Source organism: Buteo buteo, chromosome 22 (assembly GCF_964188355.1).
Source record: "Buteo buteo chromosome 22, bButBut1.hap1.1, whole genome shotgun sequence".
Lineage (NCBI taxonomy): Eukaryota > Metazoa > Chordata > Aves > Accipitriformes > Accipitridae > Buteo > Buteo buteo.
In genome coordinates this window covers 1,458,361-1,528,692 of record NC_134192.1, presented here as the reverse complement: position 1 = coordinate 1,528,692, position 70,332 = coordinate 1,458,361, and the positions used below count along the sequence as shown (strand labels likewise).

At 49.4% G+C, this 70,332-nt stretch overlaps 2 protein-coding genes across 2 annotated transcripts in view; one reads left to right on the top strand and one right to left on the bottom strand.

The window, feature by feature from the left end:
• Nucleotides 1-7,110, bottom strand: part of LOC142043035 (BTB/POZ domain-containing protein KCTD12-like) — an 8,401-nt gene extending 1,291 nt beyond the window's left edge. Inside the window, exons 1-2 of the mRNA XM_075053702.1 lie at nucleotides 7,046-7,110; nucleotides 1-5,206 (exon numbers count right to left, since the gene is read on the bottom strand). The exon at nucleotides 1-5,206 is cut by the window's left edge and continues 1,291 nt beyond it. Coding sequence (XP_074909803.1) covers nucleotides 4,292-5,182 — 891 coding nt within the window. The 5' untranslated portion in view covers nucleotides 5,183-5,206; nucleotides 7,046-7,110 and the 3' untranslated portion in view covers nucleotides 1-4,291. The remainder of the gene's footprint in view (nucleotides 5,207-7,045) is intronic.
• A 24,961-nt stretch (nucleotides 7,111-32,071) lies between these two features.
• Nucleotides 32,072-64,414, top strand: LOC142043098 (exocyst complex component 1-like). Its single transcript, XM_075053831.1, has 18 exons — nucleotides 32,072-32,119; nucleotides 35,098-35,282; nucleotides 36,654-36,781; nucleotides 40,896-41,055; nucleotides 41,852-42,045; nucleotides 46,465-46,692; nucleotides 47,927-48,059; nucleotides 49,211-49,320; nucleotides 50,478-50,627; nucleotides 50,917-51,010; nucleotides 57,383-57,501; nucleotides 57,732-57,842; nucleotides 58,190-58,260; nucleotides 58,875-59,115; nucleotides 59,945-60,128; nucleotides 61,369-61,568; nucleotides 63,679-63,873; nucleotides 63,978-64,414. Exons 2-18 carry the CDS (start codon nucleotides 35,159-35,161, stop codon nucleotides 64,131-64,133), a joined length of 2,598 nt encoding a protein of 865 aa, XP_074909932.1. The 5' UTR covers nucleotides 32,072-32,119; nucleotides 35,098-35,158; the 3' UTR covers nucleotides 64,134-64,414.
• The last annotated feature ends 5,918 nt before the right edge of the window (nucleotides 64,415-70,332 follow it).

Genomic DNA, 70,332 nt, shown 5'->3' with positions numbered 1-70,332 from the left:
GCTATTTCAACACTGCAATCAAGTCTCGATCTTTGTGGCGCGCTCAGCCTGGGCTTCTCAGGTCTCCCACGGCAGGAAGGGATTTCTAGGCTGGGGACAGGGGTTTCTGTGTCTCCCCTCTAGCCTCTCTCATCCTCTGGATCCCACAGGACCCTGCTTGTCCTCTTCCCAGTCCCCCAGTACTGATCTGCTCCATACTTATTGCCTCCTGGCTGCTGGCAGGATGGGGAGAGCTCAGCTTTGGGGCAGGGCAGGGCTTTTCTGCCACCCAAGGGGGTCCCTTTAGAGAGGGGCTGAAGACAGACCTAGGAGATAAAATGTTTTCAGATGTTCTGTCCGGGTGGCAGAAGCATCTGATGGAGACAGATGGGATTTGGCTTTTCCTTATGAGGAAAGCTCCGTTCCTGCAGGTTTTTGTGCCAAAGGAGACGCTGAGCGAGTAACCAGCAATTTGTGGGCAGGGTGCTCGCCTGGGAACACAGACCCGGCCCGAGTTCATGTTCTGCTTCATTTGAACGAGGGATATTATTTTGGGATGGATGATTTTCTGGGGATCTCCAAATGAAAGGGTGAGTTACATTAACCCTCAGAGGGAAAACAAGCTTTGAAATCTTAAAGCCCTTTATGAAAACATTCCTTGGTTTCTGGTGAGCTCAGCAGCTGCTGAGCTTTGCAGTGAGACCAGACGCCTTCCCAAAGGACACTCTCCCTCACCGTGGTCCGCATTCTTCCACTACAGACCTGCTGCCGCACAGAGACCCCCCCCTTGGGAGGTTTTGGGCTTTTTATGCTATCCTAAAAACTATCCTCAAGGCCAAGGTGGTAGGTGGCCTGGCATCTGGGAACGGACTAGCTCTAGCTTAGACACAGTCCCCACTTCTCATTCACAGCAGGGCTCCTTTCAGAAAAGCCGATGACTGCTCAGTGCAGGTCAGATTAAAATAATCACAGGGATCCCTCCTGGCCCGGGGCTTTTGCAGACAACGTGACTAATCCCCCAACGCACCTGCAACCCATTCTTACTAGAGGTGTGCGCTGCCCACGCACGGCCCACGTGCCCTTGCTCGGAGGTGCCAGCCCTCCGATCCTGGATCAAAGCCACCCACGACTGAGCTGGGGGCAGCCGGCTCCTCTCCAAAGCCCTGGACCGGCCGTGCACACGGAAGATCTTCACTTAGAGCTCCTAGATAGGAGCAGGCTTCTGCTGCCAGTGCCTCTAGCAGGACCTGGTGTGATGCTTCGGCGCTAGCTGGGGAGCACTGCCTTAATCCAGTTGTGCACTGGCAGAAATCAGGGCCTGAAGGGCAGGGTCGTGCCACTTTCCTGGGAAGAGAAAAGCACCTCTGGGTCCAACAGCCAGGGCTGGCTGGAGGGAAGGAAACTGAACAAAACCTGATTTTTCCCTTGAGTCCCTATGGACGTCCTGGATGGTGGGAGATGCTGAGGACAGATCACAAGCTCAAGGACAGCTAAGTACCTAAACAAGCCCAACCCAGAGACAGACCACCATGGTCCAGCAGGCAGCTCGAGATCTGGAAACACACAGAAACGCAGGCACGTTCCCAGGAAAAGCCAGCAAAACGGGCGACATCAGGAAAGTGCCTTCTGCACTGTGTCCTTGAAGCCCTGGAGACTGAGAGAGCTTCCCAATTAACTTCAGCCATCCCCTGCTTTTTTTTGCCCAGCTCGAGTGACTTGCCATGATTGTTCAGAGGGTGAGGACCTCAAAGAGATGTTTTTCCATGCCACCATTTATCTGCAAATGATCTCTCCTAAGGATCAAATTAACCAGGTTCCCCTCCCAGCCATAGGCAGCAGCAAATGGACACTCTTTCCATTACTAGATACAGGCAAAGAAAAGAAACAAACCCAGATCTGTTGTATTTTTGTTGAGATATATCTCAACAAAAGTATTTTTTCACAAAGTATTGGTTTTCATGAAAACTGTCAGACTCAGATGATTCAAAAGTAAACTCTTCCGCTCTGATCGTATTTCACTCAGGGTATTAGGTTTAACAGTCCAGATCACATAACCTGGCAGATCAAAACCACCTAAATGTTGACTTTGCCGTTATGGTTTCTCCCTCAGGAAAAATGCTTCCTCCTGCAAGATCAATTTTTCAGTCCAGTTCCAGAGGGGGAAAGCAAACATCAAACCACCAGCATTTCTCACAAGGCAGCAAGTTCTTTTTCTAATCAGTCCTAATTAATGATGATCAGAAAATCTTTAGTTAAAAAAAAACCCACAAGCAAACATGGAGTGTGTGTCCCCTCCCCCTTTATTTAAAAGCTTTTAATTCTGTCCTTTGGCCTCTCTCTCTCCACAGAGCTCAAGTTCCTTTTTCTTTTCTTTTTTTAAAGCTGGTTGTCATTTCCTCTTCAAAATGCTGTTGCAATGAGGAACAAGCCCTTATAAAAATACCATTTTAGCCTTCCCCTTCTTCAGGAGAGAGGGACTGCCTCGCCGTAAAGTTTTTGCTCGCCCTGCGTGCCAGAAGACTGCAGCCTTCCCACCTCTTCGGAAACCGGCCGCAAACCTTCCTCCCAAATGAACCCCGAAGAGAAATGCCCCTTTGGCCGGCATCCAGCCGGGCGAGCTGATCCTTTAGCTCCCCGCACCAAGAGCTTCACAGGGGCTGCTCAAAAAGCAGCCAGAGGTGGAGGACCAGGGATGGATGGTGGGTGTGAGGCAGCCGTGACCTGGCAGAGCGACAGAGCAGGAGCGGGCAGCGGTTGGGGACATCAGGGGAGCGGGCTGACCCGCAGGAGATGTCACCGAGATCTGCAGGCTGACCCCTTGTGCCAGAGCTTGCGAGGCCCCGCTTGAGCGATGGGGATGAACGCATCATCCGGGGCTGGTCTGCAGGCGGGTGGGTAATTCTGGACCCCAGCGCCTGCATCAGCATCCCTGCAGGGATGCACTGCACTGCAAGCCAGCCCAGCTGGGATGGGAGCGAGGGTTCAAAGAGGAGGAGGGTGTCAGAGCAGGGCCAGGGGGCTCCAGTAAGTCTGTCTGCCTTCCTTCTCCTCCGTATTTGAATCGATATACTAAAACGCATTGCTCCCTGCCCAAGTGCCAGCGCTGCTGCCCTGCCCGAGCAACACCTCTGGGTGCAGACAGCGCACACCCAGCACCACCGCCTTTGCACCCTGGCACACGAAGACGGAGGCGAGTCAGTTTTGTTCCTTTATTACACATTGCCCAGGCACGGTAAAGCTGCAGCAGCCAGCCCCAGGCCCAAAAGCAGGCCGTGGAGAGCTGTGATTGGAGAGACCTTTGCAAAAGATTGCCAAAACGGCAAAGATTTTCATGTTGGGCAAAGATTCCCTTTAGTCTGTGAAGTCGGGGCTGCAGCTGAGCCCGACTGCTGCTCACCGGCGCGACCCAAGCCCATCCCCCTGAAGTCCACGTCGCTATTGTACTCCAAAGGAAAGATGAAGATACTTTTTTTCTGACAGACCTCCAACTAGTTTGAGAGATGTATAAGCATTTTACACCCTACAGCGTGTAAAGCCTCCCCCCCCCACCTCCCTCCACATATGCATGAACAGAGCATCTGTCTATCTGCCCCCTCCCACCCCACCCCCCCCCAAAAAAAACCCCAAGGCATCCCAGAGCAGCAGTGATGCTTCGAATCAGAACTGCAAACACAGGGTGCATCTTTAACCTTCCCAAGCACTGACAGTCTAAACGCTAAGCTGCTTACATGGGCTAATGGCAATATATCCGTGCTGCGAGGCTTCATCTTTCCACCACCCCACTCCCCCGCCCCCCCCTCCTCTCCGCTTCCCACCTTTCTCCATGTCCTTAAACCAACACTTTCTCACTCAAACCCCTTGGCAGATCAAATACAGTGTAGGCAGCATGTTCCCAGGGAGCTGCACGGCGTACAGGGCATGAGAGCCGAGTTCAGCGTCCAACACGGACGAGCTCATCCAGCTGCAGGAATCCCAGCCCAGAACACAGTCCGGTGTATCCCCCCCTCCCACCCAAAACACGTACACGACAGTGTCCAAGTCCACACATCCAGGGAGGGTTGGGAGCTACAGGCGGCTACTGCAGAAGTCGGAGAGAGGGAAGAAGGTTGGTGGTCAGCAGCTGCTACGAGGAAGAGCTGAACAGGTTCAACACGGAGGAAGGAGGAGGAAAAAAACCCAAGAACAAACTGAAAAGGAGGCAGAGGGGGGACACTGGGATTCGAGGGTTGGATGTCTACCTTCTAGGCAACAGCCAGCACAGGAGAAGAAAGGGAGAGTTGGTGTTCGGTTTGTGGGGTGGGGTTTTTTGGTGTCACTCACGATAGAAAACATATTCGGTGTAAGAGGTCCAGATCCTGTCATCTGTCTGGTCATGGGCGAAGGCACAGGTGCCTGTGGAGTTGCAAGCCACCATGTGGAAGCCAGCATCGGCCAGTTTATCAAAGGCTTGCTCCAAGAAGGTGAATTTGAGGTAGTACCTGGAGGTGTACCTCTCCGGGGGTCTGTCCGGGTCCCTGCTCTCGTTCAAGGTATCCCCAAAGACCTCCTTGGCCAGCGACGTCTTGCCGCAGACCATGATCCGAGCCACCCTGCGGAACTTGGCATCTGTCTGGCTGTCCCTGCCCAGGGTGTAGGAGCCCCGGTAGCCGATGGTGATGAAACCTGCCCTGCGGACATCGGTGCTGGCAGCACCGGTGCCGGTGGTGACGGTCCCCCCGGGGCCACCGGCCACGGCGCTGGGGAGCGTGGCACCGGCGGAGGTCAGGTTGCGGGTGGCATCCGCGTTGGGGGAGAGCTCCTCTGGGTCGCTTTGGCATGGGTCGTCTCCCAGCGAGTTCTGCTTGCTGAGCTTGGGGGCCAGCATCTTCACAAGCTCCGGCAGCATGAAGTACTCGGCCTCTCGCTGCAGGCGGCTCCTCTCCGGGAAGTGGTCGGGCAACACCAGCTGCTGGTCCCTCATGTAATCCAAGATGTAGCGGAAGAGGAAGCCGTCCCGATCCACGAAGAACCGTCCCTTGCTGTCGCGGGCCAGGGAGCGGACGTTCTTCTGGGTGAACATCTCCCAGAGGAGCGAGCCAGGCACGCTGACCAGGGTGGGGTGGCGGGTGATGTAGACTTGTCCACCCACATTGAGTTCAATGATTTCAGGGAAGGGGAATTCTTCGCTGGGTTTGGCACAGCCCGTGTTGTCTGCCAGGGCCATAGTGAGCTACTGCTGCCTTCCCACCTGCAATAAAAAAGCAGCAACGTGCCAACGTTAAGCCTGCCAGCAAACGCAGCCCATTGTCCCACTGATCCCAAGCCGCATCGCACTTGCTTTGGGTCAGCAAGCAGTGCAGGATCAGGCCCCTGTCTCTCCAGGCATCTGGAAGTCAGCTCTCCTCCCCAATCCCTGGCTCTGGAAATAAGCAGCATTATCTAATGCCGCCTTCCCTTCTGCGGCACAAGAAGGGAAGAGCATTGTCCGTGGTCTGAACACGCCACCTCCACCCGCAGCCCTCCCGACGGTCAGGTCCCGGGGCTGGGGCTCAGCACCTTTGCCGAGGAAGGCTCAGCGACGCCGTACTGATGTTAATAACAGGAAAGCCAGAACCGTCACACCCTGGGTCTGACCGGCGACCCGCCTGGCCCAGCATCCTGCCGGTCAGGAGGAGGTGCTGAGCGTGCCAAGGGAGGACCGCATTACGGCGCAGCGTCTCCTGCCGAGCCAGTGAGCTGGAGGGGAGTTTATGGTCCCACGCAAGGAGCGCCCACAGGTCTGCCAGAAAAGCAACGCTAGATACACTATAAAGGACGGAGCGACAGTGCCTTTTGGCACTCCTGCTCTGTCCTTGCTCCTGGAAAGTACTCGACAGAGACTCGAGGCCAAGCGGAGAGCAGGTGAGAGATGGCAGGGTCTCTCCAAGGGGCTGGGACCAAGACAAACACTGGTACAGCCTCGGGCCAGATGCCATGTTTTTATACATTTTTCCAAAGGCAAGCGGATTCATAGGCGTCTCTTGACACTGCAAATCAGCGCTTACATAAACCTGGTTCAGCAGACGGACTATGGATCCAGCCTGGCTGAGCCGTGCTCTGTGCAGGGATTTGGGAGACCACGGAGAGAAGGGGTTTTCCTGCACTGCTCTGAACTGCCTGGCAGGGTTGGCCTCCAGCTCTGCCCACTCCCCTGTGCGATGTTAGTGCATCCCTGGGGCTGCTTTGAAGTTGGCAGTAGCTGCCTGCACCCCCCCGGGGACTGGTCCCACAGCCAAGAAACAACACAAAGTCTCGCCCCGTCCTTGTGTCCTGCCGTACGGCTTCACGGGAGCAGCACAGCAGGATCCTAACGCAAATTTCAGAGAAACTAAAGGGCAAAAATAAAACTCTGTGGGCACTTTTGGGTGGTGGGGAGAGCCGAGCCTGCGTTTCATGGCCACACGCCTCCTCCCAGCTCGTAGGGATGTTCAGGGAGAATCGGTTTTGAACAAGGAGTGACTTGGGCGAACCTCTGCCAAGGAAGAGGCTGCAAAGACCGGACAGAGGGTTGGCGTGGTCCACCTGGCTTCCAGCTTCCCAAATCCTCTCCCGCAGCGGCTTTTAGTCCCTTTCCCTGACGATGCGCCCACCCCGCTGCTCCCCGGCTACAGAAAACCCGGCGGGAGCCCGCCTGTGCTGGGAGCTCCTCCGGCAGGAGCCAGATCCCTTTGTCACGGGTGGCGGAGGCTGAGGGCTGCCCACAGCAGGGCTAGGAGTTGGCAGGACCGGGGGGGGTGTGTGGGTGTGTGCGTGGGGGGGTCACACACAAGAAAAGCCACCCCCCTGCCTCCCTCATGCCCAGGGCACCTTTGCTGGCAGGCTGCAACCCCTCCCCGCACCCGAAAAAAAAAACCAAAAAAACAAAAAAAAACCCCCAAAAACCCAAAAAAAACCACAACACCCCAGCGGGACACCGACGGGGACACCGGTTCCAGGAGCCGGAGCCGTCCCCAAGCCCTCCCCGGCGTTGTACCGCCCGGGGGACCGACCCTCCTCTCCCTCCGCCCGCTCCATCCAGCGGGGCTGGGACCCCCCCCGGCCCCGTTACCTCCGCAGGGCGGCCCGGCCGCTCCGGTCGGTGTCGGTCGCTGCCGCCGCTCCGCTCCGTTCTGCCCGGCCGGCCCTGGCCCTGCCGTTTTATGGTGGGGAAAGCGGCGAGCGCCATCCCCCGCCCGCCCCGGGCCCGCCTCGCCCCCGCCCTCCCTCCCCGCCTCCCCCGGCACCGGCTCGGCTCCATCCCCATCCCCGCACCCATCCACCCCCCCCACACACCATCGGGAAGCTCCGTGCCGGGGCCAGGCGAGGCCAGGGGATTCCGGGGGGGGGCCCCCCTCTCCAGCCCCCGGCAAAGCAGGATTTGGCTCTAATGCCATTAACCCGGCTGGGCGAAAGCATTACGGCACCCCGGCACCCCCGGCGTGTCCCACGGAGGGGGGGATACACACACACGGGGGGCTGCCCACCCTGCACCCCCAGCCCCAGGCTGGGGACGGGAAGGGGGTGCTGGCCCTGACGATGCTGCGGTGCGGTGCACGAAGCGCTTCGCGCGCTCGTGGGGCGGCGGTGGGAGTAGGTGCCGGCTCTCTTTGGTCCTGCGGGTGTTTCGGAGGGGACCGTGGCCAGCCGGCAGCCCCAGCCCGGCCAAACTGGCCTAGCATCATTTCGGCTGGCTGGCCAGTTGCGGGGCTCAGCACGAACCGCAGCCCCGAGGGGCTCGGGGAACCACGGGCAGATGCAAGACCCCGGGTGAGAGGTGGAAGCGGTCCCCCAAACCGGCCGGTTGACAGGGCATCCTTCATCCCTCCAGCCTGGCCTGGCTGTAGCCATCCTCCCGCTGTCCCAGCTCATGCCCCAAATCCCACGTCTCCGTTGCCACAGGGTGGTGCATCTCCATGGCGCTCAGATAGGAGAGGGCAGCTCCATCCAGCACGTATCATCTCCCATTTGGCCAGCTCAGGTACCCGGGGCGGTAACAACACAGAGCAGGATGCTCAAGGACCATAGATCCTTGTCCAAAGGACCACTGCTTGTTGGAGTCCTTTCTGCTCTCTCTTCACCCATATTAGCACCTATGTCAGGGCTGGCTGGGGGACACCTCGAGGTCCACGTGGCAATGCGTAGCCACAGAGCCCCACAGCTGGCCAAGGCTGTGCAAAGACCAGGAGTTAGGGATGGAAACAAGGTCACTTTTCTGCCCCAGACTATTTGCTCAGGGTCTGTTGAAAAATTCCACTTGTTTGGTCCATATTGCTGTTCCTGGGATAATTTCATATCCTTGAGCTGTAGGGACTGAAGTCCCCTTTCCCAAGGTATGAATAACACCCGGCGGAATTGTAAAGAGCTTAGCCTGTTGTGATAGCCTCTTTGTTAGTGTTGGTAAAGCCAGGCATGAGAAGAGAGAATCTCTCTCTTTTGTGTTTGTTTAAAAAGGCCAGTTTTCTGTAAAGATGGGAAAATACAATGACTGCAAACAACATCTCAATATTTGCCCATTTCCTAGGAGTCTGATGAAGGCAGCCTAAAATCCAATTTTCTGTGACAGTGCAGCTGACCCGAGTTTATCTATGAGTTTATTTACATGTACCTGTCAAATTTTGTAAGGGCAGAAGATACAATTTCTATCCCACCTAAAGATCAGATCCTGCACTGAGTCTGGGAACTTGGGTCCAAGGAATTTTTCTGTTTGGGTTTCTCATTGCTGTTTTCTTGTAGCCCAGCAGTGTCATTGCACAGATGTGTGATACAGTCACCGAAAGTACAGTTAGAGATGGGATGGCTCTCTGAATAAACAAGCCAGGATGCTGTTCCCTGGGTCCGTCAGTATTTTGGAAGAATAAATCCATAGGTATCAGTCTTGCTATAGTAAGTCAAGGGCTACCTGAAGAATGCCCTGACCTGGAAAAAGCAAATGTGGCATGGCTATGCAAAGAGCAGCCAGTGGAGGTGACAGCCTTAGCATTAAAATGAGCTCATGGATCAGCTTTTGATTATGTCCCATCAGGGCTGTTTGCTTATTTCTCTATAAATTGCAGGGCTATCTGCCAGCAACTCTCTTTGCAGGTAAGCAGGTGAGAGCAGTTCCTGGAGGTGTCTTGAATTCAGCAGTGTCCTGTGAAATCAGGGTTTGTGATTATTAGTGATATGGATCAGGGCTGCAAAGGCTAAGTTTTCACACATTAAACCAGGAACTTTCACATGTGCATATTTTGTGGTATATATTTATAGATAGGGGAAAGTTAAAAATGGGATAAAGTGTTTTGAGATTATAGAAAGGAACAACAAAAAATGCCTCAAACTAAAAAAATAGGAAAAAAGAAGGAAAGGGATATAGGGAATGTTTTAACATCATAACATTTTTTAGCTCAAAATTTTGTTTCACCTGCAAATGCTGTAACTTAAGAGAAAAAGACATTGAAAACTCGGAGAGCCAAATTCCTCCTCACTAGACTGTTGTGTAAAATGATTATAGCTGGGTATTGGACCTAACCAAAATTCTGGCTGGGGTGGATGGATGGATGGATAGATGGATGGATGGATGGGTGGATGGATGGATGGATGGATGGATGGATGGATGGATGATGGAGATTGGTTTGCTCAATAGGTAGTTGAAACATCTTCTCTGAAAATGTCCTGTGGGCAAATTTATTCACCATGAGCCTGTTGGTTGATAGGGTTGGGGCAGGATGAAATTCAGTGTATTTCTCCTCACTCTTCTGGAGGCCTGATCCAATGTGATTGCAAGGTCATTGAAAAATTCCCAGTGATTTTCAGCTCTGTTGGGCTACAACTCTCTATCTCCAGAAGATGCCATGACCCCAAACATAATCAAAGCTTCAGACCATCCTCCCTCTCACCCATCCTGGCCCACGAGGGACTTGCAGAGAAGCAAGGGACACAGGAAAAACTCTCTGTATCAACAACTTCCGTGCTTCTCCCCAGCCAAAATCCTGGTGGCAGTCTTACAAAGCCTTATCTCATGCCAGCACGGGTAGAGGTGGAATTAGGAGCCCTGTTAAAAAGGCTTTTGGACATGAGCAAATGTGAGCAGCCAGCTGCAAATAACAGGCAGGCTGTGTGCGGGCAGTTGTGCTTTGCATTAAAACCTCCACTGTGGGCTGTAACTCCATAAAACACCCTCGTGTGCCTACTGAGAAGGGTTGCCCACTCAACCTCCCCCAAGTCACAAGGACTGGGGGCTGTGGGTTTTGTTACAAGCAGCTCCCGTGGCTTGTGTTTCCCTCCCAGCGCTGGTGCAACAAGGGCAAAGGCTCTGAATGTACGGGAAGGGAAAGCTGGAGGGAGCTGGTCTAGTGAGGATATTAGCCTTTATTTGCTGGAAGTACTAACATTAAGTTTCTCCTCTGTCCAGTTCACTATTTTGCCCAACTCTGTCAGAAAGGGATCTCTTTGAGACCTTATAGTGTTCCATCAAACTTAGCTGAAATTGTGCAAAGAATTCAAAATACATGGGGGACAGCAAACGCAGAGGCACACTGTCTCACACAAGGCACTCACGTATGCGTGCCTGCACTGTGATCATATTAATCTCGTTTCCTTAGGAAACGAGCCTAAAAATAACCTGCATTTGATAATGCATTTGGAAGGCTACAAAAGTAAGGCTGTCCCTGGGGAATTAGTCGGAGGCTCCCCACAGAAAATGCTCTGCCCAGTGCCCTTGGAGAGGTGGCATTGCTGCCCAGAGCGGGAGCTGCGAGGCTGGAGGGATGGGGACCTTGTTTTGGGGCCAGCAGGGTTATCCTGGAGGCTGTGCACCACTGTGAGAGAGTCGGGGTGGGAGCCCAGGACGGGCATGGTGAGAGGAGGAAGATGCTGGTGCTGAGGTCTTGGGAAGCTGTGGAGAAAACATCGTTTTGCCTCAGCTTCTCAATGCAGGGCTCCAGGCAGGTAGCAAATATGTCAAGGTGTGTATTTACCCCATTTCTGTGCCGCTACATCCTGGAAGAGCAAGTTCAGTCGCTTTCCTCCGGACTCCCTTTTGACGGGAGCAATGAATGTTAGATGGCACTTCCCTCTCCCGTTGGCGATCAGATGGATTAGGCTCATTCTGCCTCCAAATTCCTGTCCACTGTCATCTGAGCAACAGTTCAGCCCTCTGCAATCCTCACGCCAAACCCTGCGCTTGTCTTGTGCGACGTAACGCTGCTGCCTTCAGCAGACCTTCCCGTCTAAGTGAAAATGCACTGTGCTGCCTTAGTGCTTTGTCCTCCACACTACCGAGACTCAAATTGGTGCAAAAATTTTCATGAGCTGAAATGGAGAGCATCCAGGCCACCGCTGACATGTCTTGAGGCAACTTGAAGTGTGATCTCCAGAGAAGGGGAAGATGTTTGGCACCGTAGAAGCGATGAGGGGGTCTGGAAACTCAGAAGAAGTTGCCAAGAGGTTTTATAAACCAGCCTTTACGAGTTCTTCCAAAAAAGAATGAAATGAGAATTTGGGTCCCTCTCTGACTTCTGAAGACTTTTATCAACCGCAACAGTGGAATATGATTCATCCACGTCCCAAGAGAAGGAAAGAATGGGCTTAATGTGTGTTTGTTTGTGTCCACTCTGTTATTACACAGAATGTGGTCTGGTGATTGCAAGGAAGGCGCTGGCATAGCTTCCTGGCTGCTATTTCCAGCTCTTCATGTTTTCTGAGCTTGGACACAATTCATTTCGCCTCATGGTGCCTCGACCTCCTCATCCGCAGACTGGGGGGTCCTGCCCGCTCTCCATTCACCATAAGCTTTGCTAAAAGCCCCATTGTGCTGCTCCAAAACTCTCTGAAAGGTCTTTAAATATGTATTTTTAAGGGCTGAAAGGACTATAAACTGAAAATAAGACACAAATTTTTCCATTGCCTGATTTTTTTCTCAACTAAAAAAGAAAAAAAATAAATAAATCAGTTATGCGCCCTGCTCTGATGATGATCTTGTGATACATCACGTTGCAAGGATGTTGTCACAGACAACTGATGCTGCTACATCTGCTTGATCAGTTTCTTATCTAGAGATAACAAGGAGAAATGCGTGTTGAGGGAGGAATATTTATTAGAGGAAAAATCCCGTTTTTCATGTACGTCAGAAGGGTCCAGCACACAGAGGTTCAAATTCCACCGTGCCACTGTTATGATTCACGAATGAGGGCTAAATCGCAGGAATCCTTCATCCTTAAACAAAGTGGAGCTAGTCCTAAAAAGGCAGCAGAAGCCCTGAGTGCAAGACTCTCGTGGGGCACTGCATTATTTTTAATACGTTCAGGGTCTTATGGCTGTATCACCATCAGTCAGTGGGAAAATTACTCTTTACAGCATCTCTGTTCCTCCCCTGTACTTCCAGCTCTGTCTCCCTCTCTTCCCTGTCTGCATTTCTTCTCTCTTCTTCCTCTGTGCTGCGTTTCTTTCAGCTTTCCTCTTGCCATTCCCTCTCTATGTGCCAATTAAAACCCCACCCTGGGGTTTTGAGTGTCAGTGGGAATAGCGGAGGGTCAAAGGGGCTTTCACCCCTGAGTCGCTGATCCCATGCAGGCTCCTAGATGCCTATAAATCAACAGCAAATCCCCACCGGCATCACTGAGACATATCTTTGGCTCTCTTCCTTCACCTCCCTTCTCCAGGAGCCGTCCAGGTCCGCCGGTAGGCACAGACCACATGCACACGTGAAGTTAAATAGAAGTGACGACCCTTTCGTGGCTTTGCCGGCTGCCCCTCTGCTCTCCCTGCTGAGGAACTGCTGCGTCTGAATGAGTAGCCTGGAAACTTCAGCCATTGCCAGCTTCTATAAAAAGTGGTTAATCTGCTTCTGCTTGGTGAGGAGCTCAGGTGGCTTTGCAGCTCTGGGAACGGAGGGGTAAGCGGCCACATACATCTGACCCCGGCTGTCATGGTCCCACTTGAGACTTCAGGCTGGCATTTCAATAATTTACTTATACATCTTATCTTTCCCATTTTTAGCAGCATCTGCCAACTTGCACTACAGTTGTTGTGTCCTTTCTGTGACAGATACGTTTGGACAAGGAAGGAAAAAGGCTGTGCTTAATGGTGCGCTTTAATTGGCTTTTCATTATGAAAGCTTAGATGTCTCTGCAGCAAAGTGCAGTTAGAAACCAGTAGCAGGATGAGGACTAGGCTGCAAACTCCTCCCAAAATGTCGGAATTGCTGAGGATCAAGGTTTTGGTTCGGTGACATCACCACAGGAGGATTTTCTAGGATCCTCTTGGGCAGTGATGAAACTGGCATCATCACGGCTGACTTCAGAAATGATGGAAATACTGTATCGGAGATCCATTTCCATCCTGTGCAATATTTACTCACAGTAATGAGAATATGCGTATCCACTGATCACATTTCACCATCTGGAGTCAGGAACTGGATGGCCACTTTGAAACTACTCATCCCTAAAGCAGAGATGTCTCATCCAGCCTTTTCTTCATGACCTCTTTCAAGCTGGTAAATTAAAATATTGACGTAGGACCGCAAACGCCACTGCATTTCAGGCAAGCACTCTCAGAGCAAAGCCCAACGGGGAAAGATGCTGGAGCAGGTTTGGAAATGTTTCACCACGTTTCACCAGTACTCGGAGGGAAGGGGGGTTAGGAATGGCCTGGCCGTAGCAGAAGCATCTTCTGAAAAGCAGCAGAGCACCTCTGAGCAACAGGGACATCGGTACACTAAGCGCTCCCAATGTTTCTCTGCCTTGCACTCCCTGCAATCACTCTGGAGGACTTTTTCACCCTGAGTGAATTCTCCAGACCAAATTCTGCCCTCGGTACAAGCCAGTAACCCAGCCAGTTTGCTGAAGCAGCTACCATGGCCTTTGCCTTATCACAATGTCACTCTCCTATAGGCACTGGGGTACTCTCTGCAAAAGCAAACATCCTGCCCGCTGTGTTTCTAGGATGCGGATCATTTAGACAATGAGCTGGAAACAACCTGGGCTATAAAACTTTCCATGTACACTTAGATTTTCATACACAGAGGATATAGTCAGGCGCTATCCAGTAAGACCCAAGCTTGCATCATACAACAGAGAGATGCGAGAAGAAGAAGACGACGACCTAAAGTCTAAACTGAGGTAGATGGCAGGCGGGTTGCAAGAGGAACCTATGTCAGCCTTGTTGCAGACAGTCTCTTCCTTGGGCTCTTGTCCTGATTTCAGCTGGGTTATTGTTAATTTTCTTCATAGTAGCTGGTACAGTGCTGTATTCTGAATTTAGTATAAGACTAATGTTGATAACACACTGATGTTTCAGTTGTTGCTAAGTAGCGCTTATCCTAAGTTAAGGTTTTTTCAGTTTCCCATGCTCTGCAAGCAAGCAGGTGCACAAGAAGCTGGGAGGGAGCGTGGCCAGGACAGCTGACCCCAACTAGCCAAAGGGATATTCCGTACCATAGGACGTCACGCTCAGTATATAAACTGGGGGGGAGTTCGCTGGGAGGGGCGGATCGCTGCTTGGGGACTGGTCAGCGAGTGGTGAGCAATTGCATTGTGCATCACTTTTCTTGGGTTTTATTTCTCTCTCTTTTTTTTTGGTTATCTTCCTTGTAATTACTATTATTATTACTATTATTATTATTGTTGTTATTATTATTATTATTAAACTGTTCTTATCTCAACCCATGAGTTTTACTTTTTTTCCCCAGTTCTCCTCCCCATCCCACTGAGGGGTGGAGGAGCAAGCGAGTGGCTGCGTGGTTCTTAGCTGCTGGCTGGGGTTAAAACACGACAGCTCTGCCAACGCGGTGCCCCAGGGTGAAGATGCCATCTGGCTCAGCAGAGCAGCCAGCCTGAGGACAGTGCTGGTGGAAGCAGAGGGGGATAGGAAGATCTGCTTCAGCACATGCCTGTTTTAAAGCCAGCATTTCTGCAAACCTGACTGGCAGACTGCTCATTGCATCCCAGCTTGGGGTTGGGGCTGAATCAGGGTGGGAGAACATGGGGTAAAACAGAAATGCCAGCCCACCTGCTCTCTGAAACCTTGGATCTGGAAACACCCCAATGTTGCCCTTGAAGGGAGTGAGCTGTTGTGAATGAATCTCTCTGGACCATCGAAGTAGCCCGCTGGCCCTGTGCGCTGAACAGCAAGTCACAGCAATAAATCCAGGGTACCCGAAAGCAAGCTCTCGTGTCTGCCCTCCCCATACTCTCCTGCAAATGGGAGGGCTTTTGACCTCAGAGATTTCCATGTATCCCAGCTTAGGCAAGTTTGTAGTACTGTATTAATGCTGCAGATGAAGAAAAAATCCTATATGCTCAACATGATATGAGGACACCCTGAAAATCACAAAAGGACAAGAGGAGCATTTTCAGAAGACAAGAAAGCTTGCTTTCAACCTGAGGTGCAAAGGAAATGGCTGAAACACTTGTGACTCAGGAGAAGGGAGGACCGAGCTGTTTCTGAGATATCCATGGGAGTGCCTGAAAAACTCTTTGTCTACGTGCTACAGCCCCTTGGAAACTGGGCTGTAGCATTGAACTCCATAGCTTTGGTCTGTTTCTGCTAGAAACACCATCTCTCACATGCTAACAGCAATGCAGTGTTGTAGATCTGCCAGGAATGTAGGTTCGAAGAGTCGTCCAAGGTCACCTAGTCCCAACCTGTGCTATCACACCAGCCTCATCATACAAACAATCTCCTGAATGTATCAAACTTCACCTAGAAAGCGGCCAGGATTTTTACCACCACAACTCCTACTAAAAGAGATCCTGCTGAGAGCCTTCTCATCTCCAACCTAAATGGCTGCATGGCTTGTTCTTTCCGCTTCTTCTCATGCCACCATCCTACTTTAGCTCAGACAGGTCTTGTCCCTTCTGCACTTTCACAAGTAACCTGAAACACACGTGCCTGATTTATCACTGTCCTAGCAGGTCAAAGACAAGTCAGGACTGAGACCCAGAGCAACCTACCAGCCATGGGCTAGCACAAGCAAGGGCTCGAGGGGTGTTAGAAGCATCAGAGGGCTCAATTCCAGCCCTCTTGGCAACGCAGAGGGGATTTACTGCCCCCATTTTGCAGATGGAGAGACCGAGGCACAAGAGCATCGATATGATTTTGCCAACCGTGGGAGCCAAGGATCAATTCTGGAAAGCACGGTCTTATTCAAGCACTATGCCGAGGAAACTTGGCCTATTTTTCTGGCGACGTGCCTTGTGTGCCTCATGACTTTGAGTACACTGGTAGTGCCAATGCTCAGCAGAGAGAGACAGACTCAGAAGAGTGATTTCCTCATGCTTAAAAGGGTTTTTGCAGCACAGCACCGACTTCTCCAGCCCAGCTGCTCAGATCTGACTCCAGTTCAGGAAAGCTCTTCCTGTGAGGCTGGTTTTGAAGACCAGAGCTCTGCTGGGGACTTGGAGGCTGCCACGCAGGACTCCCAAGGACTCTTCAAGGGACTGCAGCGTGGCATGGGGACAGAGCTATGGAAACTGCCAGGAGAAGCAGGAGAGATTTCTGAACATCTAGCCTGTAAAAGTTGCCAGGACAGAGGAATGATATGTAGGTGACAGCAAACACCATGTGGTGCTCAACTGGAGTACCTCAAAACCCAGTGCCAGAAGAAGCCCACGTATTCAGACCCTGCCCTGAGTGACGAAATGGCATTTTACATGTGCTTGACATTTCCAAGCATGTTTATCTACTGCTGATCAATTGTGAGGGATGGGAACTGATTAGAGTCTCTCCAGAAGCTGCTTTTAAGCAGAAAATCTGTCTCTGGTTGATTTTCCTCCAGCTTCTTCCAAGTTCAGCCTGGCCCTCAGATGTCTGATCCAAACTTGCCCAGCTCCCCCCATCTCCTGTCAGGAAGCTTAGAAATTGGGGAAAGGAATAGTTTTCTTGGGGGGATGCCTTGCAACTTCACTCCCTCCTGTTTTCTCCTGGCCCAGGAGGAGACTTGGACAATTGCAGTGGAGGGACCATGAATTTGGGCAGTCTTCTTGGCCACGATGGACGCGAAGACCCTGTGGTTTTCTTCCTCCAACAGACATGAGCTTGGGCTTGTCTCTGGATAAGTCTTGTCTGGAGGACCTGCAGCATCTCCCCCAGGGTGGGTTGTGCTCGCTTCATGCCTCCAGTGATACCTGGCTCTGTTGGTTGCTCTGGTCTCCCAGTGTAGGAGGGTTTTCCTACAGCCCATGGAGTGATGGGGAACAGGCAGGAGGAGTTCCCGGGGGGCTGCCTTGCAGCTGGAATCAGACATCAGCAGTGGCAGTGGGCGCTGGCAACCAAAGGCATTTGCTATGGACAACTCCTAAAGCAGTAGTCATGGAGGAGAGTTGGTAAATGGATTCACATGTCAGGAATGGAGATGAAGCCACTTCATCCCCAAAGCAGGAGCGAAGCAGAAGTCCAAATCATTTTTTCCTAGAGTAATTTCTTTTTTCTGCCCCATTGCAGTAAACTTGTGAAAGGCACCAATTTCCCAGGCAACCAGAGAGACTGCATTCACATGGGGCTGCATTTCCCATTGCTCAGCAACAACAAATGGAGTCAGATTTTTCAGCCTGGCTCTTAGGTCCCAGAATAGAAGCCTCATTCCTCAAAGTTTCCAGAAATCAACATTTCCCATGATGGCCCAGCCACTAGGATGAAGATCACCACACTTGGTGAGAACCCAGATCCCTGTATGCTGGGCATTTTAGACTCTGGTTATTTGCAGGAGTTAATGCTAGTCCCCTCTAATTTAAAAATCTGCTATTGTCAGTCTCAGCACACCATGGGTATGTGTTCACAGGTACAGAGGTGGCTGTACTCTGGCAGAGGTGTGTTTACATGTGTGAGTATGGTGAGTCTCAGCTCTTTGTGGTGGTAGTCTCACGGTGTTTTATCAGGCAGACTAGAAGAATAACCCCCATTTTATAAATTGGGAAACCAAGGCATGCAACAGTGCCAGGACTTGTAATGGGAACAGAGCACACAACAGAACAGGCTGCTGGTAGCTTGTGTGACCCGTTAGACCACACAACCTTAAATATGAAAGGCTGTAATATGTAAATATGAAAGGTACCTTTTCACCAGTATTACTACAGAAGGGTTTATCTTGTATTCACAGAAGTAGTTTGATTTTTAGGGTAGTCAGAGTGGCACAAAAAGTGGGTATTCTGCTTTTTTTCCTGAAGCTTTTTTACTGGACATGATGCTGGGTTTGCTTGGGAGGGCTCTCTTGACCATGCAGTACAGCTCAGTGACCTTCCACTTCTTCTGACCTAACCATTTCGTTACACCATTATCGTGTTCATGTCCAACTGTCAGCTGAGCTTTTGGTGTTATTTGCAGCTGATGAAGGCTTTGAAAAATCGTAGCCCTGGGTTTCCCACAGTGGTTTGTTTTAAGCAAGGTTTATGTGAGGTGTGCATTTCAAGAACACATGCACGAGCTTTGCTTAAGCTGGCCCAAGATTTACTTACCACTGCTTTAGTGACCACTGGCTTTCCAGGAGGATGCACAGGAAGGGGATAACGGAGGACTGGTTTCAGCTCCTGCAGGCTGAGGCTGCTGGAGCAGTCATACCAGTCTATATACAGTGGCAGGGAGCAAAACCAGCTGAATTAAAATGGACCAGCTCCTGCATGGTTCCCAGCTGACAGTAAAACTCAATTCTTATGTTCTCATTTTAGCCTATGTGGCGAATCTCTGTCTCTCTCTCCCTTCCTAGATATCATTTAATCTAATTAAACTGATTATATGTACAATCTATCAGAAAAAAGAATTCTTACTAGCTAGTTAAATGTGCTGAATTAATAGATATTTATGAGTATTCATTATATTTATCACCATCTCGCTGTGCTGAAACTATGAAAGCATAGGGAAAAGGAGTGATAACCCTCTTCCCAGTTTATAACTCATGTTGGATCAAACCTTTATCTCATCTCTGCATGTACCATAAAAGTTCCAACCGCTATAAAATCCAGGTGGGGACACACACATCCAAAAAGACCATAAATGGCTGGAGAGAGGCTTTCAGGCTGGTGCTCTGTGAGGGCTGGAGCCAGCTGGGACCACGAGCGCCCAACCTGTTTGCACCGTGCAGGCTCTTCAGCAGAAGCATTAAAAGGAAGAGCTTTTACAAACATGTTTTGTTGTTGGTTTTGATTTTGACTTTGGAGGGGTTCCTATATTGGAGGTCACTTGTTAAGCACTAAATACTGAATTGCAGTTCAAGGTACATTAGGTGGGGCTCTGGTTGGTGTTTTTTTCTTTATTTTCTTCTTTATCACCCTTTTAAAATTGTTCTCCCAGTACCATACAGCCAAAGGCAGAAGAAAACCCCAGATCTCCCAGCCCTTCCACTCCTGTGCTTCAACCCCTGGACAATGCTTCCTCCTATAGGCTGTTGTGTTAATTTTCGGCATTAGAGATCCGGTGCTGCTTGCAGCACAGCATAGCACCGGCTACCGCAGCTGTAGCCTATTTATATAATGCCCTAAAGGTCAACGAAAAGGATAAACTTACCGCAATTTTGACAACACAGCCCATCATAGCACAGTTGCACTAGGGTTTGTGGTTATGAGGAAATAAATAACGATGGACAGAGCTTGGCTGGATACTCCCTAAAGTGGCCTTGGAAGCGGTTGAGCCCTGTCCTGCGCTCTCCAGGCTTTAGAGCCAGGCTAGAGGGGAACTGGATTGCCTGGGATCAGCTTCTCATTTTGCAGTGTTTTGCCTTTAGGCAGCTCGTGGGTTTTGGGAGCTGGGGGTGGGCAGGGGATGGGTCTGGGTGTGATGGGGACATTTCATTCACCGTCTGCTTTGGGAGTGTTTATCATCTCTGGAGTGACTGTCTACTGAAACTTCCCAAGGAGTGAGCTGGGGATTATTGCCTTTTTTAATCTAGTGGCAGCTCTGTTTAAGTGACTGGTGTCTTTCTAATTGAGATGGGTGTCCAAGACAGCAGGATTCACCTTCAGGACACTCCTGTGTCCACACTGACGGCAGACGTTTCATCGACCAGCCCATGCATGCAGACTCTGCCGTAAGAGTGAGACCTGCTGTCCCCTGTGAATCCTCCAGATGAGCAGTTCACCACTGACAAAGCTCCAAAGGGAGCCAGGATGGGGCCAAACCATCAGCTTCCCTCCCCTGTGGAGCTGAACCATGGAGGAGCTGTGGTTGCTCTCCTGCCTTCCCACCCTGAGCGCAAGCAGAGAGCAAACGGGGATGAGAGGGTCACATCTCTGTCCCACAGGTGGTTTCCACCCTGAAACCTCAAATCATGCTTCAATGGATGAACCTAGGTGCCTTGTTTTCCATAGCGCAGATCCTTTCTGTAAGCCTGGGTATAGGAGTTGGTAAAGAACATAGACCCTCACCTCACCCAAGACTGACCTCTGTTTTAATTCACCCTTTTCCCATCCAAACTTTAGCTGACTCCCCTTAGCAAAATGCCACTTAAGAGCTGTTTTACAAGTGGATTTAACTAGAACTGAAAAAAAACCCAAAGTGACCCACTGAAAATATGAAAGCATTTGTTCCCTGGCATCTCCTGACTGCTTGCCATTGTGTTTCCATAGAGAGCACAGTGACAGCAATGGTCATGTTACCACTCGAATAGGTGATTCAGACTTTGCCCTCACATTACCTGCTTGAAATGCTCAGCTGTCAGCCCTGCCTTGTTTTTAGCTTAAATTATTGCCAGAAATTATGCCATGGCAATGCTAGGCAACCTGCACACCAGCAGTGCTGGAAAAATCCGCTACAAATAATGATGATGTTTAACATGCTCCATCAATAAAATGCCAAAGAGTATTCCAAACACAGGTCAGTGACCTCTTTTGCCCTTGCAAACAAGAAAGTGGGGGTCACCATTTACAGACCAAGCAACTTCTCCAAGATCCCACAGGCAGTCTGCAGGACAGGTGAGGGACGACTCAGGAGATGGACACCAAAGCCACCAGCACCTCTCCCTTCATTTCATCACCTCAACATGCCCACTCCACAGCTCTGGCCAGAAATAATATTTTATCTTTTTCTTATTACTTCCCTTTTTCTGAGCATCAAAAGTGTCATTCAGGCAGAAGCAAGTTGACACTCGCAATATTTAAGGGAGTTTGAGGAGAAACACGCTTGACTGCATCCCCCTCCAGAGGAATGCATCAGGCAGCAGGCCAAAAGCACAACAGCTGTTAAGGCCACAAAACCATGGCTAAGGAAGCATGAAAAAATGCTGAATGGACATAAAATCGGAGGCAGGAATTTAAAGAAACTCACTGTAATTACCCTGCAACACATCTGGCTGTAACATATGGCTTTACCCTCCATCATCATTTTGCTAGTGGTCTAACTCTTGACATACCCTTGCTTTGTCCCTGTTCCGTGAACTCTTGTCTCCTCTCGCCCGTCTCAAAGCGGTGCTCACCTCCCTCACAAATATTCATCTCTGCTACAGAGTGACTACAACCTAAATGGACAGCCAGGATCACTGTCCTCATACTACACATGGGAACCCAGGTCACACAGAGGTGAGCGATTTCCCCACAGTCACACAAGGAGTGGCAATGACAGGAGGGAAACGTCCTGCAAAGGGCGTACCTGAGGATTCGGAAACGTTGCAGTTCTGCGCTGAGCAGAAGCCAAGATGTTTTGGAGTTTTTCCGTGCACAAAATATGAGACCTCCCCAGCCTGCATGGTTCCATCGGTGATGTGAACCAGGCCTGGCTCTTCTACAGGTATGTGAGTCCTTGTCACATCCAAACTGCCGAGGGACCAGCTGAGTAAGCGTGGTAGGTGCTGCTTTGGAGAAATTCTTCCACTCTGAGCCTGAGACACCTTCACCAGGGAGATGTCCCTCAAAACTGCTGCTCCAACAAAAAAGTTTTGGTGTCCGTGACCCAGTATTTCCATTTTCTTGGAAAACTCCCAGCCACCTCAGAAAATGGCCTGGGGCCACCACCTGAGCCACAGGTTTCTCCTCCTCCCCTCACCCTTTACCCCTCATTACCTCTTCTCTCATAAAGCTCATCCCTTGCCGCCAGTAAAGGCTTGGCGTCGCATCCAACCACAGCAATGCCGATGGCAGCAACTAGATTTAGAAAGCAAGGACGGAGGGGCCATCCCGCTGCAGAGCGACACAGTTTATTGTCCTTTGGCATTGCACGGACCTACTGTCAGCGAATGGCAAACCAGCTTCTGTCAAAGCTTAACACCGGCTTAATGAGCAGAAGAAAAACTCTATGGATGAAATGTTGAATATTTCATGTAAATGGTAAGCAGTGAAACTCATTTTCCCATTAAGTACTTTTAAGGTAGATGTTACCTTTTAGTGCAGCCGCTGTGCTGTGCAGGGGGAGTGATTGCTTAACGGAGAATCACCCTGGGTCACGGCTGGAGTATTTGCATCAGCCCCTGCACATCCGTGCTCTCACCTTGCCATGCAAAGAAAAGAAACAACCACCTCTAAAATGCAGCAGGAATATGAAGGGGCTTTTGCAAAAAGCAGCCGGCAGTGAAGGACATGTGTTAGGACGTGTACATCCCGCAGGTCCAGAGCCGTCCCTGCGATCCCACGATTTGCCCCTGTGCTGTTGTTGCCATTAACATAGCGTCAGGCTGGAGCAGGCAGCCCTCAGCGTGGCGTAGCTCCTGGGTCCACGGGCAGCTGAGTGCAGGATCTGCCTCAAATACTCTACAAGCATCTGATTCAAAACTGCCAGTGGTCAACAGCTGGACTCGATGTTTATTCCGGCCATAACTACCGGGAAGAGGACAGCAAACCGCTGTCTCCAAAAGCCCTGGAGAAGCCTGGGTGTGTGGTCCCCACCACATCTGGCACTTCAGAGCAAGGGCGAGGATAAAAGCGCTGTCTCTAGAGGAAACCTGGCCGGTGGCAGCTCCAAGGGCAGAACAAGTTAAATACTGAGAGTGTGTCTTCAAACTGCGGGACCCTTGCTAGAGGGTAGGGTGGAGGCCAAAAATGCATTTGGTTTCAGAGAGCAACATGGGGAGTTTGTGGAAGAAGGATCCATCACAGCTGGGACACAAGAGGCTGTTGCCTGCTTAGGAAATCCTTAAACTGGAGCCCACCAGGGATTTTCTTTGGGTGAACAGGGAAATCACTACATACTTGCCCTGTTGTTCTTTTGCCTTTTTTTGGGCAAGTAGCCCTGACCAGTGCTGGAGACAGGCTACTGGGCTGGATGTTTTGAGACTCCTTCAGAGCTGAGGTCTCTGCCTTTTGAGGGAAAGAGGGTCCCCCGGGCTGGGATGGTGGGACCGACATCCCTGAGCCGTTCAGTTTATACTCCTGTGGTGTGATGTATCTGCTGCCGTTTGGGCAGTAGCTTGATATGTGTGTCCTCACTGCTTTCCCAATCTGTTTCGGGGCTGAATATAATACTCCGGGTCGGTACAGGTTCTGAGCACCCAGGTAGCCCGTGTCTTAGCTGCAAGGGGCATCGGCTTCCAGAAGAGGTGGGGTGAGGAGCTGTCGAGGAGCAGTTACACCTCCACATTGCTTGCACTGGCTCTCATTTGTATTTGGCTCCATTAGTGTTACGTTAATGACAGGTTAAGAACTGGCTGGTTTCTCTGCAGAAGACAGCTGCTGCTATGTGGGTAAGATGACGCGTGCTCACAGAACACTGACGAAAGCATCCCCAAGGCAGAAGCTGGAAGAATAGAAAGTTTGACTTCCAATCAGCTTCTTTTGTAACAGCGTTTTGAAAGGGCATTCCTGTCAAAGGACTAGTATATATGTTTCGCTCTCTGTTGCTGCAGGTTTTGCAGTTGGGAATTTAGTGCCAATGTGCAGTTTATCTTCCAAAGAGATATTGCACAATTAGGATGTCGGCATCCCACTCCGTGTGCAACCCTGCACTCCGGCCAGCCGTGCACCCAGGCACTCATTCAGGGCATCATCTGCCATCGATGATCTTAAAGGTCTTTTCCAACCTAAATGATTCTATGATTCTATGATTCTATGATTCTATGATTCTATGAAGGGTGCCCAGTGCTGCCTCAGGGAAGAGAAGTGCTGCAGGCTGGGAGGAAGATAGGCACAAGGCAGACTCCTCCCAGTTCCCCTGAGGACATCCGTGTAGGTCTTGCAGGTCATGGGAGACATTGGGGACCTATCAGTCTGTCTTCTAAGATGGTGCAGAGATGGGTAAATGCCTCCCTGTTTGGGTACTATGCTATTTGGTACTGCTATAGGTCACTGAGGTGGGGAAGAAACCTCTCAACATCAGTTGTGTGACAGGTTCTCATTTTGCTGAATGCAAAGTGAGTTGAACACATGGCTGCCCTGTAATCTCCATTCCTCGCTTGGACTCACTCGATATATTGTTTGGGTTTACTCAAGGGAAAAAAAAAAAAAGAAAAAGTGGGTCCATAAATTAAAGACAGGCGTATTTGTCCTGCTGCCAGTGACAATCTATAGCAGTGATACAGTGCTTGCTGTGCTGGAGATAAATCAGGAGAAAAGGGAAGACGGCGAGGGCTTGCAAGGGAAATAAGGCAGCATCCCCATGCGCGTTTCCTTTCTGGCTACAAAGCAAGAAACCTGGAGGAATCAAAAATTATCCTACAGGAATTTGCCATTAAAGGACATGGGCAAAGTACATCCTTGCTCCTCCCAATAATAAACCAGTGCCTTTCTTGGCCTGATTTATTTTCTCCATCGGCAGCAAATGCTGGGTACTGTACTACCCCCATGGTACTCTATTTTCCTGCGCTAGACCAGTATGTACATTGATGTGATCTTCCAGCGAAGAGGCTGCCCATGCCTGGATCACAGCCACCAACTCCAGCCCTCCCGAGTTACCTTTAGCTACACTCAGATCGGTTTTTGTAAACTGTGGAGCCATTTGTCTAACTCAAATCCTGAGGCAGCGAGTTCCCCAGGGCCATTATATGTGGCCTAAAAAGATGTTGCTTTGTGTCTTTTAGTGCTTTGCCTCTTCGTTTGCAGAGTGGCCTTTTGTTCCCAAGCTGCAATGCTGAGTGTCGCTGCCACATAGACCAACAAATAACTTCTGGAGATTTTATGGGATATAGAATAGAACAAATGGCCTCTCCTAAAATATTTTCTTTCTTTCATAAATCTTGATTATGCTGCTATATCCTTTCCAGACATATGAAACTGCTGTGAACCCAGATAAAAATGCTGGTTTGGTGTTTTGTTTTTTTTTCTTTAACCCCACATCTAATTCCTCTGTGGGAAAGATGACAGGGTAACGCTGCACCAGGCACATGGCACGTTTGCAGGGCCAGCCCTGGGCAGAGCAGCTGGCTGTGCAGAGACCTGCTTTTCTGGGTCTGGATACCCATATCCCACTCAGACACTGCTACCTGCAGCCATCAGTCTCAGGGAGCAGAGACAGAATAAGAGGGAGACACGTCCACACCTCATTCCTCGTCTCTTCCGATGCTGGACTGAGAGGGAAGCTAGTTCATGACCCGATTTTCTATTTCTAGCAAGCTGCAGGCTATTACTCCACGGTGTGTTGCAGCCTGCGAGGAAGCCACCATGAGTGTGGGCCTCTTTACAATCCTGCTCCTAATCCGGTGTCTGGAGAGATCAGCAGAAAGGTGTGGAAAAGTTACAGAGTTCCTAAATCTGAGACCTTCAGAGGAAGTTAATGGGAGCCTTTGTGCTGACCCCAGTTTGGGCTCGTGGAGTAATGTTCTATCTCAGAGCTTTCCGCAGTGTAGTTTCACCCAGAAGAGCCTGGGAGAGGTCATTTCTCAGTCTTTCGATTGTTTTACCAGCTCCACCCCAGAAAATGGAGAGGGAACATTCCCAGATTCCAAACACAGCTTATTGCCAGCTGTGCACAACTGTGAATGGGGAGGGAAGAGGGAAGAAATCCGCTTTCTCGTTGATCTAGCTCCAGCATGGTGCCTAGATTTATCTTCATGTTCAGGAAAGCAAATAGAGAGCTAAAGAGAAAGAGCCACCTTGATTTACAGTGAGATTAAGAGCATGTTAGCAGAGCAAGAAAGAGTCTTCATAAAAAATGAAAGAAGAGCAGGCGGGTGGAAAGAGCAGTGAAGATGAAACTCAATGAGTTATCTAGGGCATGTTAGAAAACCATCAGCCCAGCAAAAATGTGAGAAGAGAGCACAGAAGGTGAAAACAGTGGGGAAAAACAAGGCATTATGTTTTATTAATCATACTATTTTATGTTTAAATAGCATCGTCTTACTAAGAAGATGGATAGACACGGGCATGCCTGCCTGTATGATTTAGTCACCAAAGTCACTGCAGTCCAGCAGGGCAGGGGTGAAGGCCAGCAGGCAGGAGACGAACAGCCCATCGCAGGCTGTGGAGATGACCACATTCTAGGTCTTGTCCATATACCTAAAAACTGCACGCACGCACACACACACGCACCATCCCCAGCAGCTCACAGCTTCATGGCCCAAGGAAGCAATGAAAAATCTTGTCCAAATTCACTTGGGAGGTCTGGGGCATGTTAAGATCCAAAGTTCACCCTTCTGTGTAGCAGGGCGGTCCCTCCTGGCTAAATGATGGGAGCCAGGGATGCTGAAGCATCGTACTCTTGCAGGGGACCCTTTAGCTCATTCGTTCCTCCCATCTTCTCCCTCTCAATTCCAAATTTATAGAGAAGCAAGACAGCTACCGAGTTTACAAAGCAGAGCACTGCAAAGCTAAGAAAGTCCAGCTCTGCAGCTGCCTCTGCAATTTTAATTCCTCCTACCCCATGTATGCATTTTGACAGAGGCTTTGAGAATATCTTTGTTCCATGCTTTACCATTGACATCTGGTGCCGTGCAGAGCCTCAGCCAGACATGGCCTGGGGCACATTCGCAATGCCCTCAAGCACTGATCGGAGCGAGGAGCAGCGTTACCCTGCTGATCATCTGCAACTGCAAAAGACTTATCGAAGAAATTAAGGATGTGAATCTCTTGAAATGCTTATGGTTTGGTCCTGGGCAGAGAAAAGGAAAAAAGGGGAAGTCATCAAGTAAATTGTTTGTTCAGCTCTCATCTTTCCTCTATACCATAAGTCGGCTCTCATCCTTCATCGCAACATCAAAGATCATGTTGCAGCATACCGTGCTTCCAACTGTTTTCCCTGGGAAGGAGGAAGATGGGCCAAACCAGCTGGGATTTGACCCTGGGGTGGGTGAAATTCTTGATATTCCTACTGGGTTCCCAAACTGCTGAGCAACACTGGTGCAAGAGTGAGGGCAAAGTGCATGAGAGAGAGAAGTCCTGTTGCTGAAGAACTTCCGAAAACCGAAGCAGAAGAGCTGATGGGGACATGAGACTAGCTGGGAAGTTATGTAAGGACTCTGGAAGGTCCCCTCAGGAGTTCAAGTCAAGTGCTGGCAACATCTCAAGGCAACAGGCCATATCCCTCAGCAGAAAGGTGAGCTTCAGCAGAGCTGTTACTTGGCGCAGGTAACTCACCCTGTTAGTGATTGACCACCAGGTATATGGTGCAAGGCTTATTCCAGTTTTACACCATTGGTACCAACCTAAAAATGGGATCACTCTGTGGCGGACTGGACACAACTGGTTTGCAAAGCTGTAGCAGTAACTTTGGACAAATGACGATGTCTTCATGACTGGTGCCCATAATATGAAGAGAACTGAGAAGGAGGAGATACTCAGTTTTGGACCAGATCACTGCACCGTATTTCCTCATCTCTCATTGAGTTCAAGAAGTAGCAACACAAGCAGATCAGAAGATGTGAGACACAGGTAGGAGGGAGATGACCTTGGCCTCGTGCCCGTCTTGTTCATTTTCAGGAAGCGGTTGCTGCTCTTGACAAAAGCCACATCCGAGCACCTGGCAGCGTGGGGCCACCTTTCTTAGCATCAAAGGTGCTTTTGGAGGGTTGCTCAGCCCACTGCTGTCTGACTCGATAAGAAGAAGGTGTGAGGCAGATACTCTGCTGCAGCTGGGATCATTTTGGTCCCAGGGAGGGACTTTCCATGCACCGGCTGATGGGACAAGACAAAGAGAAATGCTTGACAAGAGGAAGCCAAGGAGACTTTAACCAGAAGTAAACCATGCCAATCCAGTCCATCCTAATCTCCTTGAAGAGGTCAGAGAATGAACTGAAAAGGAAAATGCATACCGAAAAGTCTAGTCACTTGACTTTTGCAAAGCTTTTGACAACGTTAGGTAACCCCTGGGTTCCATCTGCTTTGCAGCACATCATCATTGCAAAGCTGCCGGGCAGCGTGAAAGGGGAGAGCAGCTGAGGTTTTCACCTGACAAGGAAAATGGGGTGACCCCAGGTGGGGTCAGTGTAGCCCCCACTGACACTCGCTCCCCTCCTGCCCAATGTCTCTGTTTAAGAAGGCAGAAAAAGTATCAGCTATAAGTTGATGTAGAAAAGCTGGGGGCAAGGTCAGGGGGAGACCTGGGGAAGGAGAGGGAGGTTAAAGGTTTCCCCTTTGGTGTGTGCAGAGCTCACTGTGGGTTTTCTATGGCTCACATAATTTGCAGCAGCCTTTAGGATGCCCTGAGGCATGGCATTTTTTTCCCTTCCCTCCCTCCTTGGCTTGCACACAGCCTGGCATCAGAGGAATGAGAAACTGCAACCTGGATTACCTGTTCTCAGCTGCACAGAAAGTCGTGTTTACAGAGAGAAGGATCCAGCCTTCAACCGCTGGCAGGATCAGGCAGACCCTGCAGTGGGGCCAAGGCAGGAGCAGGACAACCATGTTGAGCACAGAGGAGGAGCTCGACTGCTGGAATGGTTTTCTGGGAAAAGGAGAGGGCAGAAAGCAGTGTCCAGTGTGCACCAGCATTGCTGCTCGCCCTTCAGCACAAGTCACAACTGCCTCCAGACACCAAGCATGGGGAGTCACGATAAGAACGAGGGCAAGGCAACTCCTTCTTTCCTGCATTTGCCTCGCCCTAATCTATCACAGTTATCTCAGTCTTGACTTACTGAGAAAATTCCCAGTTTGCCAGTACTAAGCCACTCCCCATTCTTCTGGTGGTGTAACTGGGCTCCAGCTGCCCCTCCTGGTACGGGTCAGCCGATGGGTGCCAACTGGGTATATCCCACGCTGCTGCTGATGCAAGGCAAAGGGGAATTTTCCTCCATGTGCAGCAAAGAGGATGAAGAAAATCCACAGAAGGAGCAAGGAGAAGGATTGGGACCCTCTGTTCATTTTTGGAGCAGCACTGTCCATGCATATCTGGCCATCTAATGGTCCAGAGCAAGTCCTTCCTGAGAAGTCCTGGTTGCAACCTCTTTTTTAGTGGCAATGGCAGGAGCTGTCCATGAAACACTGAAATGGTTGGGTATTCTGGGAACGCAGGCTGTTTAAGCACCAAAAATAAGATTCAACATCAAATGGTGACTACAAGTTCCCGCAGCAGAAAATTAAATAGCTTAAATTCTCTGCTGTGCCCTGCGGCAAAAACAGCTTTCTGTTCCCTGTTTTGGGAAGGAAGAGAAAAGCAAACTACTGCAGATTGCTAATCTCAGTCAAGGAATGGCAATCAGATACTCCAAATTGTGTATGGTTTTGATTCCTTCAGCCTGAATGTTAAAATAATCAAGTTATTACTGCATTTGGAATTGGGTAGAAAAATTAATGCAAGACACAGTGTATTTCCACACTTGTATTTCCCTTTTCTTTATTAGCTCATTTGTAAATGCAATTTCCTAATTTCTCTTTGCATGAAAACTGTTAAAAACACCTCTGCATTTTTAAAAGTAATTCATTAGGATTATGAGTTTGCAGCAATTGAGATTAATTGGTCGTTTGCATCACTCTTCCAGCTGCTTCATCCTGTTTGCAGATGCGGGCAGGGAAACGTATGCCGGCAAGGGCTGGCTTTTTCAAGGTTTGTTTGTTTGTTTTTCTTCCCAAGCCTTCAGAAGCCTAGATGTACCCTCTGCTTCAGATAAAAGCTTTGATTCCTCAGTGTCTACAGCAGCCATGAGACTCAAGGGAAATAATCCAGGGGAATGATCTGTCTGGGCGCTGGTGCCTGAGACTGCAGTGCTACAGAGCAGCTTTCTGCGAGCTCCCGGCACTGCCTGAGCAAAGCCAGAAATCCTATAGTAACTCCTTCTTTTCTGTTTTAGTCCTGAATTTTTCTTTTAGTCAAGCAGGATGGTCTTAAAAAACCTTCCCTGCTCCCAGCAGAATCGGGGCTCGTATGCCAGGCTGGCATTTGGATGAATTATTCTCCTTAACCGTGTCCGTGCAAGGGAGGCATTTTCCCCCCTTGCACTCCTGTAATGCCCGTGAATGATAATGAAGGTGTGCGCAGCTGGCTGGAAGAGAAGAAAATCCGCTCCGTGAGCCAGAAGAGGTTAAGAAGATCGAGTTTATGGAAATAATATGGAGTCATGAATGGAAGCCCTGGCATAGCATCTTTACTGTCTCGCAGTAAATGATACTGTGTTAATGCAGTCCTGCTGTGCGCTGCGATCGTATTTTTCTCTCTTCCATAATGCTTGCCACATGTAATTTACCCTCCAGAGTGCAAATAATGTCCTTGAAGCTCACAAATTAAATAAATTAAATAAGTTGTTTTTCCAAGGCACCAAACACAGCAGACAAGTTGATACAGCTTTACTCGGTGACGTTTGGCATCCAGACATGACACCAGGGCATTAACTTGGAGCCTACACAACCTCACGGACCTGACCAGTGCTCGGTCACGACCCCACTGTAACATGCTGGAGAAGGAGAAATGACCATAGTCCACTGTGGGCTGTGGCTCGCAGTGTCCTCTGTAGCCATCAACACCTGGTAAATTAACAGTTCAATTAAATCATTGCCACTTCCCAGTGGCTGTTGCCTTTTAAGCCCTTGTTCTGCTTTGTTTAGATTCGTGCTGAGGCAGTGAGGTATGGCATGGGTATATGTCAATGACATCAAAACACGTAAGCTGGTGCGGCGGTTTGGGATAGGGCTTCTCGGTGAATTATTGGATTGCTTAATCGGAACAGGGCACATTTAGGGCTGCAAAACCTGATTCTGAAGCTAAAAATGAAGGCAATATGCAGGCTGCACCAGAGATGGGTCTGTCTGCCTTCTTCCTGGCTAAGGTCACCCTGCGCAGTTCAGCTCCAGGCATATGGTTCCCAGGCAGTTCCTGGCACCGGCTGAAAGCCAGATTACCTTTGTTACCCTTCAAAGGTGTCAATGGTTCAAGCCCCAGATATATTCAAGACTGAGATTTCTGCACTGGCACAGTTCCTGAAGCCAAGGCTGAAGCCCACGTGAGCTGGGACCAGAGCATTCCCTCCTCGGGTTATGGCCATGAAACTTCCAGAGATCAGGCAAACATAGAGCTCTCATTTCCCCTAAAATATTGCCGCCAAAAGAGTATATCAGGCTTTCTCCCCAGCTGAGGACCGCAAAGGATGGATGGAAGAACCAACTCTTCCACCCGGACCACGAGGGTGATCCTTAAGGTATTCACAGCTGCTGCCCTGCTGCCCCACAGCTAGACCTTGAGACTGCTTCTCCGCGCCACTCTCCAAATCCTCGTTCCTAGCTCCTGGCTCTGGCTCCTCTCTGGATTATTGCTTCTGGCTCCAGCACAGACCTCAGTTATTTGCGGAATAGCACTCGCACCAATGCCTGTCCCCAAATGCCTGTGGTCCTTTGGATTCGACAGGACCTGGCTTTTGGTTAATACTAAAGTGTATCCCAAGGTGTTACAAGGCAACAGCATGAGGCTTCCTTTATGTTTAAAGCTAAATTATGCATCCTGGTTATGCATCTTGCTTAACGAGGGCATGTACTGTGCCGTTAGCATCCTGTCCGACTCCTAAATCTCTTGCAGGTTTCTGAGACGTTTTGTTAAAGGAGGAAGACTAGGGAGACGGCATCTGACTCGAGGTCGAACCCCAGTTGTTCTCCGTTCAGCACTTGGGCTCTCTTCAATGAAACAAAGAGGAAGCGGAGGGCAATTTTACCTTGCTTTGCTTTAAGTCGAAACCCCACTTCATCCCCAGCGGCTCCGACGCTCCGCTTCCCCTCGGCCGCACCTGCTCCCTGCAGCACTCGCGTGGGGATTTCCTGCCCCGACCTCAAGCCGGCGGCTTCGCTCAGGTCCTTCAGGCTTCCTGTTTTTCTCTCAAAGCTTTCGTTTTACCAGCAAACTGTTTCCTGTCCTAAGGCTTCTTGCGACTGAAATCCTGCAGTTTATCCTCTGCAAGACGTGGCTGGTAAAGTCTTGGAACGCTCTTCCTTTCACTAACGCTCTCTTCCTTGCTGTCAGCTGTCTGGAGGGGTGACGTGCACCTCTGTGAAAATTTCAGGAAGGTTTCACTGACATCTTTAAGTCTTACAGGTTGTCTCTAGAAAATGGGGGGGTTAACTGGCTCCGCCACAGACAGCTTTTCAATTACATTCATGGAAAGTATTGTGCTTTCTGCATTAACTTATCAGGGAGCAGCGAGCCCTCTATTACTTTGGCTTTCAATCATTTTCCTGTAGCTGTTGCTCAAGTGCTATTATAAACGAATTAGTGAGTTCAAAAGCAATAGCGGTGTAGACGTTCAGGCCTCCGGGCTGCCATCCTGCCTGCCTCCGGAGGTGAATGCCATTAGAGAGGCTGAAAAGCTGACAGGGATGGAGAAACCAAGATAACCCGGTGAGGGACTGCATTCAAACAGATGCTATGGTGACAGAATCATTTTAGCAGCAAATTTCTTTTTTTTTTTGGTCGCAGCCATGGTAGAAAAAGCTTAAATAATTGTGGAAGTGACTTCAAGCTCGTTAACTATGTGGCTGAGCTGAAAGCCCCTCACTATGAGGAGGGAGCTGTTGTAGATTTCATTTCAGTTCATTGCAGAGCAACCAGTAAATTTCAGTAATAATGAATTTCTCTTAGAAAACATTCAAAGTGTGTGTTGTAAATATTATTATTTTCCTACAGTCTATGTTTTTATTTATCCCTAGTTCTTCCTAAAATATTTGCATTAAATGCAACTTTTTAGTTGTAGCCACTTTGCTTATTTCCTTTCCACCTAGATCAAAGGCTGTAATATAACGGCTGGTTGTTTCTGAGGGTTTATACATGACACACAGGACATGAACTGTCATCTCCTCCCTGATAGTGCTGGGTTTGACTTACAGTGGAAATATATCTCTGTGAGTCTTAGGTCTGACTAGGAAGTTGTGTGAGAATTTTACATTAAGAATATTGTCGATGGAAAAAAAAAGCAGTTTGTGAGCAAGCAACGCGTTCTTGTGAAAAACACTGCTTCTGCTAAGCTGATTTAAACAAACCCTTTCCTTCTTGCATTCGGTTGACCCGAATCAGTGTGTTTCAATGCTTCAAACTGAATCAAGCCGTCTTGTTCCAGCCTAGCACTAAGCTGAGCTTGCCTGAGCTTTCACGAGGTTGCAGTCGACCATCTCCCTTGCTCTCTGCGGGCTGGACTCGGAGACAGGGCTCTCCTGCGGCACGGGTGTCCGAGACACCGTGGTGCTTTGAGCATTGCTTTTCAGGAGGCAGCCAGGAGAGATTCTCTTGACTAGGTTGCTTTCTTACTGCACTTTCCTCATCTGTAAAGTGGTGGCCATGTCGTTTTTGCAAAATGTCGTGAGACGCTGCAATGGTTTAAAGCTGAACGCTGCTGTTTCCTTAGATGACTTCTAGTCATGCACCTTATAGCCGTTCTCGGGCCGTGGAGAAGCATGTTCAGCTATGTAAGCAAAATGAGGAGGAGAAGAATTTGGGGTTTGTTTCCTCTTAGACTATGAAACAAAAAAATCTGCACTTGTTCAGCTGGCTGGAGAGCTCGCGAGTGCATGCACATCTCCATGAAGTGCCTGCCCGCAGCACATAGCCAGGGAATGCAACCGTGGCAGTCTGCAGGAGGGGCTCAACCCCAGTAACTGAGACTGCGCCTGGGCTTCCCATTCCCTCTCTGTGTCCCCCTTCCCCCCTCAGGTTAATTAGCTGATTAGCTTGGAGCCAGGGAAGCTCGAAAGAGCAGGAGAGCAGGGGTCTCCTTGGGAGTTTAGGAACTGCTGGCTCTTAATATTGATTTGCTAACGAGTCAGCAAGCGTGTGAAACCTGCGAGTGCTTTCACGCTCTGCATAGGACACTTTCCTTCTGCTGCTCGTGGGTCCAAGCCCCAGGGACCGAGGCAGGGGGCTTAGGAAGGCAAGCTGGCCATTTTGGGGAAGCATCTGCCCTGGTCTGCGTGGCTGCAGGAGACCAGAGCGGGACCCATGGGAGGCGAGATTTGGGGAGCACAAGGGCACAGCAAGGTGGGTGCAGGCTTTGGTGGCAGGATGCGGCCAGGGAGGTCGCGGAGGCTGTGCATTTCCAGCCGCACACCGTCGTGGCATGGGAGAGACAGCTCAACATCTCCTGCAAGGCAGATAGCTCAGCAAGCCGCCTGCCTTCCCCTCCATGCCCACGCTGCAACCCTGTGAGCTTCCCTCTGCCCCCTCCACAGCCAGGGCTCTGCTCCCACTCCTGCAAGGCTCCAGCATCACCCCGAGAGCTGTGTCTCTGCATGCTTGGGCTGCTCAGCACGGCACAAGGTTGACGAGGCAGCTGGACCGGCAAGTTGATCTGTCCTTGGGGGGTTGCTGTGCATTTCTGCTAAGCTAAAGCCCCAGAGATCTCCGAGGGGCAGGATGCCCGACAGCTGAGCTGCCAAAGCAGAATTGGGCTTCTCTTTCGCAGCACTGACTTACTTACACAGTTAAGTACGTCCATCCCATGCTGATTGCAAGGCACCCCGGCTCAGTTTGCACATTGCATTGTGTGACCCAGGAGGGTGATTTCTTCAGCAGTGCTGAAACGATGTGAGCCAACAGAAATAATCAGGCAATGGGCTGCTTGTAGCTGCGAACTGGTTTCACCTGCCCATGGACATGGTCCTGTTGCTCTAGACTCTATGCTGAGCTGGAACCAAAAAGGATGGGTTTTTGGAAGAAATTAGGAAAGTTTTATTGTGGCCTTATTGGGCTGGATGCAGTGGCGTGTCCTGCTGGGACTGGGTGGGAATTCAGACCAGCTGATTATAAAAGGCTTTTCTGGCCTCAAGTCTACAACAATTACTTAACACTTACGCTGTCTGCAAGACAACAGAGATTAAATCGGTGTGGGGGTAATGTATTTTACGGGTGTGCCAAGATCTTATGTGCAGATCATCTCTCCAGCCTAACTGTGTTTCACAGACTGCGAGCATCCCCAGGAGGCACAGGCAGCTACCACTTGCTGCTGTGTTCGGGTATCACCATGGCTTCTCTTTGGAGCTCACTGGAAAAAGATGTGTTCAACCCGCAGAAAAAGAGGCTGCTGGAAACTGTTCGTGTCTGGAAGACAGGGAAGAAGAAGAAGATGTCCATCCTCTGTGTCGTGGGTAAGAACCCCGGGGGGCTGGGACACTGGTTGAGTTGCAAACCCAGGAAGGTTTCTTGAGCTCTAGTGAGAGAGTTTGGTCTCTGATGGCTCTTTTCCTAATCTGGGAGAAGAGATAGGAACACTATTTGGAATGCTGTATTTTAAGATCAAATGAAGGAAATCTTAATTCAAAGATAGGAGCTGTGCCATGTCAGTATAGTATGTCAAGAACTGGCAACAAAAGCGTAATTTCCCTCTTGATTGTTGGATGATCTTTAGCTGGTTAGAGAGAGCTGGGGTTTGCAGGATTGCTCCCTCCACCAATGTAAGGGTGTTTTTTACCATTTGCATCAAATCTGTCATTAGAGGTCAGCAACAAACCATTCTAACATGACACAGCATTACAGACTCATTCTCTCTCTCCATAGTTTTGGTGAAAGTTTTAACAGTACCCAGACATTTCAGGAGTACATAGTTATTTGATTAGGATCCAAAGGTGCAAGTGCTTTGGGAAATTTTCCATCTCCTTTGGTCTATGCTTTTCTAGTTGCTCCATCACTCCTGAGAAGTTGTTAGCATAGATTTTTTTGACACACTTACAGGGAAGAGACTTTCCTGCCCATGAGCTTCAGGACAATGCAGTCACATACTAGAGGATTCATTTCTGACAGCCTTAGCTATAGTGTTTGACCTAAATTATATGCTTCAACTCCCTCTGTAGTCAGTGGAGGGCAAGAGGAATATCTTGAAGGGATGATGTAGCCACCCTATAAGTAGCATCTCAAATACATGAGTTACCCCTGGAACTGTCCATGTCAGCTTTCTGGAGATATCTAGCTCACATGGGAGATCTAAATTATAATAGCCAGAATCATGCACAGTGACCCCCTCCCAGATGAATCAAGAGGTGACTGTAGGCTAATTGGCACTGGAATTGATTTTTGATGGGATATGTTGGTGTGGGTATCAGTCAAACAATGCAGTGCTTTTGGACCCTGTTGTACAGCCAGCAATATGGGATGTAACGATCGTAAATCTCACTGCACTAGGGCATCCTGTTCCCGTCACATTTGGATCTTGCTGAAATATTACTTGTGCCTTGTCTAGAGCACAATGGCCTGGTTTAAACCTCATTGAAATTGTTGGGAATCCCTCCATAGACTTCAAAATACTCTGGATTAGACCCTGGAGAGCACTTCCCATATGTAAATACTTAATGAAGGGAAAAGCCAGTAGAAACCCTGTAGCATCTCTCCATACAGCCACAATGCAAAATCAGTGTCCGTGTTTCCATCTGTACCTGTCCACTCACACTGAACTGTCGTGTACCAGGCTAACAATAATATTGTGGCTTGTTTTGTTTTTTTTTTTCCCTGTCTCTCATCCTCAGTGGACACCTTTAGGCCAATGCAGCCGTTTCTGGTGAAGGTCAAGGTGGACCGAGGAGAGCAGTACAAGATAGCCTACAGGTGGCCTTTAGCAGAGCTGAAGCTGGTAGATGGCAAGAGTCTCAACCAGGTAGGATTGATTTTCCTTCTGTGGCAAAGGGCGGAACTGATCATGGGGGAGAGACATGAATATGAAGCTAGAGATGCACAGGCCAGGATCCATAGGGGTATTTGGGTCCTCTGGAGCTCAGCCCATACGTTTAGATGGTGGGAAGAGCAGCGGGATCCCTGTGTGTGTGTATGAGATTTCTAATATAGGACTGAACTAGCCCTGAATTATGCTAATTTTGAGGAAATGACCCTATTAAAAAAATTTATAAGCCCTCTGCCTTCCCTCAGAGCTGTTTCCTGGAGTGTGGTGAACCGAGGTCCCTCCCTTGATGGTTCCTCCACCCTACGTCGGTGCTTTTGGACTTGTTGTTTCCCTCATCTCTTCCAGGGAGATGCCTGTGCCCAGGATGCTGAGGCTGGAGTGATTTCCTCCCTCCTGAGTCATCTCTCTCTAAGTTAGGAAATGTCAGGCTGGCCAGATACCTGATCAGGGTGAGCAGTGAGTGGGTGACCGCTGCATGGACATAGCTTCCATCAAAACCAGTGGGCAAACTTTCCTTATTCCTCAGGCAGAGGTCCTCCTGAAGCTCTTTGCAGCAGCTCTCCGAGGCTGGAGAGATGGGCTGCAAAGTGCTGCTCTTGTCAGGTCTCCAGCATTTGCAGAACACACTGTCAGGCCCATCTGTCGATCCATGTTGACAAAGCTTCTTGACAGACATTTGCATAGGGTATTTAAAGATTAAATGGAGGCATTTACTGAAAGAAGGATTATAGAGAGCTGGAGTCAGCGTGAGTCTGCGCTTTTAGGGTGACATTAAGGTTTTGGGGAAAGAAAACATGGACAAGATATTCCCTTTCTGCTGCCGGGGCTGGCAGAGTGTCATTAAAGTTGTTATAATTAGTTTTTTTATTAATGTGAATGTTCCAGGGGCTTTGGCAAGGTGCCTGGGTTTTCATAAGCATAGAAATAAATGAGAAAAAGAACAGCTTTCCAGTTCTACATCCAGGACAAATAAAGTACATCTGCACAACATGTCTGAAAGGAAAATCACAACTGCAGGTTTGCAGGGCATCTTGATCCTACGGGTAGAACTGAACTGATCTCTCATTCTTACATTTTCCTGCACACAAGGAAATACATGCTTTCATCCTGCCTGAGCTTTCTTATAGCAGATGAGCCTGGCTCCACCAAGTCTTCTAAACTGCTTTGGCTCCTGAGGAGTTAGGATTAGAAGATACCTCCAGGATTTTCAGTCCTTTCCCCCTCACTTGCCATCCCAATGAGATAAAGTGATCATACTTTATCTTAGAGTACTGGTGTATTTTTGAAACCCCTCCTACTGGGAGGCAAACAGAGAACTTGGTTGTCCCGATGGCTAAAGCCTTCTTATGACTCCCAGCCTGTATTCCTGCCCACACCATCCCTGCTTGCGCATGTGCCGTGGCTGTCCTTTAGGTTAGACAGCTCTTCTCCTTTGCAGATGTGTTTTGAGGTTGCAGTCACCTCCCCTATTAACCTTCCTTCTGGCAGGCTAAGCAGACTGACCTCTTAGTCTCCTCTTCTGTATTGACTTCTCTCTTCCATTCATCAGGCCTGGAGCCCTCTTCCAGACTGAATTTGTCTTTCTTGAATGTGGGCAGCCAGAATTGTCCATATCATTCCTAAAATGGGATCTACTCTCCAGCTGAAGCTGCTGCAGAAGGTGCCCAGGCAGAGGAGAGGCTGAAGCAGTAGGCTGCAGCCAGGACGTGTTGACATCTCTCAGGGTCCCACCAGGGAGACCCCAGCACAAGGCGAGCTCCCCAGTGCAGCCCAGTCCTCAACCCAGTCCCTCCCTGTTGCATGGCCTGGCGAGTCCATGGAAATCCAAGCAAGAGCTCTCCTCTGCCGCTTAGCAGATAGTATTGCCTCCGGCCAAACCCCAGCTAGTGAGTCAATATTCAGTACACAGGGCAAGGGCTTGGTCGTCAGGTCTGCTCTGGTGTGCTGGGAAGCTCTCTGTTCCCTGGCACCAGCAAAGTACTGACACTGCAAGTCCTGCAGTGCTTAAAGCTACAGCTCCCTTGACCAAAACAGTATTAATATTTATGAAGCGATTAACGGATGCCTCCCTGCTTTAATAGCTCCTCATAAGGCATGCTATAAACCACGCGCACTGTAAATTCCTCCCCCAGACATCGCTGCTCTGCGCTGTTGCAGGGGCTGCTACCGAGCCTGCAAAGCGATGCGGGGGTGTGATGTATTGCTTCAAGGTGTTTAGAAAGCAACCCTTAAAGCGTCATAGGACTGTGTCAATCCCCATAAACTCTATGTCTGTTATGATGATAAGTATCAATAATTGTTAAGTGTGGCTTCTAAGTTCTCCAGAAGATGAGATCAGGCTGTGCTGCAGAGCTAAGGAGATGGCGCAGGAAGGAGTTTCTTTCTGTGGGATGTTCCTAGTTCAGCAACCTCTCTTATTCTCTCCACCTATATACTGCTTAGTGGCAAAAACTAAGTCTCCTGTGGCTGGAGTTCTCCCTCCATGAGACTACATTATTTGGGTATAGAGAGACGTAGAGATATTGACACTTCTATGGATGAAAACAACGTGGAGAATTGCCAAGGGTGCTATTTTCCCAGTCCATGCTCCTGTTATCTCAGGTGACCTTCCCATGCCAGGAAATGGGGCTGCTGGGAGATGCTGGGTGAAGCATGTGTGATACCACAGTGCTGCCGGCGGGATGTCAGGACTGAGCTTGTGGAAGCCTGTTTCTGGGTGTTCCCAGTTCTTGAGTGAAGAGAGGTTTGAGATTTCAGGTTGGATGAGGATTGCAGAGGGGAATATCTGCAGTGGGAGGCAGGGCGGATGCCGGGCTTACCCCGAATGCTTAACTCCAGTTGATTCGAGCTTTCTCATTCAGCACATCATTACACTGCAGAGCTTATTGCCACAGGATGCTGTAGATGCCAACACTATGAATAAGTTCAAAAAAACCATTAGAGGAAATCAGGAACAGTAGGTCCTTCAAGGGCTGTTAAACACAGTGCTGTGGATACAACCTCTGGCTCAGCGAGCTGCTAGATCACGGGCTGCTGGAGGCTGGCAGGGAATCCTGAAGGCAATATAACTCTGGACTTGCCCTTCGAATGCTTTTTCTCCCAAGCATCTGCCACTGGCCACTGTCAAAATTCATCAGCATTCATCCCCCAAAACCTGCAGTAAAAGGTGGGGGACTTATATAGTCTGAAAAGAAATCAGTGTGCTGGATCAGGATACTGGGACTGGTTGATTGCTTGGTCTGACCCACTACGGGTGTCCTGGTGTCCACTTCTAGGATCAGAATTGCTGTGCATCCTTTTATTTTCAGTGCTTTTATCATGCCTATGATTATTTGCCAAGTGCCATGAACATACCTCTCAAATCCTACCCAGTTGCTCTGGGATAGCAGCAGAAGACCAGGGAGAGATGTCTATAACTGCAGGAAAGAAACACAAAGAAGGATTTGCTGTTAACTAGAGGAATCGCCTGCTGCCAGCCTGGAAATACAGAGCTTGTCAGGGAATTCATTGATTGAAAGACTTCAAAACAAACTTCTGACAACACTTACGCTGGGCATGGTACAGTCGGTGTCCATCACATCGGGTGTTGTGGGGATGTTGGGGGCAATAGTCCTTTTTAGCCCTTCATCAGCTCTGAGTCTGACTATACCTGTGCAGCTCCACCAAAACCAGTCTGGTCATCGGCGTGATGTGGCCGGTAGCACTGGTGTCCCTGGGGTCACCTTCCCAGCATGTCCAGCCAGGCTTCTTGCTAGGTGGTCTCAGGGAGCTGTCAGGATCACCCCCCCAGTTGAAGGGACTGAGCAGCCCGTGCAGACAGAGCTCTCCCTCCTCTAACATCTAAGCCCTGTGCTAGTCTCCATTCACAACGTGGATTCCCGGGGCCAGCAAACACCCCAAAGCTTAAAACCGCAGCGTGGAGGTATGTCCCCCTCCCTCCTTCAACCAGGAGGTGTTTTTCCTCCAGGTGCACACGGGTGTTTTCGCAACATCAGTGCCTGCCATTAAAATGTGCTGCAGACCCGTGCTGAGTGTGTGCGGTGTGGCGAGTGGCATCTAATTGATGTTGTAATTAACTGTTGACATCTAGGCAAGCCTGGATTTTGATCTGCAGTTCGATAAGGTTTACAAGTGGACCGCTAGCAGCTTTGAGGAGAAGAACACCTTTATCAGATGCTTGTGGAAGCTGAACCACCGATTCCTCACCAGCTCTATCACATTTGTGAATGTTCCCTCCTGTGTGGCGGAAGGTAATTAGTTTCCTTGTCACACTCAGAGTGGTTTGGGGTTTTTGCATCATCACTATCATTGCTTTAGGATCGGGAGGTGAATAAATTTCAAACAGTGAATGCGGATGATGGGAGAGGCTGAGGTGGGTACCAGTGAGAGGGAAGCAGGAGGTTCCATGTTTTGTGTATCTGGAGGCACAGCCATCTGATTTATCCACTGAGCCTTGCCGTGGAGACACAGTCCTAGGCTGGGAAGAAAAATAGATGGACGGTTTATCTTATCTCCAGACATGCTATCTGCACTCTGGGTTGGGGCAGGTGAATAGTAAAGTGTTGATAATGTCAGGCCAGGGGGAGACTGGCTGGCTGCCTGGTAACATTCCCGAGCAGTGTATCAAGAAATACATATATATATATATGGATATAAAAATATATTTTACTCTACACCACATGACTATCAGAGTATTTGATTAAAAGAAGCCTGTTCATCTCTGAAGTTTTTCTCAGCTTTGTATAACGAACATATGAACATGTCCCAGCACACACTCCTAGAGAGGGGAGCAAGTAAAAACACATCCAGAGCTCAAATTCAATTTCAAATGTCTGTTTTGTCCCTCTTACAAAGCTGACCCATTATCCCACGCACATCTTTCTTTGCTCCATGCCACGATCTTATTCTAACTGACCAGCAGACTGAGACTGCTGGACTCACGTCGCTTGGACTCAGTGGGACCCCTGGGGCTAATATTGGCAGGGCTAATAAAATGCCAGAGCTAGAAGGCTTTGGCCATCTCCACAACTCCTCCTGCCCATGCAGGGAGACAAAGGCCCCATGAAGACAGGAAGGACGCTGCAGAGGCTGAGAGCCAGGAGGAGCTCAGTGCGTACCAGGAGATGACACCAAAGGAAGCCGCCGATGTGTTGAAGCTGATGGAGGAGTACAAGCCCCTTGTGAACAACTCTGTGGCTTTTGCGGAGCAGCTAAGCAACGATCTCCATGTGCTGGATGAGGTAAGGGGGCCAAGGGCTGTGACTCAACCGAAAAGAAGGTGCCTGGCATGTAGGGGCACCTCTGGGTATCGTCAGCTCATTCCTTTGCTGTGAGCACTTGATTTGAGAGAAACTCATCTCCGTGTGGTGCCACTTCAGCTCAAAAGGCATCTCACGGGCAAGTCGGGAGAACACTGCTGCTCCCCTCCTGAGGGTCGGTGTTTGTCCCGCTGGGTACTGTACCGGGGCCTCCTGCCCCTTGCAGGGGCAGGGAACTGCAGCCCAGGAGCCAAATGTCTGTCTCTGCTGAGCTTAACCGCCCGTAGACATTGGGTTGGGTGGCGTCTCTCCAATGAACACGGTGACGGACCAGCTCGGGGCTGATGAAGCCCGCTGTCCTTTTGCAAAGGAGTAAAACAGAATGGTGGCACAGACCCAGCTGCAGGGAGGGATACGGAGCCCAGCTTCTTGTGGATTTGTAGCTGTGGGGGATTGTAATTTCTGGGGGCAGCGCAGGGATGGGTAAGGGTCTAACTGTGGGGCAAAGCGAAGTGGGGGGGCTCTGTGGCTGGCTGAGGGAGGTGGATGAGACTGGGGAGCTCTGGGATCTCCTTCTCATTGCACAGATAGATGGTGTCTGTGTCCCATGCAGTGTGAATTAGGACCATCACTTCTGCAGTCACCAGTGCAGAAGAAATTTGTCTCGGGGTGTTGCCTCTGGCCCTTAGTGCTAGGTCTACAAGCTGTGCCTCCAGCCAGGTGAGTGGTCAGCAGCGACCTTGAGCAATCCCACACCCGTAACCTCCCCTGGAAATGACTTACAGGAACCGTTCCAAGGGGAAAACGCAGTGACGATGCCCACGCTGTGTGTCCTCCCCTCCGTGTCTGCACGGGGCCGGGTGTCCCATGGGTCTGGTTGGCCTGCCGGACACCTCCGGGCACTGAGAGCTCCCCAGGCTCCTGCCAAATCCACAGCCAGGTCTGCAGCTGACGGTGTGCCTGGTACACAAGACGTGCAGAAGCAGTGGGGCTGCGTCCTGCCGCGTTGCCGTGAGGGCTATCGCAGATACATAAAAAATTCCTGTTATTTCAGGTGTGGTTTTTTTTTTTTTTTTTTTTTTTTTTTTTTTTAACTTGAGCACAACTGGATTAGTTACCTCAGGAAGGGGAGAACAGAAAAAAGCTGGGTAGGAAGGATAAAGGCTGCTGAGTAGGGATGGAAGTGCTTATAAAAAGTGGGGGGCGATGAAGAGCAGAAAGGGTGGTCTGTCAGACAAAGGATGCCTGGAAGAAAAGGAAAAGGCCAACAATGATCCCTACAGAAGGAAAAGCAGCAGCTAGGGAGAAAGAAAAGAGGAAAAAAATGAAACAGAGCTGGAAGGAGATAAAAAGTAAAAGATAAACTATAGTAGAAAGGGCCAATGCAGAAGGCACACATTATTTTCAGACTAGTGAGCTTTATTTGCTTTATTAGAGTTGCTGTATTTTATTGCATTTCTGCAGAGGATAACTTGTTTCTTTGAGTGCTGGAGCAAAATAATGAGATAGCTGCTTCGAGCATTTATCTTATGCTAATATATCTGGTACTAGGATTTTATGGGTAGGTAACTGAAGAACAAAGGGAAAAAAATAAGCCAAAGGAAATATCCTAAAACATACAAGAAACCACAAACCCTAAATCCAACCTCCTTTAGTGCCAGTATTTGCAGTATTCCCTATTTGTATTTGTATGTGACTTACTACACTTGGAAACTTAGTAGTTAATCTGGAAGACGAAACTCCTGAGGTCTGCTCCTGCTTCCTCTTGGCAAGTTGTACAGGCGCTTTGCGACTCTGTTTCCCAGCTGTAAAATACCCTATGAGAGTAACTAATAAATCTCTATTAAGTTCTTTGAGATGAAAGGTGCTGCCGAATACATTATTTTAATGCCCTTTAATTTATAAATGTCACTTACTGCTAATACAAATTAATTAATGAGATGTTTCTATTTCTAAGGTTTAATCTATGATATTAAGTGTTATTAATACCAGCAAGTTAGACTAGCACATGCATATATTTAAATGTTTTTCCCCACATCCCAGTAATAACACTTTGTCCTCCTCTTACAATACTAATCACCCTCTGCTAACCCGTCTCTTCTGGGGATCGTGAAACACTGCACCAACAGCAAGAAAGCGCTTAGCTGCTTCGGAGGGAAGGAAAGCACGGCCAGGGCACCCGGGAGGCCGCGAGCTTTGATTTTTACATTGGTATTCCTACGTACTGCAGGATCCCAGCACCTGCCGAGACGCTCCCGGCAGCTTTGTGCCACCTCCAGCAAAAGAGTTATTACCCTCACCCGAGCGGCGATTCTCCGGAGAGCCCTTTCTGCCAGCAGTTGCTCCACCAGTGTCACCGGTGATGCTTTGCTCCGGGCAAATCCCCGTGGGTCTGTTAAGCCCTAATAAGACAATCTGAAGGCGCAGCAGTGACAGGCTTGTGGGAGGTTTATGGCTGTAATTTAGGAACATTTAATAAAATGTGATGCTCCGGGCAGAACCTGTGGCCACAGGCCAGGGTCCCTGGCGTGCCGCTGGAAAGCGGCGGTCCGGGAGCGGGGCCGTTTGCTCCCTCCCAGGTCCCTCACGCTGGCCCGCATCGGCTGGTTGGGCTCCAGGCAAAAGGAGCATTCGCTTAGCATCGTTGGTGCTTTCAGAGAGGAGTATCTGCGTGCATCAGCAAGCCCCGCTTCAAATCCGACTGCTGAGCCCACTGGCAAGGGAAACTCTGCCTGCCCTGCCATCGCTGGGCTCCCCATGGGAAAGCGGCATTGCTTTGCAGCGGAGTAGTTTCATCTCGACCCTTTGATAGAGATGCTTTGCTGTGTTTGCTGTGGTATCAGGCTTTTCATTTCTACAGAACTCCTCTGACCTTCCTAGATCCTTTGTGCATCTGCCTACATCTGAAGCCATTCCCCACAGTCCTTTCTCCCACACTTTCCTAAAACGTCACCACATTTGTCACAGGAGAGTGTAATCCATGCTTTGCCAGTGAGACCAAAGCCTCCCGGTCCTGGTTTGCACTGCAGAGTGGCTCTCACACATTTCAGGAGCACCTCCGCGCTGCTCCAGCATCTTGTCCGGCATGTAGCACCTGGAGAGCTGGAGCTGCCAGCTCATCTTTATCCCGATAGCAATGCAGGTGGAGCGTGAAGAAGAGAAAGTCCTTAACAGAAGGACTGTAGATGCCCAGCATCTACTGTGCTTCCAGACACGGTCCTAAATCAGAGCACAGGGTAGGTCCAAGCCACAATAACCTGACGTGGCTTGACAAGAATTTGCTTCTCTTCCTCCTATCATTTCCCACTGGTGAGCTGAGCGTGGGGCGTACTGGGGGGTGCAGACGTTTCTGTTGTTCTTCCTCATTTAATGAAAAAGACAACAGATAATTGAAATATCAGAAAAGACAAACTTCTTTAAGAGCTTTATTAATGGAGAGAAAGATAGCAGTCTGGAAGCCTGACGCCTCCCAGGCCCATGTCTATTGATTGTTTTCTTTGATATCCCGCATGGTACACAGGCCCTGAAAATGATACAATTAACATTTGGAAGCAGTTAATCTCTAGCGGAGCTTGTCAGCAGCGATTAACATGCTGTTATATCTCTACCACCAGTCAAAACAAACGCCTGAGACCTCCCTGGGCAAATTGTGCCTTCAGTTTCCATATTAGAGACATATAGACGTGTATGTCTTATGCATGATTTAACTGTTTATTAATTCCACTGCCAGAGCAGCTCAGCTGGGTAACACCCTGGCAGCAGTGGCAATGCCCAGAGCTGTGCTAAACGTGCTGTGATGGGCACTTGGCATGGCCACGGTCTGCATAAATGCGTTAGAGCCAGACAGAATGGCCAGTGCCTCAAAGCTGGCATGTTTCCTCACAAATATTGTGGGATGGACACCCAGGTCCTCAGGGGGCTTCACCAGTTTTGGGGATTGAGGGTTGGAGACTCCGTGCGGTGTCCGCTTGGGAATTCCCTCGTGCACAGAGGGAAAAGTGGGGCGCAGAAGCCAGCAGGGCTTGGTACCCTCTCCGAACCTACAAAAACTGTATTCTGCTCATGGTTGGATTTGCCTGGTAACTCTGCAGTAACCTCTTTGCTGTGGCAGAGGAAAGTCCTCTGAGCGTACGCCTTGCTCAGGGAAGGGTTTTGTTCTGCCCTGGCACTTGGGACTTGCAGATGGCTGCTGATGTAGAGCTCAGCCAAGTGCAAAGATAAGACATCGACCTTGTGCAGGTAGTGATGCAGGACAGCAACAATTATAACAGGATCTTGCACATTGTAAGGACAGGGTCTCTGCTTTGGCTTGGGAGGGTGAAGGTCAGGATATTTGACTCTGAGATGGTGGTGACCAGTCCCTGCTACAGTGCTGAAGCCCTCTGTTTCTCCACTTCACAGGCCAACCTGAGAGCCATTATCTCTTCTGAGAAGCAGGTGACACAGTTGATGAGCTCCATTGACGAGGCCCTGGCAGAGGTGGCCAGAGTGGAGGAGACCTTGCAGATCTATGATGACTTACTGGGAAGCGTGAAGCAGCAGATGGACCACATCCACAGGGAAAACTCCTTGCTACATCGAATCGTTTCCAACAAGGCAAAGCTGGTGGATGAGATCCTCTTCCTCACGGTACGTGGATTTGCAAAGGCATAAACCTTCAGCCTGTTGAATGTATTAGAAAAACTTTCAGTGAGCCTCAAACACTCTGAAAACTATTATCTGTCTGCAAAGGCTACAGAGCTTCTCTGGCCTAGAAATGAGGGACTTCTTTGTTGTCTGGTTTGGGGGGTTTCTTGTGGGAAGCAATTGTCACTGAGGGTAGTTGCTTTCTTCCTCCCTTCACTTGGTAACTTTCAGTTTCTATCTTTGTACTAGGGAAAAACAGCTCTTATTAGTAGACAATAGCCATTTCAATAGCCAATAATCATTATGCAGAAATAAGCAAGCACGGTACTTAACGAGCAGTTAGAGCCAGAGCATGCAACACCCACCCCTGGTCAAAGCCGAGCTCCCATCAGCACTGATAACCTCCCATGCAGAGAAACCACTGGGGACTTTGAGTGGGACTTGAGGCAAACTATACATCTGTCATGGGAAAAGCAATCTGGGGACTCTCTGTTGCCCTGGAGAGGAGCCCTGGAGAGGCTGTTTGTCCGGGGACCCTGTTGCTTCTCTTCCCAGTGATGGGAGTTTCTCCATTCCTTTGCTCTCCTTTGCTTTCTTTCCCCCCCACACCCTTGAACGTAACTTAACTGTTAAGTAAATGTCTGCCATCAGCTGTGGACTTTGTGCCCATCGGCCTGTCTCAGCGTCCATTGTGGAGTAAGGAGCTTTTCTCTGCAGTTCCTCATAGCGACAGAGACCCTGGCGCAGGGGACAGCACAGCCAGTGGAAAGACTCTTGATGACCTCTGGGAATATGGGAAAGCAAATTATTTACAAACATAACATACCATAGATGCAAGAACAGTGCTGCAATAGCACAGCTGATCCTCACTTCCACGGCTGATGGTGACCTCTACGCCATTGACCTTTTCATTTCTGAGTAACTCAAGCTGCAGTTTCCCTAGCTTTTTCTTTCTCCTCCCCACCATTTTGCTGCCAGTAGTGATCCCAGACGTGCCGGCCCTTTGGAAACTCATGCTGAGGTTTGCCAGGGCATCCTTGGCGACTGCTGCAGTTGCTACTGTGCAGACCTTTGTTTTTGGTGGGGATAGAGCGGCATGGTCTTCTTGACGGACGCATGCAGCCTGGCAGCTGAAGGTAGCACTCAACTATTTCAAGCCAGCAGACTTCTGCGTGGGATGAGAAGGGATGAGAAGCTGGCTGTGCTTGTACGTGTTCTCTTCTGGCTTTGTTTTTAGACCCACCTCAACCTCAGCAGGGAACACTGCGATGCCCTGAGCCAGGCAGATCTTTCCAGCCCCAGCAGAGTGAAAGCCTGCATTTCTGCAGCAGAGGCTTTATCTGGCTGCATGAACATCCAGATACAGCCTGGTGAGTAGAGAGCAGATTTATGTCTGCAGACAGGAGAGCCACCGGCTCATCCACAACCTGTGCTGCACACCCAGCGCCATTTCATGCTGTCCAGCCTCTGCAGGTGTCCCTGAACCACTGAAAGTGGAGGGGATGTTCCCAGGAATTAGCTCAGACACTTGCTGGGCAGCCCTGCATGCTGCCTGGGCAAAGCAGAAAAGAAATAGAAGGCAGGCAAGTATTTGGGAAGCTAAGCAGCAGCACTGACCTGGGGAGACGTGGGGTATAAGGTGCAGAGCTACAAATACTATCACATCTGGAGCTGCAAGCTGGGGAAACAGGCTTGCAGGGTCGGCTTTCTTCTGGAGATATTGCTGAAGCTTTCAAAGTCTTCGGCAGCTTCACCTAGAAGCACAGTCAAGCAGAGCTGGGAAAGCCAGTGTGATATTACCTCTGAACATCCATGGAGAAAAGTAGCTGGTGGGGGGAGGATTGGCTCCATTCCTAGAGAAATCCAATTCATACTGCAAAGGGCCAAGCTGGGGCATCAACGCACCACAGGCAGGTCTGGAGGCACCCCCCCTCTGGACCCAGGCACCAGCTGGTCCTGTTTACATTAGAGTTGAGGCAAACTTATGGCAAGCATCTATACAATTCCTCTAAATACCTGGATGTAAGGCACCACTGTCTACCATCTGGGTACAACACCTCTTATAGTTCAGAAAGGAACTGGTGGAAAGACACATTTAGAAATTGTGGTCTCTTGGGGCAACCCAGTTATCTGTACTTGACCATGGAAAAACAATAATTTGTTGTAGCAGTGTCCACTGTGGGTGTTGTTGGAGACCTGCTGGTGTACAGGGACTTGATCCTGGCATGAAACCCCATGCTTTCCTTGTGAAGAGACTGGGCATTTGTCCTTGGCCATGGTCAGACTGATGGATGCTTTGAAATGTGGGGTTTTTTTTACTTTAAACTCCCTCCCTGACTGTATTTGCTTGGTACCACAGCAAATCTTTCTCCCTTTGTTGGCTTTTGGGTGGTAGTATTTATCCCAGAACTTACTCCTTGAAGACCTGTCTTATTTGCCAGTGTGCTGAGCGATGCTGGTCTACAGCCATGACAGCTCGTGCTGCTCAGTACCATGATACCCTCTTTTTTTTTATCTCCAGGTTATCGGAAACTGCAGTCTGTGGCTGAGCAGCTGATCATGTTTGAAACACTGAAGCAGAACTTTGAAAACTCTTTCATCAGTCACATTACAAACATCTTTGAGCTGCAGGTGGGCTTTGCTCTTCACGTGGCACCTCAAAATCCTGGGAGATTTGCATATTCTGGTAAAATAGTACCAGCAGTATAGAGGATGTCACTGTAAGAGGATTCTCCAAAAATGTCTCCCCAAAAAGGTCTTTTCACATACCTTCACCCTGCCATTGCCCCCCAGCCCTCTGGTTAGTTTTGCAGGCACACAGAAGAAATCCAGCACAATTCTGTGTCTATCAGGTTTCCTCCGGTGACAGTCATTAATCCTCTGGTCATGTTACAAAGTGCCTAGGCCTGAAGATTTTTGCTTTAGATTTTCTTGTTTTACTTTGGGCGTGGTAGTGGTTGTTCATCTGTTTGTGACATAAAATCCCAGGATAAAAGCCAATCCCTTGATCCTTTGATTAATGTTTTCAAGTGTTCCTCTTGCAGTTTACAAGGTACGGTGGACAGTGCGTCGGTGGGCAGAAATCTCAAAAGAAAATGTTACTCTTCTAGATTTCATTTCATGAAGAGAAAAGGAATGACTCCCAAATCCTTAGCGTTATTTCCATAAATCTTTAGCATTTACTTTCAAGCATCGACTCTGGGAAGGGATGTGACTGGCAGGGAACTGGGAGGGAACTGTGGGATCTCCATCCTTGGACATTTTCAGGCCTTGACTGGACACATCCCTGAGCAAGCTGCTCCACCTGGACCCACTCTGAACCTGCTGAGCTCCCATCCCACCTAAATGACTCTGAGTCATGGGCGTGAGGTCCCAGCGCTGTCAGACCCTGGCAGATGTGTTGCATCAGCTGTGCAGCATCCTTCCTCTCCGTTGCATCCCACCTCCCCCGAGACATACCCACCTCCCAGTGCTTGGAGGGACAATTTCCAGCATGCTCCTGAACAATGAGCTTTTCTCCTGGGTCTTCTCCACACCACTGTGCTTAGCTGGACTATCCCACATATTACTGATGGGCCAGCTCATTCCTCTGGGCTCGGAGTTGTTCCCAGGACATGGGATTAAAACTAGAGTTCAAAGTGATCGTGCATGCTCTGCTTCATCCTTTAAATTTGCTTCTGAAACATATTCAGAACTGGAAATTCAAGGGCGATTATGAAGCAATTATTTTACAGAGCTTTTCAAGGCTATGTTTGATTTGACGCTTTCTGCCATTTCTGTTGCTTTAGGGTAATGCTCAGGTCCCTGCTCTTTGTCAGGCCGTTGACAACTTATCTGCACCGAGCCATGGACTCCACCACAAGGAACTGGTGCCCTACACCCCACTCATGGCCTGGCTGAGGAACGCCAACCCAGTTCTGTTCTGTGATCTCCCCAAGGTATGGCTGAAGTCCTGAACAAATATTGCAAACCACCCACCAGGAATAGATTAGTCAGTCTGGATAATTCATGAGGAGAGCTTGGTTTCACCAAACCCATACCACCCACAAGCTTCCAGCATTTGGACCTTCTAGGAAAGTGTCTGGCCATCTCGGCCACGTGGTGTTGGACCTCTGTGCTTGACAGAAAGCAGTCTGGGACTCGGTGGCAGACATTGTGTTGAAGGAAAAGGTCTGAAATACTAAAATTTGGTCGTTGCTTTCATCTGGCCATTTCTCTACTTTCCAGGTCTATGCCCAGAACCTCAGCAGACTCTATGACCGGGAAATCAAAGCCTTTTTTGAACAAGCCAAAACCTCCTTGTTAGGAAGAAGAAAAGGAAGTGAGTGTTTTGCAAATATGACCTTTGCGTTGCTGAGCAGTGATTCATTTGCAAGCAGGGAACGGCAATCTTCCTCTATCGCAGGTGTCTTCCCCAGGTTTTGTGCCATGAATTTACTTTCTCCTCCACGGACTGGGCGTGCAGTTGGCACGACTCTGCAGTGTTTGTGGGCCTTGGCTCCATGTGTTATCCAGCTTTGTTTAGCTGCTTCTCAGGGCTGTAGCTTTTGTGCACCTTCCCTTTGCAGGACTCAGAAATGATGCGTGGGTGGCTGAGATCTTGTCCTGAGGAGCTGTAAGAGAGGGGGACGTGGGACTGTCTGGCTAATGCCTGGTCCGTATTTCATGCAAGCAGAGCTGGTCGCAGACTCCTCAGACACTCTTTTCCATGTAAAGAGATAGCACCAAGCCTGTCCCTGAAGACACGAGTGTATTCATAGCAGTATTTGTGAGAGCAGAATGATTTCATAGTGAGCTGACTGTGGAGCTGTGTTGTCCCAAGGTGATCATTTCAACAGAAATCACTGCATCTGACTTAAAATATTCCAGTCAGGTGTTTCTGAAGATAAAAAGAGAAACTGATGTGTCTCCTCTGGAAGTTTTTGATTGCGCAGAAGTCACATTTTCCTTCAGCAAAACAAAGCACTGTAATGGAAAGTTCCATGCCAGCTTGGCCCAGCTTGAATGTCAAAAACCACTTCACATGGTGTGTTTAGTCTATCAGAGTGCTAGCCCGGCTTCTTCCAGCTCTGCACCTACTTCATCATTTGTGTCCAGACCCCGGAGCCAGAGGATGAAGCCTAGGGAATGAAATGGGGCTGGTGGCTGAAGGATCCCAGCAAAGGGATCCTTTCCGCACTTGCTGTGCTGGCCCAACAGCAATGATCATACCAACAGCTCCCATCCAGCTGACCCAACTGCCCTGATATTTTCCCATCCTTTTTTCTTCTGGGGGGAAGTCCATGCCATTCTTGTGGAGTACAAGGGATGGTTAGGGAGCCTGGGTCATGGGCATGTCAACAGAGCTACCCTGAAGCTCACCAGACTGCAGGATCAGACCATCGCATGTGTTTTCCACTTCTGTAGCCCCCCACGGACCTTTCCCTCAGTTTCAGAGTTGGCCATAAAGGGCAGGGAAAATATCTGGGTGTTTTGCTGTAATCTCCTCCCTGCTCTGTGGATCTGTGAAGAACCTGGTGAGTCTCAAGCAGGGCCAGAGAGAGCCTGTGCTAGCAGCAACTTGCACCTGAGCCGGGACAGGACAGTGCTTCTGCCGGCAGCATTTCCCATGCTGGGGTGGCAGAAGGAGCTTTCTCCGTATCCCAGGTTTTGTGCTGCCCGCTGGCCCTGCAGACCTCTGGGCCGGAGCACTCAGCACCGCTTTGTTCTGCATCACGGCGGCTGCAGCGACTCCCACCTCGCAGAAGGGGCACAGCACCGAGAAGCACGAGCGGACCCGCGTGCTGGGTCTGCTCACCCCCTTGCTGCGCTCCCAGTACTGCCCCAGTCAGTCCCAGTCGAGGGTGGGCCGACAGCAGCAGACCGCAGTGCCCAGATGTTGGAGGCTGTGTCTGAAGAGAGGAGCGCAGGAGCAATCCTCAGGTCCTGGGTTTGGGTGTGCATTGCAGCCGTACGTCAACATCCTTCCAGCTCCTCCCTGCCCAGTACCAGTTCCCTGGGGAAAGACACTGTCGTGGTTTAACCCCAGCCAGCAACTAAGCACCACGCAGCCGCTCACTCACTCCCCCCCCATCCAGTGGGATGGGGGAGAAAATCAGGAAAAGAAGTAAAACTCCTGGGTTGAGATAAGAACGGTTTAATAGAACAGAAAAGAAGAAACTAATAATGATAATGATAACACTAATTAAATGACAACAGTAAGTAATAAAAGGATTGAAATGTACAAATGATGCACAGGGCAATTGCTCACCACCCGCCGACCGACACCCAGCCAGTCCCCGAGCGGCCAAAATCACTGCCCCCCCCCTTCCCAGTTCCTAAACTAGATGGGACGTCCCATGGTATGGAATACACCGTTGGCCAGTTTGGGTCAGGTGCCCTGGCTGGGCATGAGAAGCTGAAAAAATCCCCGACCATAGTCTAAACACTACTGAGCAACAACTGAAAACATCAGTGTTATCAACATTCTTCACATACTGAACTCAAAACATAGCACTGTACCAGCTACTAGGAAGACAGTTAACTCCATCCCGGCTGAAACCAGGACAGACACTCAGCCACACATGCTAGGAAAACAGGGGACCCCAAGACCATGGGACCAAACCAGGATGGGAAGTGCTAACGGTGCACATGTACCTGCAACGGAACACACAAGCCCTGAAAAGGAAGAAGGAAAATTTCACCTAAATAGTCTTTTGCCACTGGAAAGAAGAAGAGGGCAAAAGGAAAAACACTTAGGCTTTTTCTCCCTGCTACTTGTCATTTTCAAAAATTTATCTGCTTTGAAGGAAGAAAGAGGCAGTAGAAGTTCAGATACTAACCCTTAATTAAAATGTTCCTTTTTCTAATTTTGCTAGAAATGGAGAAAGTGAACACCTCCAGGAAATATTTTTATAGTCACCACAAACCCATTTTTCCATGCCAGAATGATTTGCCAAACCAGGGAGCCAAGAGAGGGAAAAATCTGTATCAAAATCTCTCTGCTAGTTCTAGCAGAAAAGTAGTGACATGATAAAAAGGGTCAAAAGGTAAGTTGTGTAGGGAAAGTCAACAGGACATTACTACTCTCCTTGTAATGTAAAAACAAGGTAACAGGCAATTAAAGGGACATGCTGAAAAGTGGCGATAGGAAATTATTTGTGTGTAATGCCGTTAGCCTGCTGTACTTTTTGCTACAAGATGTCACTGATGCTGGAGGACTCAGGAAAGCCTATAGCAAGCAGATAACAGGAAAATAAAATGAGGCAGTAATAATAATCCCAGGATAATACTGAGATATGGACTTTCTGAAAAAAAAAAAAAAGGATAGCATTTCGTAAGAACTGCAAAGGAAGATGCTTCTCCCATGGGGCTGTTACGACACACGTTGTCACCCTGAATGTCCTCCTCCCTCCTCGGAGGTGCCAGGGACCCAGCAGTGCCGGAGCGCTCGTTGCATCACTCGTCGGATCTGGGATACCCACCCTTCGAACGTTTTGGCAGTGCCCACTATTGCGATCTGGACACCTCTGTGCAAGCAGACAGCAATGGGCTCGTGATGACACCTCGTGAGGATGCATTGGCCCAGGGGGAGGGACCTGAGCAGAACAGAGCACCGTTCCTGCGCTTCCTTTCCAGCTCGTCAGAGATGCGGTGGCTGGGGAAAGCTCTCCCCAGGGCGGCTGTCGGAGCTGGCAAGAACATATCGGGACAGAACATGACCGGTTCGTGTGGCTCTCCACGGCTCGCTTGCTTTTGCAGTCCCCAGCACTGCATCTTGTCCTTCTGGATGTCCAGCACTGCCCACCCTGCTTGGAAGAAAGGGTGTGTGCACCAGTAAAGCAGTCGTTGTAAAGAGACATTCCAGTCAGGACCAATTTGCTTCTAGCCTCCAGCAGTTTTGTCTCACCCATATGGGGACCAGCTCATCTTGCAGCCCCTGTGCTCAGCGCGGCTGAGAGGGGCATATGGTTTGCCTCACCTGCCGCATCAGGTAAAACTAATAGTTAAAAAAAGATAATGTTCCTCTCGCACAGCCCTCTTCTCCATGCCTGGACACAGCTTTTCCTGGGGAAACGTGCTCTTTGTTGCTCAAAAATAGGAATTCCTGATAAGAAGTAATGAACCCACTGGCAGCAAGCAAGCCTGGGGAATTAGCAGCAGGGAAGCAAACTCTGATCTGTCGTTTATAAGATAATGTGATCAAGCACCTTTTCCTGAAGAAGGGTGATTGCTTTTATTTAAACAAAAGGAAGTAACAAAGATTGTATATAGGATAAAGAGGCCCTTGTTCCTATTTGCAAAGTGATTGATGGGCTCTGAGCAAGGGACTTCAATTCTCCTGGGAGACAGAAAATAAAAATACCCAAATTTGAGTTCGTCTCCTCCCACAGCACAGCTGGGTCTGCTCAGAAAGCCATTAACATAGGGGACATTGCGGGGGCAGAGACAGATATTAAAGAGACCCTTTATGGAAACGCACTTGTTAAATAGAAAAATAGTGTAGGGCATGTGTTGCAGCTAGTCTGCCTGATCCCCTTTTGGTAGGTGTTAAACCAGTGATTTCCTTTCAGTACTTTGTCTATCTTTAATGCCTATGTGAGTCCCATAAATTGGGAGTAATTAAAATCCCAGGAGAAAAATCCAGTGTCTGTGAAACCCATTGCAGAGATAGGAGGATACCTTGATGGCTACAAGCCTGTTACTGCACTGTTATAAATCACCCAAAGGTGTCTGCCAGTTGCTGGTTGCTGCCGTGGCCAGGATGAGACTAGTTTTGCCGGTGCTGGCACCGTGCTTCGCTCCCTGGGATGAGAAGAGCTCTGGGCCAGGCAGGTAGCTCCAGGCTTGGCTGGGGATGCTCAGCCCATCATTAATGTGAGCAGCACATTGAAACTACAGCCACCACGTCACTGCAGAGCGCGATTAATGATAGGGGAAATTTTTAGAAAGTTGCATCCACAGAGCTTCTGCCAGCCACGCTGCAGAAAGGCACCTTCCCTGGGGCTTGCGGTCCTGCCAGCTGAGATTTGCCTGCTCACCTCTGGAGAGCCTGGGGACAAAGCAGGAGGGAGGGCATCACATCTCCTCCTGCGTCACCTCCCTCTGGAGCTGAAGTCGACCTCTTCTCGGCTCAAGGACACACTGCAGGGTCAGCAGCACCCTGGCAGTGCACGCACACATCCTTCTGCTGAAGGACCTTGGCAGCAATGGGCACTGACAGCGAGCACGGTCTCTCCCAGCTCCCGGGGACCTTCAGAGACTCCTCCTGTAATATTTTCTGCAAAATTGGTTGGTCTCAGGCTGTTTTGCAGGGATGGCTTGGCTTTGATGAAGTTCTGCGGGAACCTCATCCAAGGTCTCTCCTGACATTTCACCTGCTCAGCTGCTCGTTGGGGTGAGCCGCTGCATGGATGAAAGCCCAGGCTGCAAGGACACTTGCCTGATAATGTCCCTCATCCCTACTTTAAAATATCCCAGGTTCGCTCTAGCTCGTTGTGCCTCTTTCTTTCTACTGATTATCACAGAAGTGAATTTTTAGGGTTGATTCCCTGCCCTCATAAAGGATTATTTATGTCGATCTCTTCTAAATATACCACCTGATGATTTATTGCTTTGTTTCAGTATTATGGGAGAGTTTAGAAGCCAAACCCCAAGATGTTTGTAATTAATTGTGAACCAATAATTAAGCCTTTCCCCCTAATTTTCCCATTCCCTTTTCCACACTAAAATTTACAGGCTCATAAAATTCTTTCCTGTTTGCTGTGGGGAGATATTTTTGCCTGGTTTTGCCAATTCCCAGCAAGTGAAATTATCATCACCCATTGCATAAGGGTGGGAAAAAGATTATGAAGCAGCTCATTAATTTTCTCCATGGTTTTAGCAAGGCTGAGGTCGTGAGCAGGGCTGTCTGTCATCTCTCATCCCTGCTCGGCATGTAGGGCATCTGACAAATCCTTTCCAAAGGTAAAAGCCCTGCGGGTAGTGGCTTGAATAAGGATATTTCACATGTTATGAGAAATGGAGAGCTGGCCTGATTCACCCAGGACCTCTGGGTTAGTGGAATGATACCAATTTTTAGAATTAATTGGAAAATAATATGGATGTTTCCCTACCAATTTCTTTCAGTCAGTGTAATAGTATTTTTTTAATGCACATTTCAAAGAAATTTTTCAACTTTTCCACTTAAGCCAAGCACCCGGTGAAAACACTGTGGTAAAAACTGGTAATGTTTGAAAAGTATATTAGCTTCCAGGTGAACGTTTATCACTTTAAAAGGCTAATTTTTGAAAAAAGCCAACCCTTTCTCCTGCCTCAATATTGTTTTATGGCAATTTACCATCAAAACTAAGCAACAAACATTTTTCCTGAAACTCTTACAGGCATTTCTGCTGATTTATGCTCTTATCACCCAGGATTTTTCACTCCCCAGTCCTCAAGAGCTAGTACTAAGCACTAAATAGCAAAGGGATAAGCATCAAAGACAGTGAAATAAAAGAAGAGCAATGAAAAAGAGAGAAACAGATGAGAAGGCAGATAAAAACATGAGAGCAAAGCCTGCATCCCCCATATATCTGAATCCAACAAGAAAAAGGCCAATTCATGCATCAGATCGGACATAATAAGAGACATTTAAATCTGTTAAAATCATCAGAGGAGCTGGAGAGGCCAAGAGGGATGGAGATGCCTAACCACCTACCAACATACCACGCAGGTCTTCAGGAAAGCTTAGAGAAGCCGATGGCGATGGGGAGCAGGCAGCAGTCGCGATGGAGCCTTCCTGGGAGCAGAGAAGGCCAGGAGGACACACCAGGCAAAGGCAACGTCATCAAGGTAAGGAGCTGAGGTTTTCTAAAGGGTTCGTGTGTCCCACAGGGGCTGTGCCAGTGCTGCAACCCATCCCGTGGTCCTTTCTCTGGTGCTGTGTACCTGGAGCAGAAGCAGATGGGTTCTGTACCGCTGACCTGACTGAGATGTCACTTCAGGTGGACATGGACATCTACTCCGGTGTCCTCAGTGTGTGCTAGAAGGGTTTTCTAACATTCCCAATGGTTTCTAAGCAGATGTTGGAGCAGGTGCTGAGAGAGCTGCAACCCCTTTGCACCACGGAGCAGCAGTTCATTGAGAAATTCTTCCAGTTAAACCACAGTGCTGCAGACCTGCAGGTGCCGGAGGTAGGTGCCAGGACTCAGTCCTCTCCAGTCCCACTTGCCAGTCCTCCCTCCAGCTTGACAGAAGCCTCAGCAGGCACTGTGGGGTGGCTGCTTACCTCTGTCAGATACCTGAGCTCTCCTCAGCTCTTGTCCTCTAGCAACCGTCAGTAGTGGGGAAGCTTAAGACATCCTGATTACAGGTTAGAATAAAACTGAACTTAATTGATAGCTCCATCAAAATCACAAGATCTTTAAGCATTAAACACAGGACTCCAATATGGGGCAGCTGAAATGAAACCCAGATCTCGAGTTTTCCTCTCTGAGGGAGGGCAGACAAATCATAATTTCCATTCCATTCTTTCTTTCAGGCATCTGCCACTAAGGGAGGAGAGAGCATGGCATCCCCAGAGGACCCTCTTTGCACCAAGCCTCGGAGCCAGTACGTAGGTGATGAGATAGAGCTGGCTGCTGACAGGGACATGGTCTGGAGTGTCCTACAGGGACTGCCTGAGGAAATGAAGGAGGGATTTTTTTCACTCTTGACCATCCTGAAGCCTACAAAGTGGTCTCAGGTTTGCACCCTGGGTAGCAAAAACTCAGGAGGCATCATAGCTGGGGATGCAGAGAGGCTGAGCAGAGCCTGCTGGTTCTGCCTCTCCCCAGTGCAGTGGCTCTGCTTCAGGGTGGATGAGAAAGCAAGGTTTATGGTTCATGGAAACCCCTATGTTTTGATCAGTTTTATTTCCTTATTAGCAATGTCATAAAGTGAAAATATACTACGGAACAGAAATCTTATAAAAAAATGTCAGCATAAAACCACTGAAATTTTTCATTTGGCTGGCAAAACAGGACATTTCAACATCCTCCCACAAGCAGAGATGGTAAAGAGTTAAAGGATGACCCAAGCATAAACAGGCTCCACTGTGATACAGAAGGCTTTGATTCTTTCTTTAGCTTTGCCCTTGCCTCTGCAGCTGGCCACAGGGCCAGTGGCCCTCCCTGTTTAATTGCTTACCTTTGTTTTTTGTTTTTTTGTTTGTTTGTTTCTTGAAGATTAGAAGAACCTACAACCCAGCTGCTGTGTGAGATCTTCAGTTGCCTGGAACCGGAGCTGAGAGGATTTCTAGACGTCTGCAATAAGGTCCACCCATTCGGCTGCTTGCAGGTCCTGGTTACCTTGAATGACTCCATCTTCGAGATGTGGGACTCTTCCTCAGCTCTCCCCTCGTCCTTCCTCAACACTGTCCTGGGCAACATGCTGCTCCTGGCCAAGAGCAGCTTCAACAAATGCATTGTGAGTGTCAGCAGGAGAAAACCCAAGTAGACCCAAGTGATGTTTGACCTCCTCCAGAATCTTACAAACTTCGAACATGATCTTCATTGAAGGCAGTACTGGTTTATATCAGGCAGGAATCTGGCTTTTTGATTTTGGGAGGACTAGACCCTCGTTGCATCAACAATTGTGTCTGTGTGAGGGAGGTGGGACGCATAAACCTAAGTGCCATCTGTGCCTCCTCTACCAGGATGCTCAAACCAAAGGGGTTTCTCCCATATAGAGTACTGGGAGGCTGTGGGAGTGATGGCAGTGTGTCAGATGGCTGGAGCCAAGCTCTCCTGTTCTCCTCCCAGCACAGCAGGATGTACTCCAGGACCAAGCAGCTAGGAGGAGAGTGGCAGGGGGTGGCAGGTCGAGAGCCCATGAGAATTGTCCAGAGAACCTGACCCTGAGTCCACTGAGCTCAAGGGACATGGTGACATCAGCTGTGTTTGTGCCAAGACCTGGAGCAGCAAGTCTGCTCATAAACCAGCCTGGAAAGTGCAAGAAGTGGCAGTGGTGAACACCTCTGCCCTAGGAGCTGCGTGTGTGTGTGTGGGGGAGAGTGCAGCTGTGTCTGAGCAAAGAACCACACAGCCTGGGAGACCAACTCCAGCTAGCGCAGCTTCACATCCAGCCTCAAACAAGGATGCTCACATACCTTCCCATAGAAGATACTGTAAATGGAGAAAGTGGTACACACAACCGATTACTTTGCTTGTTTTCTGGCCTGTGCCTTAGTGTGCCATAAAATGAGGCCGGGGCCACGTCAGATCCGAGAATGCCATGTCTTGTGTGTTCTTGCCAGGGGACCTTGTGCAAAGAGATTGAGGAAGCAAAGCTGCCCAGCAAGATGAAAGGTGGGATCCTGCCTTCCGTGAGCCGCTTTGAGGAGTTTGTGAATTTCTCAGAGGAGGTGTTCAGGACAGCTCAGCGGAGAGGGGAGCTGGACAAAGCACATCTCAGGCTGGCCGGCAGTGTCTTCAGCAGCAGTGAGTACAAACGCTGGCAGCTGGATGCGTCAGTCAGGCAAATGTATATCTGCAGCTTCAGGAGTTCCTAGCAATCAGCTGAGCCACCAGAGCAGGGTATGTGGAGACTACCTGCCTCCTGGGCATGCCTGGAGCTGAAACTGCCTTTGCTAAGCAAGAGCCTGGGAGCATCAGACAAATACAGAGAGCGTGGCATGCCAGATGCAACGTGTCTGCCACACCGGGATGGTCCCAGTTGTGGCAGGGCTGAGACACATGTGCTTAGCTTTGAATCCAATGTCAGCCTCTGCTTTCCCACTATGGAGGGAGTAGCTCCTCACTACAGATCAGACTGCTCTTCTTACAAGCTCAGAGGTCTTGGGAGCAGCAGCAGCCAAAGAGCAACTTCCCCCAAAACACCGAGGCACATTGGTAGGGACAGAGGGCTCAGGAGAACAAGGCAAGCAGCTTTCAGTAGATCCCTGCGTTGTCCCAGCTGGTGCCCACAGCTGTTTGTCAGTGGAGATACCCTGCTTCCCAGCCTGGAGGGGAGCTGAGGGGCTGCAGAAGTAACAGCTTAGAGCCTCCGAACCACAGATCACGAGGTGGTGTAGAGCAGCAGCTCCCACCTGTGGATAAGCCTGGGGTGACCCACTGAATAGCAGCTCATAAATCCATGAACACAGCCCCTTCCAGGCTCCAGAAATGTTTATAGCAAAGCAGGTGAGATAGGGAATCAAGATAACAAACAAGGATCAGTATTTGTGTTACAAACAGTTACTCCCTCCAGTACTGGAAGAAGTGAGACAGTTCAAATGAGACAACCTAATGACATGTTTACTGCCATGAGTGAGAAGGGCCCCCTCTGTTCCACATGCACAATGAGATATTCAAGCTCTCACCCTTTCCAGACCAGCTGGCAAGTGGCTGGCAGGACGGTGAGCCATGCCTCCGCTCGGCAGGTTGAGTGTGTGCCATGCTGATGTGCTGCTCTAGAGCCCAGGTCAGGAACAGATTTGGACAGGGCTGGACTTGGATGTCTTTGCACCCTTTTGGGTAAACAGTTTTTAAATGTCATGACCCCAAAGCTCTGCAAGGCAAGGTGGTTGAAGAGCTGAACAATCTGTGATGATGCTCACCTGAGCTCTTGGTTAAACTCTCCACTGAGTGACCAAAGCCTGACAGCATCTGCATCTCATGTCCCTCCCAACCCAGCCTGCAGGGTCTTCTCTCCATACCCAATTTGTTCCTTTCTTTTAAGTCAATAGCCTGTCCTCAGCAAACCTGAAGGTGAACACAGATATGGTCATGATGGAAAATTTCCACCACATCCACTGCTTCCTGTGCCAAAAGAAAATCCACTGCCTGGAGGGCAAAAAGAGAGAAGCCAAGCAAAGGTATAGTGAGCACATGGAGAAATATGTCATCAAGTACCTGGGCCAGCCACTGGAGAAGCTCCATGTAAGTACAGGATAAACTGACCCTTGCCTGGGTCTCAAAGGGCAACTGCACTTCCCAAAATTATGAATTAACTAGTGTTCAAATCACCCCTCCCCAAATCCAGCCTGGGATTATATTAATTTGTTGTCATCCCCCGCAATGCTCCCACACCTTCTCTGACCACTTACTGCTGGGTTTCACAGTGCAGCGCAGCCCCAGCATGAACAGGGCTCAGCACCATCAGGTGCTGGTACCAGCTCTGCAGCTCAGCCGCCGTGCAGCGGCACGAGGACCTGCTCAGACCCCCACTCCGGGTCGCGTGCCTGCGTCTGGCAGATGCTAGTTTCTTTTTGCAGGGCTGCCTGGGCTAATAAGTCTAACAGAGTTTCATGCTTCCCAAGCAGCTGCTTTGTTAACCGAGCTAAGAGCATCTGGCTTTGCTAACTCCAACAGACATCCCCCTTCCTCCCAGAGAGGATGGCTACTCCTGAGAGCCCTCCTCGCCCTGCTCCTTCTCTCTTCTCACTGGCCTAAAACGTCTCACAGACTGAGATCGGCTTGAATTATTTATAGGGCCTGTTACTTACAGTTGGTTTCCAGTCTTTGCTGTCAAACATCATGTAGGTTTGACTGGAAGATCAGTTTGGTGTCTCATGCTACCTGCAGCCCTGCTACGTTAATGGCTTCAAATCCTTCCTCTGCGAGGAAAAGTACAATTTCATTGCTCACAATGAAGCAAAGCAAGTAGCATATGAGGTTACTTGGATTGCATTCTGCTCAGGGACTTCTGGAGTCCTGAGGTGGCCTTCACTAGCAGACCACACAGCTCTTCAGGTTTGAGCACAATTCACTAACATCTAGAGAAGTTGTAAAGGGGCCTAAGTAATGTAGGAGCCCATTTCTGTTTTTGAAAACAGCTTGTACATTTAGGAACCTGCTTTCATCTGAAAACGCTTAGGATTTAGGGTATTTCTCTGCAGCAAAACTGCAGTGGAAATACCCAAGACAACAAACCGATTATTGGTCTGTATGAACAGGAGGCTAGACAGTAGGTTGAAGAAAGTGATTATTCCCCTTTTTCAGCCTTCATTAGACCAGATGTGGAATATTATGTCCAGCTGTGGCAGAGATAGAGATGTATGTCATATCCACCTGTAACCAGTGTCTTGGTGTTGCTAAACTGGAGCAAGGCCAGTGGAGGGCCACCAACATGGTGAGGAGAGGCTGAAGGAGCTGGACTTAGCCTGGAGAATAAAATTTCAGGGGTACTTCAGTAGAAGATTACTGAGGTGCACAGCAGGATGATGAGACACAAGTCAGAAAATGTAAACAGGAAGGTTCCAGCTGGATTGAAGGAAAAAATGACTATAAGGATAATAAAGAATTGAAACAGTCTGTCCAGAGAGGTTGCACAGTCTCTGTCCTTGAAGGTTTCCAAGACCTACCTTGAGAAATGCCCCAAGTACTCTTTTGAATTCAGTGTTGAACCTGCTTTGAGCAGGAGATTGAACTAGAGACCTCCTGACGTCCCTTCCAGCCCGAGAGATTCTGTGTCTGAAAAGCACATGCGAAAAAAAAAATTTGTCAGCGTTGAGCTTTTTGTGGAGCTATGCTGCTCCTAGTACTCTTCTGAAAGCTAGCTGAGGTCTGCATCCCTTGGGGTTGGCATAGCCCTTGTGCCTCAGGCAACAGCCATGCTTGGGGTGGGACATGTGCTCCTTTTGAAACTACAGAGCAGCCTTCCCTGCTTTCATACAATACCCTGGAAGAACTGGGAAAACTTTTGCTTTACACTTCTGGAGATGCTGGGATCCCCCAACCCCACATCTGGCTCCAAACCCTCTGCAGCAAGCAAAGCTGTACGAGGCACCAAGGAACATCAGTGATTTTTCCAGCAGTCCCATTGCTCCATGGTGCTGCAACCCTTAGAGATGCTGCTTGCCGAGCAGGAAGGGGAGAGAACTGATGAAATTCTCTATGCTCTGCTTTCCTGGAGGATAAACAATCTCCAATACTTCATTTCCACTTAATTAGACATGGAAGGGAACTGAGGAAAGTGGTCAGGTTTCAGCCCTGACGCAGGAGTCCACCTTAGGGCAGCTCATCAGTGAATGTCTCCTTGCCTTTCCAGCACTTCTTTGAAGGAGTGAAAGCCCGTGTGGCCCAAGGGGTGAAAGAAGAAGAGGTCAGCTTTCAGCTGGCTTATAGCAAGCAAGAGCTGAGGAAGGTCATTGAAAAATACCCTGGCAAGGAAGTTAAAAGAGCCCTTGAGACCCTCTACAGGAAAAGCCACAAGTATCTCTCCCCAGAGGAAAATCTTTTGCCGGTAATTGGAGTGTGATCTGGGTGTAACACTGATGTTTTGGGGGATTCAGGACTACAAAGCATGTATAGCTGTCATGGGCTGATGAAGGGTCTGTTTTTCCCTAGGTGGTGTGGCACGCTATGGAGCAGGAGTTCCTACGTCAGTACCAAGAGTTTGAGGATCTGATCCAACGCTGTTATGCGGGGTCAGGGATTGCCATGGACTTCACCATGGAGGACTTGCTGAGCTACTTCAACTCCATCACTCTGTCCAACATGTAGAGGCAACCCTCTCTGGATGTCTGTTGGGAACAGCTCAGGAATCCTTGTCTGCAGCTACACCTTTAAGGAGCAAAACTCAAAACACTTCCCAAGCTGAAGTTTGGCATATGGGGGGCCCCATCCTGAACTTAATGCCAAAGTGCCTCTGACTTGTCAGTCTTTGGCTAGATCTCCCTTGGGGAAGTAGAGTTCTCAGACCCAAACCGCAGCTTCCCTGCTCCAAGAAACCATTATGCAACTAGTTAAAAAAAAATCCCAAACCTCAGATTTCTGCTGAAGTGAGTGCCAGTGCTGTACCTCTTCAGCAGGCCACTTCCCAGTGCAGCTGAACAGCAAAAGGCATCTTCTCTCCAGGAACTCTCTCCTTTTTAGCTACTGTTAGATTTCACAGTGAACCTGTGCCAAAACAAGAGGGTTACAACACACTGAGACACCTGGATGCATGTAGTATTACTATAGCCAGATATCAGAACATGCACCATTGCGCTACCAGCTCTTCAGTAGAGACAGATGAAAGTCCAGCATTATTAATATAAAAAGTTTTATTGCTTTTAGCTAAGAAAGGACTTACCTGCATGTAAACTGGAGTGGAGCAAATGCTACAGTTCTGAGATCCAAACTGGTCTCTCAGGGAGTTGCCTGTTCTTACCCCATTTTCTTGTGAAGCATCTTATAGCAACATCACAACTCACCAATATGTTTTTGTTGTTGAAAATATGGCCTCTGTATCTTGTGATGATCATCATGGGGCTAAAATGCTGTCCATTATAACCTTCTCTCTAAAAAAATTGAAGATCCTGAATCCTTTGGTTCAGTACAAAAATATCAGGTCCATAGGGATGGCACAGAGTCAAGGACCAGGATATCAGTCTATAAGCCAAAGTCCAGACCATCAGGGGCATTGACCAGGTAGAGGCACATCTGGGGCTAAACTAGAGAACAGCACTCCTATACCAAAACTCAGGTATGGAGTGAAGGCCCTGAGAAGAGCTTAAATATGCTCCAGGGCCTATGGGTGGGGGTGGAAGCCCTCAGGTGAGGCTGGTCAGGGCTATTAAGGTCAATTAGTGCCTTCAAAGCCCTGTCAGGCATCAATGTCAATGGTCTTGTTACTAGCACCTGTGGGAACAACTTTGGGAGTTTTAGTAAGGAAAAGATATTAGGATTTTTCCCAAGAAAATGAGGTTTGGGAGGTCCACCTGCTGCTTGTCCCTCTGTCTGCCAGCCCCACTGTGTAGCTATTGAACCTCTTGATCTGCAGTGGACAGGACAGCAGAAATCACCGAGACAGTCAGGTCCTGCATGTCTTGTGAAAATCAGGGGCTGACAGAGGGAAGAGGTGTCGACAGCCTCCTTCAAGTGAGGCTACAGTGCGAGCCGAGTGGCTTTCTGTCCTGCTCGCCCCACTCTGGGCCAGCGGGCACAAGGACAGGAGTGGGCTGTCACCCGTGTTTCAAAAATAAATGTGGTTTGTTTTCCATAATTACCTTCAGGGCAGATTTATGAGCCTCTTTCCCCACTCAGAGTGTTGGCATCCTCTTCTTTTCTGTTGTTTTGCATTGAGCCTGGTGGCCATCCCCTCACTGGAGGACTCTTTAAGGGACACCACGGTGCTGGGGAGGAACAGCCTTTCGCTGAGCGCTGGCCGTGGGATTTCCACCTCAGCTCTGCCTTCTTCAGTATGAGTAAATCCACAGTGACCTTCAAGATAAGGAAGGCATGAGGGTGGTGGTGCATGTCCTGGGATTAGCTTGTCCAACCTACTCACCCTCACCATTGCTAACTGACAGTAGATGATAACCCGTTAGCTGTGGGGGAAATTCTGTGGGCCAACTTGGGCAATTAGGGGAGAAAAGTCCAAAAAGGCTGTACAAAAAGGATACAGGCACTTTGACTGCTCCCTCCTGCAGCAAGCTACAAATGTCCTTTCCCTTGACCTGAGGCAAAAAAACCATTTTCAACTATTTCCACATATCAGAAATTCTGGTTTTATTTCGCATGTTGCTGTACACAGTGAAGCACAGGCAGCTTGGGTGGAGAAGGTCTAGGCAGAACAATTCTAACACAGAATGTCCTGTGCCTTGAACCACTTGCCTGGCAGCTTTTCCACAGCCTGAACTACTCACTCCTTTGGAGCCAACTGCCCCGAGAGCTTCAGACCTTTCAAAACTCCATTTTATTTTTGACAGATTTGGGTTTAGCAGAGGAAGAAAAAGAAAATCTCTAACTCTGCCTCAGGCCACAAAGAACGCCTTTGGACATGTCTGTTTTCAGGAAGGGGAGTCCAAAAAGGTGCCCAAAGCTGTGCACATCACCCTGAGCCTCCTTTTCTATTGCTCCTTGCTACATATTGGCTGTTAGCATGGCACCTACAGCTCATACATCTTTTACGAGCGGGAGCTTGCAGTGCTCCCAGGGACAGCAAGTGCCTCACGGGGCAATAAGACCTCAGCACACTGCATGGTAGAAAATAATCTTGGAGGCAAAGAGGTGAACAGGCACGTTGCCCACTGCCAGGGAGGTGGGGAGGCTGCTGCAGCTGCTTGCCACAGCTCCTCTTCTCCAGGCATATCCTTGCTCCTTCTTAACAGTAAGTCACCCCAGTCTGAGCACCAAGCTCAGCTGTGTGCTTTGATATAGCACTTTAACACATCTTTCCCTTGCAAAGGGAAAGATATGTGACTAAAATATCCAGACTTTTCTCCTGGGATTTTTCAAACAACTCTATGTAGTTGGACTTTCAGGTCCTTTGGGTCAAGGTACACCTCTGCAGGGAGCAGTGCTCAGAGCTCCTGTTTCTAATCTCGTTGGTTTTTTACCCCCCATTCTCCTGTGATGTTGCCGCTTGCACAGCTCAGCTCTGGGCAGCGGGAAGAGGACAGTCATAAAGGAATTGTCCGGCACCATCTTGCCCAGCTGTTTGTCCTCTGTCGCAGGCACTCAGCCTATTTTTGCAGTCTGATTTCCTTGCAGTTGTTTGCTGGGGGGCTCGTGTGGGAGGGGAGGGCTGTTTTGGCAAGGTTTGCCAGGCAAGAGGTGGGAGCTGCAGGCTGTGACACGAGGACCCTGCAACTTGGGAGCACCCGGGAAGACTTTCTGGGTGCAAGGACTTTGCAGAGGGCCTGAGCGCAGGTTGCTCAGAAGTGAGGTGGTGAAACACCAAACGCCATCTGCAGCGAGGAGGAGCAGTGACTTTCCGCTGCCTCTGTTAACAGCTTCCCCCCATAACTGGTGCAATCACTGGGGACAATCCAGGCCATGCTGCAGTCCCAGCTTGGGGACAACAGGGTCCTGCTCCAAGCAAGCTCCTCTGACTGCGGTGAGCAGATGCCCCCGTGAAACGGTGCCTGGTTTTATGCTGAGCTTGCTCCTGTGTCAGCGGGGCTTTGAGCTCTCTCCTTGCCAGCCATTTCCCATGCACTCTGCTGCAGAAGGGCAATGCCAGAGGATATGAACCCAACATAAGTTAAAACACCAATAACCACTGTAAACCCAAGCTTTTGAGTCCCCCATACCCTCATGCTGCACCTCCTTGAACATCTGGCATCAGCCTTACCCTCTGCCTGCTCATGATGTCAGTTTGAAGGCACATGACAAGGCAAAAAGGGGTTGGTGTTGTGGGCTCTTTTCCTGATTTGTGCCACTTTGTGCTGCATTAGTGTTGAGAGGGTTTATCTTCCACCTGTTTTGTTTTTTTTCAGAGAGGCAGCAGGAGTGTCGAGCTTCCCTTGCACACGGGGGGGTGTCGGTGGAGAAACTGTTGAGGGTCTCAGAAAAGTGAGTTGTAATTTGAAGCAGGATTTGGGGCTTTTTAAAAGCGAGAAGTAAATGTATCTAAGTAGAGAGCTGCCACTGATTTGAAGGAAACTTGACTCCATTTGTCACTGGGGGGCTTGTCACAGCCCTCCTAGTTTCCTCAGCTGGGTTTTCTGAAGGTAAAACCAACCAAACCCAAAATGAAATGAAAACTTCACAGCCTCTCAAAAATATCATCCAGGTCACCAGGGAAAAATCCATTTCCTTTTCACAGCTTGATGCAAAGGTGCTCCCAGGATCTGGGGAACAGCAGGAAGATCTGCTGCCACTGAGTTAAGCAGCCTGAGCCTGCTTTAAATGTGTGTTGATGACCAGGGGTTCAGGGATTATCAGAGGGTCATCAGAGTCATCAGATCAGGATCATCAGGGATCCTGCTCTGCTGCAGATGGGGCTGAAGTAAAGCAGAGATGTGGCAAGTAGATCACTGAAATATTTACAGAACTCTTAATTTTCCTAAAACTGATTTCCCCCTGCCAAGCCACCATGTCACAGTCCCAGAGCCCTCAGCCTTTTGCCCCTTGGGCTCAGTCCTACAGTGCACTCATGTTGGTGGCAAGTTCCCAGTCTGTATCTTATTGTCCATGCTTTACATCTACATTATATAGGCACCAGAAGAGATTCCCAGTAAGGCAGCAACAGGGCTTTGCACCAGCTCCCTGTGTCTGGCCTGCACATCCCAGCTGCCAAGGGAAGGATGCAACCTTGTACTGCAGCTGGGAGGGATTTGCTCCTTCTTTCCATCCCCATGCATGACACTTCCCCGTGGACTGTTTCTCTCAGCCGTTCATTTTTGGAACAGCAGCCTCCTTGCAAAACTTGACACCCCCCATGACAACATGTCCAGAGCTTGGGAGAGCCTCTGGACCAGGGAGAGGAAGGCCAACGCTCTTGCCTTCCTCTGTTCAGAAGAGGCATCCAGAATTGCTCCAGGAGCTTTGGCATGGAGCTGCCTGCATGGCATGGAGGGAGGCAGGGATCACCCCTGTGAGGAGGAAAATGTGTCAGCAGAGCTGGGGCAGGGGTCTACTGCAGCAGACTCCACTCCGACCCGGACTGATGGCACTCAGTTACTTGTGGGACTGTCCTAAGTTTTCATCTTTCTTTAATTATTTAAAAAGCAATTCCTCAATTATTTAAAAGGCATAAAACAATAAAGAAGGACTTAGGGTTTTTCAAGGAGAGCAGTTCCCCAGCTGGCCACACTGCGGTAGCAATGTTATCATCACGGAAACAGTGCTGGAAGGCAGAGAGGACTCTTCTGACCTCTACAGTCAAAATCCTCTCTAAAATTGAAATAATCCCTGAACTGTACTAATTTCTTTTTTTTCTTTTTTTTTTTTTTATGCTGGCATTTCGTGGGAAATCCAAACCTCTCCACGGCGCGAAAAAATGCGAAGCCCTAAAAAATGTCATCCCCCTGGCCGCAGGGACGAAAGCCGCGTTGGGCTCCGGTCGAGCCCTTGGTGGGAGCTAAGAACAAGAGCTGCCGTGGGAGAAAGCCACGGCCAGTTCATCCCCTTTACCCGGGAGGGGACCCCCAGGGAGGGACCCCCGAGGAGGGGGGGACCGCCCCGACCGGCGGCCGCTGTCCAGGGTGCTGATGGCCCGCGGGGGTCTCCGGCCCTGCCCCTGGGACCCCACGGGTGGGTCTTGCCCACGGGTGGGTCCTGCCCACGGGGAAGGGCCGATGCCCACGGGAGGGGACCGACACCCACGGGAGAGGGCTGACAGCGGCATCCTGCCTCAGCTTTGCCCCGTTCTCTACTGGTCAGGGCTTCTCTCCGGCCAAGTGCTTGCACCCCGTTGATTTCTGCCGTGGGATTGTAGTTATCGATCGATCGCTAACACGGATCCTGCCTGGCTCCGCACCACAAGTGTCCCTTCATTCACGGAGCTTGCTACCGTAAATATGTTTGTGGAGAAATGTTTCCTTTTCTTCATTTTAAGTGTCGTTTATCTTGGAACGGCAGTAGAAAGAAGGACAGTGGGTCTTTTCTTATTCAGCCTGAGAGGAGAGGTTAGGGACTTTGGTGGCACCGTATTAATCGCTGAATGCCCCCAGTGTCACACAAGCTGGTCTATAATTTTCACAGGCCATTTTTTTCCTTGGCTCTTTTAAGGCCTCGCTTCCCTTGCCAGGGGTTTGGCCTCCTAATTTGTTAAGGATATGAAACATTTGCTGTTTGAAACTGGAAACAATGAGTGAGACACTTTCTTGGGCTGGGATACTGGAGGCATTTTCAGGGTCCCAGGCTTCTAAAGGAAATATCATGAATGAAAAAAATCTCAGGTATGCCTTTAGCTCCTGGATGCTCTGGAAAAGCCACTTACTGCTTCAACTGATAGGGGGCCCAATAAAAGGAAAGTTGGACCCTAGCAGCC

What these genes read in the sequence shown, in the direction of transcription:
- LOC142043098 (XM_075053831.1), top strand. Translation starts at nt 35,159, where the DNA reads ATGGCTTCTCTTTGGAGCTCACTGGAAAAAGATGTGTTCAACCCGCAG. An exon ending in GAACATCCAGATACAGCCTG is followed by an intron (nt 48,060 to 49,210) that starts GTGAGTAGAGAG and finishes TTTTATCTCCAG; the next exon opens with GTTATCGGAAACTGCAGTCT. An exon ending in GCAGCTTCAACAAATGCATT is followed by an intron (nt 59,116 to 59,944) that starts GTGAGTGTCAGC and finishes TGTTCTTGCCAG; the next exon opens with GGGACCTTGTGCAAAGAGAT.